The 61,902-nt window shown below is 45.5% G+C and overlaps 1 protein-coding gene and 1 pseudogene across 4 annotated transcripts; one reads left to right on the top strand and one right to left on the bottom strand.

Annotated features, from left to right (window-relative positions):
* Nucleotides 1-6,980: 6,980 nt before the first annotated feature.
* Nucleotides 6,981-60,579, bottom strand: LOC144253637 (solute carrier family 23 member 1-like). 4 transcript variants are annotated; one of them, XM_077795940.1, is made up of 13 exons: nt 60,435-60,579; nt 55,402-55,542; nt 51,897-52,054; nt 32,885-33,044; nt 21,590-21,771; nt 20,097-20,217; nt 18,879-19,035; nt 18,212-18,465; nt 13,664-13,828; nt 13,345-13,453; nt 13,127-13,222; nt 11,550-11,726; nt 6,981-7,287 (listed from the first exon to the last, which is right to left on the bottom strand). In XM_077795940.1, exons 1-13 carry the CDS (start codon nt 60,474-60,476, stop codon nt 7,205-7,207), a joined length of 1,845 nt encoding a protein of 614 aa, XP_077652066.1. In that variant the 5' UTR covers nt 60,477-60,579; the 3' UTR covers nt 6,981-7,204. The 4 variants fall into 4 exon arrangements, with proteins under 4 accessions (XP_077652066.1, XP_077652067.1, XP_077652065.1 ...); XM_077795941.1 differs by lacking the exon at nt 6,981-7,287 and adding an exon at nt 9,660-9,824; XM_077795939.1 differs by lacking the exon at nt 6,981-7,287 and adding an exon at nt 10,268-10,578.
* Nucleotides 47,783-48,078, top strand: LOC144253588 (mitochondrial import inner membrane translocase subunit Tim10 pseudogene; annotated as a pseudogene).
* Nucleotides 60,580-61,902: the final 1,323 nt, after the last annotated feature.

Below are 61,902 nucleotides of genomic sequence, written 5' to 3'. Positions count from 1 at the left end.
TTACTAGTCTCCAGCAATGTGAGAAATATATTTCTGATGTTTAACAAGCCACTCAGTTAGTGTATTTTGTTATAGCAGCCTGAACAGACTTCCTGCCAGCCAAGCCAGAGACCATGTCTGGATTCCAGCTGGCCAGATTTGGCCACCTGCCTGCATAATAAATAAGCAATTATGCATAAAGAAAAAATGAATTTTATGCAGGTTCCCTGGCTTGGCTTCTGGCAATAAGGCTGCAGCTAATACAGGATTTTAATTAGGATTATAGTAGGCTGAATAAGGTCTCCCAAAGATGTCCATGTCTTAACCAGTGAATGTCACCTTTAGAGTAAAGACATTTTTCACATGTGACTAATTTGTGATCTTAAGATGGAGAGATTATACTAGGTAAACTAGATTGGCCCTAAGTGTAAACACAAGTATAAAATATGAGGAGGCAAAGAACTCAGAGGAGGTAGGGCAAAGGAGGCTGAGATCACACCATTACACCCTGAAGATAAGGGAAGGGGCCATGAGCCAAGGAATATAGGCCCCTTCTAGACGATGGAAAAGGCAGGAAATGTTTCTCCCCTAGAACCACCAGAAGAAAGCAGGCCTTAAAATATCTTGATTTTAGCCACATAAGACTCCCACTTCCATTTTTTGAAGAGTATAAAGTGTGCTTTTTATACCATTAAGTAACTAACACAGGAACAGGAAAGGTTGAGTCTTCAAACTCTATACCTCCCTGACTTCTTTGAAGAGCCCTCCCCCCACCACCTCTGTTGTGTTTCAAGTCAAAGGAGAAGGCAGGGGGTTTTGTTTGTTTATTTGTTTCTTTTTAGGTTGTTATTGTTTTTGCGGGGGGAGGAGTGGGGTGTTTTGTGGTTTTGGTACTGGGTGTTGAACCCAGGGGCACTTAGCCAGTGAGCCATATCCCCAGCCCTGTTTGTATTTTATGACAGGGTCTCACTACGTTACTTAGGGCCTTGCTAAGTTGCTGGTGTTGGGAAAAGGTATAATAGCAGCCACACCCCAAAAATCCCCAACATGGTGCCTGAGGAGCTTCTCTTCCTGCCTCTCCCTTTCCTGCCGGTGCCAAAAACTCCCACCGGCACAAATGCTCACTTCTGCCAGCAGGAAACCTCAGCCCCAATAAGAATTGAGTTTGTGGGCTCCAGAACTGACATTTGGAAGAACTTACCAATAAATGGGTGACCACTTATTTACCTAAGCCCTGCCAACTCTCCTTAGATCTATATAAGCCCACAGCCTTTTGTAATAACGTGGAACTTCTCCAGTGATTTGTCTTGTGTCGATCTTCTTTCATTGGTGCCGAAACCCGGGAGACGGGTAAGCTCATTTCAACAGAGCCCCGTCTCCGGCTCCTCCAAGACATCTTGCCTCTGTCCATCTTTTCAGGCGCTGGCTCCACTCCCTACACTCACCACTGATCTGGCTTAGGTAAGTTCCCCCTCCCTGGCTTGCCAACTCGCTTCAGGCTAACAGTAGGAATTGTGACCGTGATCCTCCGGCACACTCTTGAAGCCCGGTAGAGAGGAGGGAACCCACCCCACTAAGACCTTCATAGCCCTCAGTGGACCCTCTGGTGACCTGCTTCCCTTTGGGATGTGAGGCTTCTGGGTTTAGATGAGAGATTCCTCAGTTTCTTCCTCCTCTGCTGGAGCTGTGTTTCGCCGGCACTGCATTCTGCTGGATCTCGGTTCCTCTCATTCCTGACTCTTTGTCTCCAGTCAAAAACTTTCCTGATGTCAGGTTGCCCAGGGCTCCGGCCCTATTTGGGTCTCACAGATTGCACTTCACTGGTGACGACTGGGTAGTGCCCTATGTATTTCCTCTCATTTTGAGGATGCCCACTTGATCCTCTATTCACCCTGAGCTTCCAGGAAGCTATTCCGGCCTGGGTTTTCTCTCTGTCCCTCTCTTATTCTCATTCTCTCTCTCTTTCTCTCTCTCTCTCTCTCTCTCTCTCTCTCTCTCTCTCTCTCTCTCTTTCTTTCTCTCCCCCTCTCCTCCATCTCCTCCTGTGACCATGGGTGCCTCGATCCAGAAACCCCTGACAGCCATCGTGTCTTAATGACATATTTCCTGGCCCAAAGATACTCCGACATTAAAGCCAAGCTTAAGAAGCTTGAACAGGGCCCTGCTACTCCTCAGACCGAAATCCTCACAGTCTCTTTCAAGGTTTTCCATGGTAGAGAAGATGAGAGCGAACGCCGCAGTCAGAGGGCTGAAAACGCCAAATTCCAAATGTTGGCCCAGGTCATTCAGAGATGGTCATCACCACACCGTCCTAATAAGGCACCCCCTGGAGCTTGCTTCAAATGTGATAAGGAGGGACATTGGGCCAGGGCTTGTCCTTCGCTGAGGACCCCCTCCACCCCCTGCCCAAAATGCCACCAAAGGGGGCACTGGGGGGCAGACTGCTCAACAACCCGAGGGGAGGTTGGTCAGCCACCTGCAACCCCAGCCTCTCCTGGGCTTGGCAGAGGAGGATTGATGGAGCCCTGGGCCTTCCCTCCCGACTATTACCATCAAGAAGCAAGAGCCTAGGGTCACCTTCCTGGTGGATGGACGCTTCATTACCTTCCTCTTGGATACTGGTGCCACTTTTTTGGTCTTGAGGGAGTATTGGGGTCCTACCACACCCTCAAAAACTCCTATTGTCGGGGTAGGAGGTAAACAGATTTTCCCTCAACACCCCCCTTATCATGTTATATGCAGGGATCCCTTTTGTCCTTCACACACTCCTTTTTCATTGCCCCATTCCCCTTCTGGGAATGGACATACTCTCACTATTGAAGGTCACCATTCACATATCACCCTCCATCTCCCCCACCTCTCATTTCCTCATGATGGTCCTAGGGACAGATACACTCTCCCATGACTATCTAAACCAGTTAATCCTGAGGTTTTGGACACAACTACACCCTCTATGGCTAAATGCAGTCCTATTCATATTGTCTTAGGGGACTCTTCAAGATATATTAGTCAACCACAATATCCTCTTACAACCACAGCCCTCCTCGGATTAGAACCCATCTTCCAGGATTTATTATGGAAATGGTATCTTAGGCCTACACACTCTCCTTTCAACACCCCCATTCTTTCAGTTAAGAAACCTAACGGGTCCTACAGACTGGTTCAAGACCTTCGTCTTGTCAACTCCTCTGTGGTCCCCATCCACCCGCTAGTGCCCAACCCCTACATCCTCCTCTCCCAGATCCCTGCTACTACTACCCACTTCTCAGTCCTAGATCTAAAGGATGCCTTCCTTTCTATTCCCTTGTCCTCAGAATCTCAGGATATCTTTGCTTTTACGTGGACTGATCCTCGTACTCGCCATTCTCGACAGCTTACCTGGACCATCCTCCCGCAGGGATTCAGGGATAGTCCCCATTTCTTTGGCCAAGTTCTTGCCCAGGAGCTTACATCCTTCAACCCCATCTGTCCTGACTCTACCCTCCTTCAATGTGTGGATGACCTTCTTCTATGTAGTCCCTCTCAATCCCACACCGCCCAGCTTCTTATTTTCCTAGCGGATAAGGGATATAAGGGTGTCTCCCCACAAGGCCCAGGTTTCCCAGCCTAATGTCATTTACCTTGGTTTTCATCTTGCATTGGAAAAAAAGGAAATAACACTGGATAGAAGGCAACTCCTCTCTAATCTTCCGGTGCCTCATACGAAAGCTGAAATACTATTATTCCTAGGACAAGCAGGTTATTTTAGGGCCTGAATCCCAAATTACTCTCTTCTAGCCAAACCCCTGTATGACCTAGCAAAGGGACCCCCTGGTGAAACTCTTGCCTCCTCCCCCTGCTACCACTTCTGCAGACTTCAGCCTCTTAAAGGCACCCGCCCTTCACCTTCCGGATCTTTCAAGACCATTTCATCTATATGTCCATGAAAAAGGGGGGCAAGCACTTGGGGTCTTGGGTCAAAACTATGGGCCTACATTTGCACCTGTGGCATATTTGTCCAAGCAATTAGACCCTACCATCTCTGGGTGGGCCCCTTGCTTAAGAGCTCTGGCTGCTCGACAAATTTTACACAAAGAAGCCTCTAAGCTGACTTTTGGGGGCCCTTTAACTATCCACTCCCCACATCATTTGAAGGATCTTTTAACTTATAAGGGTCTTCAAAGCCTTCCTCCATCCAGAGTCCTGTCCCTCCTCACTTCCTTTCTGGAAAACCCTAATATTAAGTTCCTCCCCTGCCCTGCACTGAACCCTGCCTCACTGCTCCCACACCTGACACACCAGCTCATAATTGCTTGGAAACCTTGGATGATTTCCTCCCCTGTCATTCTTCCATTTCTGAGGGACCACTCACCAAGCCTGACCTTATCTGGTTCACTGATGGCAGTTCCTTTAGGCAGGACAGCACTCATTACTCTGCATATGCCATAGTTTCAGCCACTGAGATTATAGAGGCCAAAGCTCTGCCTTCAGGAACTACCAACCAGCAGGCCGAACTTGTAGTGGCCACTTGTGCCTGCCTTCTAGCACAGGGCAAATCCCTCACCCTTTATACTGACTCAAAATATGTCTTCCATATTCTATTGTCCTATGCTGCAATATGGAAGGATCGAGGCCCACTTACCACTAAAGGTAATGTGATCACTAATTCGGCTCTTATAACCAATTTGATAGAGGCCTCTCACTTACCCACCCAGTTGGGAATTGTCCATTGTAGGTCCCATCAGAAGGATGACTCTCTTATCACTGAGGGCAACGCCAAAGCTGACCAGGTGGCACGGATGGCTGCTAACACTTCCCATTATGACCCCTCTGGGGGACATATAATGGTCACTTTAGACTGTCCATCTGAAGCCCCTACTTCTTCCAGTAAGAACAAGGACCTTTTTGAATTTTCCAAACTCTATTCCAATTCTCAGTCTTTAACCCTCTTCTTACAGAGCTTCTTCTCCCTCACCCCCTCTGACAAAGCCATGCTACAGAATATAGCCTCTAGTTGTCAGATCTGTCAGTGGACCAACCCTCATACTTCTTTAAGCCCCAAACCATACCCCTCCCACCAGGCCCGGGGACATGTTCCTGCTGCTGACTGGCAGGTAGATTTCACCAACATGCCCACAGTACGGCGTACTAAATATCTCCTTGCCTTTGTGGACACTTTCTCTGGTTGGGTTGAGGCATTTCCCACCTCCAATAAAAAGGCTTCCACTGTAGCTTCAATCTTACTGACAGACATTATCCCCAGATTTGGTATGCCCACTTCCCTACATTCCGACAATGGCCCTGAGTTTATTTTTAGGATCACACAAAAGGTCTCTCAAGCCCTCTCCTTCAAGTGGCATTTCCACTGTCCATATCGCCCCCAGGCTTCAGGGAAAGTGGAAAGGGTAAATCTGACTCTGAAGGAAGTCCTTACCAAACTGACAATGGAATTAAACTTAGACTGGGTCAAACTCCTTCCGTTGGCTTTGCTTCGGATCAGAGCTCTCCCTAAGAAACCATCTTTACTGTCTCCCTTTGAGATAATGTATGGAAGACCTTTTAGACCACCTGGGTTGGTCATTTCACAAAAAATCCCTCACACGAGATTTGTCTTTACTTCTCTTGTTTCATCTCCGCTCGGAATGCTGGAAATATCAGGACTGGCTTCTTCCGGATCCAGACTCCTCTCCAAACACTCCTCCCTTAACACCTGGGAGTTTAGTCTATTATAATACCCCAGAGGAGAAAGGGCCTCTTGCCCCAAAATGGGAAGGCCCCTATCCTGTCATTCTCTGTACCCCCACCACCGCCAAACTCTCCTTACCAGACAACTGTCTCACCCCCTGGATTCACATTTCTAGGTTGAAGCCATATCACCAAGAGGCCTCACCTGCTGATGACAGGACCACCCTAGATCGCTCCAAGACTCACCTCCTGAACCTCCCCTTTACTCTTGCTCTCCCCACCCTACTGACCCTTTAAAAATTCGTCTCTCTCGTGTTTCTGCCCTTACATCCATAGCTGAGAACATATCCGAAAATGTACCTTAACTTTCTGACCCTCATCCTCATCCTAACACCAAGGGTAATGCCTTCACCATCCTGTCCTACAAACCATAGCCAAACTCCTCCTAGGAGGAGTTTTAAATTTTTTAACAAAACCCCTCCAAGGCACTGTTGCCACGGTGATCCCCAGGCCTGTGAGCACAACAACAATAGATACTGGGTGGCCATTGGGAAAAACCCAGGCCCAGCTCTCCCCACACCATGCCCAGGTGGCTGGACATTCAATAGGAAGAATTGCTGGAAGAGGAAGATTGATATACCCAATTGGCGGCCTGATTTGGTTAGGGCAAAAACAGTCAAAGAACCGTCTCTCTCTCTTAAACTTGTCAATATCACTCTCAACCTGTTAAAGGCTTCTAAAAATATAAACTATGTACAGGGATGTTGGCTATGTTTGCAGGCTGGAACTGAATCCCCCAAAATAATAGCATACCCGATAAATAGTTCTCAGGCTGTGCTCAAGAAGACATTTTCAACCCTGGACACCACAGCCAAACTCTCAGGTGTCCCTCTCTACCAGGCTGCTCCATTATGTTTTCAGTCATCAGGAAATGTACTAGTAGGAGACTTATCAGAGAAGCAATGTCAACAAAAAACCTCTCTACCAAAAGGTAGTAATGCCCACTTCCCACCAGTCTCTGAAGCATCACTCTTATGTGGGATGACTGTATACCACTGTCTATCCCCTGACTGGGCAGGCACATGTACTCTTGTTCTATTGTTTCCCTATGTAGACATAGTTCCAGGAGATACAGAAATACCAATCCCCCTCATGACACACATAAGACCCAAACGGGCAATCCAATTCATTCCTCTCCTTGCTACTTTAGGAATTACAGCAGGTTGTGCGACAGGCACAGTGGGTTTGGCTACCTCCCTCACATATTATGATCAATTGTCCAAATCGTTCATAGATGACCTCCAACCGATGACTGAGTCCATACTTACCCTCCAAAATTAATTAGATTCCCTAGTGACAGTGGTCTTACAAAACCACTGAGGCTTAGATATACTTACAGCTGAGAAAGGAGGCCTCTGCATGTTCTTACAGGAAGAATGTTGTTTTTATGTTAATCAGTCAGGCATAGTGAAAGATAAAATTAAACAATTACAGGAACAACGAGAAAAAAGAAAGCAGCAATTGGTGCAACAATCCTATTGGGACCTCTTCACAAACCCCATCAGCCGATGGATTCTCCGGATACTGGGACCTCTGGTTGGGGTCTTTTTGCTCTGCGCCTTCCTTCCTTGCATTTTAAAATTCCTTCAAGGACAAATTAACAAAATTTCCAATCAAACTTTCAGCCAGTTTCTGCTTAGGGACTATTGGCCTCTGATGACCGATGAACCCCCCAACATCTTCAAGAGAACAGCTCACTCAGTGCTGAAGATTACTACCAGGCACAATGGAATGCAATGGACATTGGACAGCAGGAGACAAGAAACCTGGAGAACCTCTTAATCTGCTGCCATGGATTCTTGAGCCTTTATGTCCTTTTAAGCATTCTCATGGCCCTTGGCCTCTTCTCTGTCAGTCCCCCAACATGGAACTTCTGCCAGAAACTGACCTTTGCTTTAATTTTTATCTTCATCCTGTTTTTGTTCGCTCTAATCTTCTTCAGGTGCTGGTGATGCCATGTTGAGGCAACGCTTCCAATATTTCCTAGAGTCTCTGTTACAGGACCAGTGACTGATACCAACAATCTCCTCCATCCAGGACTGGATCGATGCCATCGACGACTTGTGGCTTCAGGGAATTTTTATAGACTTCACCCCTACTGAAGTAGCTGTCAATAGCCACTGGGTTTTATTTCTAGTTACCATGGTATCCCCGGACCTGCCCCCCGAACATTCCTCCACTTCCCCTTTCTAGGTCCCACGCCACCCCCGCACAGCAGGAAGTAGCCAGATCTGACCAAGTACACCCCAGTTCCTAAGAAAACAAAAAGAAAGGAATGTTGGGAAAAGGTATAATGGCAGCCACACCCCCAAAAACCCCAACATGTGCCTTAGGAGCTTCTTTTCCTGCCTCTCCCTTTCCCACCAGTGCCAAAAACTCCTGCCAGCACCAATGCTCACTCCTGCCAGAGGGAAACCTTAGCCCCAATAAGAACTGATTTCGTGGGCTCCGGAACAGACATCTGGAAGAACATACCAATAAACAGGTGACCTGTCATTTACCTAAGCCCTGCACCTCTCCTTAGATCTATATAAGCCCACAGCCTTTTGTAATAAAGTGGAACTTCTCTGGTGATTTGTCTTGCATCGCATCTTGTTTCAGCTGAGGCTGGCTTTGAACTTGTGGATCCTTCTGCCTCAGCTTTTAGAGTAGCCAGGATTATACACAAGTGCCATCATGCCCAACATAAGGCAGCTTTTTCTTCTGTCCTTGCAGTCACAGGGGAAGTTCCACACCTGGGGTCTTGTGACCATCACCCTCTGCTGGGGTAATTGAGAATGAGGCCAACAGGCATGCATAAGGAGTAGGGGAGATGGACAGAGGGTGTGTGTGGAGCAGGGATGAAGAGAGAGAGAGAGAGAGAGAAGACTTAGGTCTCAGGGTTCAGGCCCTGATTCTTCTTAGGATCCTGCTCTGGTTCTGTGACCTCTCCCAGGTTCCTTCCTTCCCAGTGACAAGAATCAATAAATCCCATCCCCTCTTTTTTGAGTTGAGCTTTTCTCATTTGCAGCCAAGGGTCCCTGACTAAATCCACAGAGATCTCATGCATGTCAGCAGGGAATTCAGAGGCCGTGACCACCTCTGGATGGCTCTGCCAACCCATGTTCCTGCCAGGCCACAGTGACTCTATGTGCCAGATGATTTCAAAGGTATGCTCAGCCTGGATCATCTTCTGGGGTGCTGTCTGTTATGTTCCTCTTTCCTTATGTACTTAGCACTCAGCCCTCAAGCCAGCAGGCTAGCACCGCTCCTGCAGCATTCCAGGTGCAGCTGAGCAACTGAGACACTGGTGCCGTGCAGGAGGGTTCTTAGGAGCAGGATCATTACTTGGGTCCATGAGACTCAGTGTATCACACTTAACCCACACGTCACCTTCTCAACCCCTCATTTTAAGTAGCAATCCTCCTTGTGCCCCTTATCCATTATATTTTAAGTGACAACTAAGCTATCAACACTGAGAGGGGTGGAGACTGCTCGCCTCCCTGAGGGACTTTGATGGGAGAATAGAAATTACTAAGCCTCAGAAAATTCATTACAGAGGCCAACTCCCCCATCCAATGCTGAGGAGAGATGAGTCAATGGTGGGAGGGGAGGAGGCTGAGGAGGTCCTCATAGAAATGCAGTGTTCCCTGAAACAGCATCACATTTCCCTTCCCCACCCCCAGAGCCAAACTTCTGCCCTTCTTTCTTCTGGAGGAGTGGGTTTGGCCAAAGGAAGGTAACATTCTTGATGGGGAATGAGGGGTTGGGAGAGGACCTGGATCTTTTTCTTGTTAGCAGGACCCAGTGCTTATCAAAACCTGAGGGCAAAAGCCCGAGTCCTCCAGGGAAACAGTGGAATTTTCTGGAAATCCCTCAGGCAGCAGAATTGAGCTCAACTTCTTAGCAGCCTGTAGCCCATGCTAGCCTGGCAGAGGTTTCATTCCTGTCTGCCACTCCTGGACCTGGCCTCCTGAGTTGGTAACTTCTGCCCTACTGGAAGGGGCCTGATGTCCACTACTCCATGGCTCTCAGGTGTCCTGGAAGGAGCCTGATATCCACTACTCCATGGCTCTCAGGTGTCCAGGCCTGTGTTCACTCCTGGAGGGAGGCTGAAGAGCAGTGAGGAGACCAAGGGGACACTGTGAGCAGAACAGGGAACATAATGTGTGACAGAGCCATGCAGGCCTGCTGGGTATTGTCCTGCTTTAACTCAACTTAAATAAGACCAGGCTGCAGGGCTGTATGGGACAAGGACAGTAACTGGGAGGAGGTGTAGGAGGAACAGTGTGCTCTCCATGGTTCCCGGACACCAGCCTTGAAGGGAGGTCCGGGTGGGAAACTGATGGAGAGGCTGCAGGCTCTGGTCTCTTTGGAGAAGAAAAAATTTGTTCGCTTTGTCACCACTCAAGGTGTAGCTCCCTGCCACCTAGTAGAGTGGGTAATCCAGAGGCAGAGTGATGGAGAAACAGCTTTATTAACAAGAACCAGGCACTGTTGGAAGATGGTTGGCTCTGACCTTCAATCTTATCCCTTGACCTAAGGGAGTTTGGGGTTGTTATTGTTGTTGTTTTTGCTACTGGGGATTGAACTCAGGGGTGCTACACCCCCAGCCCTTTCTATCTTTTCTTTTGAGACAGGGTCTTGCTAAGCTGCCCAGGTTGGTCCCAAACTTGCAATCATCCTGCCTCGGCCTCCTGAGTTGCTGGGATTACAGGTGTGTGGCACTGCACCTGGCAGAAGAACCTTTTATGATATTTCCAGGGAAGGTCAATGGGTCCCAGACAGGTGGGTGTCTCAGTTGTCCAGTATTTCAGGGAGTAGCCTCCTCTGACATGTGGGTTATGTACATCTTATCTCGTTCACCCAAGTCAGTGAGAGTTGTGGCCAGTGGATCTGAGGAAGACATAAATGATCAATGTTTCTGTGTTCATTAAAGTGAGTTGTGAGACGGGTGTGGTGGTGCACGCTCAACGCCAGCTATTCAGGAGGCTGAGGCAGGAGGATCACAGGTTCGAACCCAGCCTGGGCAATTTAGTGAGACCCTGTCTCAAAATTTAAAAAAACAAAAATGTTAAGAGGGCTGGGATGTAACTTAGTTGTTGAGTGCTTCCTTAGCAAGTCTAAGGAAGTCCTGGGTTCAAGTACCAAAAAATAAAAAAATAAGTGATGTGTGCCTGGTTTTTGTTGTGTTGTGGCGGTATTTCCAGCCAGCACCCTTCTAGGTGTGATCTTTTCCCATAACTTGGGACTAGGGAGTGCTGGGTTTGGTGACTTCCTACCAAACGTTAGTGTGCATTGAATCTTCAAAGATAGCCCTTAGTGGCAGCTCATCGTTAAAATGCAAAGCAGATAGGATCAAAGAGAGACTTATGAGAACTGGGTCTATATTGGTGAAGGGGAATAAAGTGCGCTTTCAGTGTCACCTTCCAGCAAACAGCCACCACTTTCCCTACCCTACCCAGGCCTCTTCCTCCCAATCTTTCAAAATACTGCAAAGCACAATGGTGGAGCAGAGTTCTGTGTGGACAGCAGCCACACCTGTCCACACCAGAGCTGGGAGAATAGCAGAAGGACAGGTCAAGGTCAAATACAATGACCGAGTGACCTGGACAGAGCCCATAGGTCAGTATTATAACCTGAAGCTTCCTGACTGCCATGGTGTACAGGTGCCACAGGTGTTGGAGAGGGTGGGCACCTCCAGCTCATGAAGGCAGATGGGTGCATATCGCAAAGGCAGAAGTCTGTCCAGGGCTCGGCCATGCAGGAGGACCGTTCTCCTCACATCCTGGTTTCTACGGTATCTGACAGGTGCTTTCTGGAGGAAGCCTGGGAGCAGTGGGCAAGCTGGCTCATGCCCACCTCACCTTTGCCACTGTGGTCCAGCCTGGGCCAGAAGGGGAGGACCCGGAGGTAGGAAGATGTGCAGAACTTGGTGCCAATGCCCCAGGGAAAGTCATAAACCTCAGAGGACTTCAGAGTAGTCTCCTTGGAATTCTCCTGGACTTGATTCCATACCAGGATGCCTCGCTCCTCCAGGCTTCCTAATGTAGGACAGGAGAAGTCAAGAGTGGGTCCTGATGGCAGGGGCAGACAGGGCAGAGGGAGGCTCTGGTGGCCACATGCTAGGACCTGTGGCCTCCTCTCAGCACCCTGGTGCACATGCCCCCACTGACACCTCCTCCTCCATCTCGTCCCCTCTTCCTCTGCCCCCATCTACTCCTCTTCTCCTTCCTCCTCCTTCTCCTCCAAGCCCAGCTCAAGAAACAGAGCTGAGCTCTGCAGGCATCCTCTGAGCCTCACAAGGAGCCCAGCACAGCCATGTGGAACCCCCTTTCTACAGATCTAGTGAGCAGACTTGTCCTCATTTGAATGTGCGTGGAATATACAGATGCACTTCACACTTGGTGGACAGTCACCGGGTGAAATAGAATACCATGAAGCAGGTGCTACCACAGAGATCCCCAGAAGAGGCTGAGAGAGGCGAGAGAGAGAGAGATGGGGGGGGAGAGAGGGAGGGAGAGTGAGAGCGAGAGAGAGAGAGAGAGAGGAGAGCTGCTGGACAGCCGATCCCAGAACCTTCAGAGACTGGGCCTCTTGCTTTCCACATCAGCTCCCTGGACCCCTGCACACTCTATTTGCTCCTCACAGCACATATTACCCAGTACCGGACTTGTCTGCTTTCTTGCCTCGTTCCCCATTAGCCTGTGGACTTCCAGAAGGGACATATCTTACTACTCTTCATATTCTTGGTACATAGCACCTGCTATATAGCAAGTGCTTCATGGAATTTTATTAATACTATGAGTGAATGAATGAATATGTGTGATCTCTCACCAATTAAATTATAGGCTTCATGAAAGCCAGGGCTGTGTCTTTTCCCTGTTGCTTCTGGTACATTTCCCATTTAGGGCTCTGCTGTGGGTTGAACTCTCTCTCCCTTAAAATTCATTCATTGAAACCCAAACCCCAGTTTCTCAGAACGTGACTATATTTGGAGATAGGACCATTACAATGAGGTAGTTAAGTTACAAAGAGGCCTTTAGGGTGATTCCTAATCCAATGTGGCTGGCATCTTTATAAGAAAGGGTTAGGACACAGGATCAGATACCAGGAATGTGCACACACAGAGGAGAGGCCATCTGCAAGCTAAGGAGAGAGATCTCAGAAATAACCAAACTTATCAGCTCCCTGATCACAGATTTTTAGACCCCAGAACTGTGAGAGAATAAATGGTTTAAGCCCCCAGGGCTGGGATGTTTTGTTGTAGCAGCCCAAGCTGACTAATACAGACCCTTCCATATCCTCATCTCCAGACCTAGAGCCCACTCAAGGTGTGCCATGACCAGTGACCAGGCTGACACAGAAATCACAGCTAGAAGCTCTCCACATCATTCAGACTGTACCCATTTATCCACATTGCCAGTTCACAGGTGAGCCCTACCAGGGATGGTGTTATCCAGGAGAAAGCCCAGAAATCCTCCAACAAACATGTCTGTGGTCAGCAACACCTGGATGACCTGGTCCAGCTGGAGAATGCCTATAATGAGACAAAAGTGACAGGTTCACAGGACCCTGGGTCCCTGCTGGCTCCACAACCAGAGTGGCGACTGTGTAGGGGACAGAGCGGAGTGATAAAATGGAGAGGTGAGGAGCAATCACCTGTCTGCAGCTTCTCGGGGTTCTTCTTCACCCAGCTGGGAATGGTCAGGCCACAGTAAATGGAGAAGCCAAAGACAAAGAGGTTCCTGGATGAGTTCATGTCCACATACTGCAGGAGGAAGGCCCAGAGAGAGGTGCTGAGATCACTCCTTCACCACCTTTCAGAAGGTTGGACATCTCTGGCTATTTCTCTCTTCCATTTGGGAGCAGTGTGGTTCCAGGCCAAGGATTCCCTTCTCCTCCCCAGCCCCTGTTCCATTCTGCCCATCTCCATCCTCTGGGCTCCTGCTACTTTTCTGAGGCAACTCGCCCATCTCACCTGCAGAGTGGAGATCCCCACGGCACTGATGATCCCGAACATGACAATGAACATGCCCCCGATCACTGGGGTTGGAATGGTGGCAAACACAGCCCCTATCTTCCCAAAAACACCCATCAGGAGCAGCACGAAGCCCGCTGTGACGATCACCATCCTGCTCCCCACCTGTGGCAATCAGGGAGAGGGGGATGGAGAATCCGGCAGGCCAGACGTCCCAGAGGCCTTGTTACAGGTCACCTTGAGCATTGCTGAGATGGACTTTCAGAAACAGGGCCCCAGAACATACTTCATACCCTCTGCTCCCAAATGGGGTTGGAGAGAGAGAAAATGAAGGCATGACTTTGGGGCCCAGCCTCTGCCCTCACCTCTCCACTCTGTCACTCTCATACCTGTCTTCAAGTGCTGGACCAAATGCTCTCCCCTAGGAAGCCCGCACATGAGGGGATTAGTCTCTCTGGAGTGGCAGTAGTCCTGTGCTTAAGAATGGGGGTTTGAGAGCCAATCGCAACCCTGCTTCTCACTGACAGCCGTTACCTGGTTTGCATAGAGATCCCCGAGTGGCAAGGAGTCTTGGAATGCTAAAGAAATGTTTGGCTACCTCCTTACAACTGCTATTAGATCTTGAAATAAAACAGTTTCTACAAAGGCTTAAAAAATAGCTCACCCTGCGGTGAAGATCATGGACCTTGGTCAACATCCTCCCATCACATAGCTGGTCTCAATGCTGGGGCACACAGCTGCCACCCTGCTGTCACTACCAATGGTTGTGCTAATCAGAGCTCACAACTGGGGTTTGGGTGACAACTTGTATCAGTGAGACAGAAATGACCTCTGAAAACAATTCTGTATGATACTGCAGTGGTATACATGTGTCATTATACACTTGTCTAAATCTGCAAGATGTACAATACCAGGAGTGAACCCTAATGTAAATTGTGGATTGTGGGTAGTGATGATTATGTCAGTTCATCAACCCTAACAGATGTACCGCCAGAGTGGCGGAAGGCCATTATGCCTGTGTGGCAGAAATGGGTCTCATTATCTCTCACTCATTTTAACTGTGAACCTAAAACTGGTTGGAAACAAGTCTTCAAATAATGACCCTCCAATTTGGGGGATTCCATATCATTCTTGGAAGTTAGGGCTATATTACAAATATTCTCATCCTCATAAGTCCAGTGTTGATGAATATTTTTAGATAGTTCTTGAATCTGTTTCTCATTCCCGTGTACCTACCCCCAGACCCTAGCAGATACCATAATATAGTTTCAGTCTTGCAAGATGAAAAAGTTCTAGAGATATGTCATATAACAATTTGAATGTGATAAACACTACTGAATTGTATACCTAATAACAGTTACCAGAGTATATTGTATGTTTAGTGCTTTTTACCACAATTAAAACCATTTGAAAAGATACTCCAGCCTCAACTAAAGTCCATCAATGCAGTGATAAAGTAGCAGATTGTACACTTGCCTATTTTATTCTTTCCAGGCAAAACGCTTATTTATTTAACTGTCTTCATTAGAAATTCTTACCACATCAAAGAACGTTTTGTTTTCTTTACAGCCTTGACAATTAGCTGTGAGAACAGAGGCATGACTATAAGCACCATGGATATATGTGTCGGGGTCAACCCATGTCCTTTGCACTTGCCACTAGTCTCCTAAGAATGGAAGTCTTCCCCAATCTTATTTCTGCACACACTTTGCATACAGCCCTGGGCCGTTTTAGTCTCACGAATGACATAAGGGCTGGCAGCAGGACATCCTACAGAACTGACAGGAGAATTCTGGCTTTTAATCTTATTTCCCCCAAGACTTGGAGAGAATCAAGAAGTTGTGGGAACTCATTGCTGGAGAGGCACAACACGGGGCAGTACCTCAAAGGACCGCAAGGGGGCGCGCGAGTCCATAAAAGCGAGTGGTCTTAGCACCTTCACCTCTTTCCCAGTTTATGGGTCTTTTGCTTGATGTGTAGCCTTGTTTTCATCTATGTACCTTTATTTCCTACTTTAACCCTTTTCTCTAATGACCTTAGCTTGGAAATGATTTCCAGAAAAATGGCCTTTTTTTCTTTATTGAGATATTTTTGTTGGCATGAGATTTATTCCATTTAGTGGGAAAGGAAATATCTGCTGCTTAGTACTTATGTAGCACTGTACCATATTTCTGCATGGGTTAATGGTCCTCCTGTGGAAAATGTTCCCCTCACTTGCATGAATGGCTTTGAACTCTTACAGAGTGGGTGTCATGGAACATAGGACTTGCTGTAGGGTTGGGTGCTGGCTCAAACATTTGCTCACAGATGTTAGCTCCAGCTGTGCCAGAGGTCATACAGGGCACAGAGGAAGATAGATCTGATGCTATAAAGACTCAGTGCCTTCAGGATGCACACCAGAGCCACTGAGGGAGCCATAAGATAGGGTGTGGGGGAGGAGGTGCTGTATTTCTCCTTGGCTCACAGGACTTGCTCTGGGACCACTGCCAGAATTCACAGAAACATATGGAAAGCAACAAAGCAACACTATGGTTTTCTAAGTCACTTTATTTTTGGCAGCAGGGATTGAACTCAGAAATGCTTACCCACTGAACCACATCCCAGCTCTCTTTTATGTTTTTATTTTAAGACAAGTCTCACTAAGTTGCTTAGAGCCTTGTTGTTGCTAAGGCTGTCTTTGAACTTGATATCCTCCTGCCTCAGCCTTCCAAACCACCGGGATTATAAGCTGTGCCACCTGGCTCTAAGTCACTTTAGAAAACACCATTCTCAAGAGTTCTTGCTGATCTGATTGACCTATAGTGTAGAAAATGGGGAGCCATGAGAAGTAGATGGGCAAGATCCTGAGAAGACAGGATGGAAGGCACTACTTTAGCATTCAGGTGGGAGATGATCAGGCTGTGGCACTGGGGAAGATGAAAGGAGACAGGAAGGGGCCATGGGGAGAAATCAGAACCAACAGGCGAGCAAGAAGCTAAGGAGGTCATGCCAGTGGGGTGAAAAGAGACAAGGACGGCAGGAGAAGTCAGATAGGGCATGGGTTGGGCTTCCCAGAAGTCACTGTGCGTGAAGTGCCTTGGGGACATCAGGAGGCTGCCATGCACAGTGGATCACTCAGGTCTGTAGGTAAGGAAGCCCCCACCTAAACTTCAGAAAGGAAGGACTCTCTCAGGTACCCACCAGTGACAGAATAGACTTTTTGCCTGTGGATGGCCACAGTCCAACAAAGTCAAGGACAGAAAGTGGAATCATGGGCCCTGCAGAGGCACCTGTCATAAGCCTCAAACCTGCGAATACATTGCCTCTAATGGCAAAAGCCATCTGCTGACGTGATGACATTAAGGACACGGGGATGGGAGAGTAGCCAGGTATTCCCAGTCTAAGTCCATTGGTTCTGGAAAGCAGAGCACCTTTCCATCTGTGGCAGGGGGGTATGGAGAAAGTGGCCACAGTCCATTCATTGCAGATTCTGGATGACAGAAAAGGACAGGACATGGGTCCCCCAAGAGCCTCCAGAGAATGGCTTGGCCGATGCCTCCCTTTTAGCCCACGAGGCCAGTGTCCAAAATCTGGCCTCCAGATCCATTAAGATAGTAAGTTTAGATGTTTATTATCTCTAGCAATTAGAGAAACGCAAATTAAAACCACACTGAGATTTCATCTCACTCCAGTCAGACTGGCAATTATCAAGAATATGAGCAACAATAAGTGTTCACATGGATGTGGAGCAAAGAAGTATACTCATACATTGCTGATGGGACTGCAAATTGGTGCAACACTAGGAAAAGCAGTGTGGTGATTCCTCCAAAAACTTGTACTGGAACCACCATTTGACCCAGTTAGCCCACTCCTTGGTGTATACTCAGATAATGTAAAATCTGCATACTATAGTGATGTGGCCACATCAATGTTCATAGCAGCCCAATTCACAATGGCTAAGCTATGGAACCAACCTAGGTGTCCCCCAATAGATGAATGGATAAAGAAAATGTGATCCACATACACAATGGAATATACTCAGCCTTAAAGAAGAATGAAATGATGGCATTTGCTGGTAAATGGATGGAACTGGAGATTATCATGCTAAGTGAAATCAGTCAATTGCCAAAATCCAAAGGCTAATGTTCTCTCTGATATACAGATGCTGACTCCCAATAGGCAGGGGTGGAGGAAAGTGCAGGCTGATTGGACTGGACAGGGGGAATGGTGGGAGGAGGAAGGGGGACGAGAATGGGAAAGACAGTAGAATGAATCTTATATAACTTTCCTATATTCATATATGAGTACACAACCAGTGAAACTGCACATCATGTACAGCCACAAGAAGGGGAAGTTATACTCCATGTATGTATGACATATCAAAATACATTCTACTTTCATGTACAGCTAAAAAGAAAAAAATAAAATAAAATAAGAAGATAATAAGTTTGGGTTGTTTGAAGCCATCACTTTGTGCTAATTTGCTACAGAAGCAACAGGAAAGTAGCAGGTACAATGGCAGATTCAGGTACCCAGCCTGTCCCTAGGAGCCACCATCAGGAGACTTACCTTGGTGATCCCCAGTGCCCCAATATTCTCGCTGAAGGAGGTGGTGCCATTTCCTGTCCCCCAGGCTCCTGCCAATAAGCAGCCTAGACCCTCGATGCCAATGCCGCGGTTGATGGCGTGCTTCGGAGGGGGTGGGGCTCCCACCAGCCGGGCACAGGCATAATAATCACCCACAGACTCCACCATGGAGGAGACCACCCCAGCAATGATCCCAAAGACTCCAGCCAGGCTGATGGTGGGGCGGCCCCATTGTCCTGAAAATGCAGTGCAGGGGGAGTGTCCAGTCAGAGGAGGCTGAGGAAACCCACGTCACTTCCTGGCTAGAGGGCTTTCTGGGAGACTGTAAGGAGTTGGCCGCTCTTACAACTACTTTGGCTTTGCCTGGATTCCTGCCCTGCCATTCCTCCTGAGTCTTATCAGATGCCCAGAACTTGAGGTCACTGTGCACAGAAAGAAGCAGAAATGGCCTTTTCCTAGGGAGGCCTGAAGGTTTTGGAATTCTTATAACAACCTGGAGTCTCTTCTTCTTTAGGAGTCAAATATGGACTCCCTGGGGCCTATCTCTCCTTATCAATCCCTCCCCCAGCCTTGTTCAACTGTCCATCCCGTCACCTGAGCCACACAGATCCAGTGGCCCAAGCTAGAAGGACACCTATCTTCTCCTTACCTGGGTAAGGGATGCGGAACCAAGGGGCCTGGCGCAGGACATTGATTTTGGTGTCAGTGCGGGCCAGGTACCCATACTCAGTGGGGGACGAGGGGAGAGTGTTGGTGACCGTGAGCACGAAGCAGATGAACCAGGAAATGCAGAGAGCCAGCAGCACCTGCCAAAGGGAGTCTCCCTTCAGCTCTGCCAGCTCCTGCCCCCTTTCCTCCCTCAGGAGGGGTCCAGGAACATGCTCAGATGAGCAAGTGCTGGGTGACCACGCTGCTAGGGACAACAGGAACCTGCTGTGTCCATGGAGAACTTAGCACATTAAAGAAGCAGGCTGGAAATAGAAGCACAAAACAAACTATGGGAGGAGACTATGGGGCAGGAAAATCCAGCACACTGGGCACAGCATGGAGCAGAAGGATTCCCACCTGCTCTCTCTCCACTGATTGCTGATCATGTGACCTGGGAGCAAACCCTCTGAAACTTAGTTTTCTCATCTCTACCATGGAATTACAATCACTGTTCTGCAGAGCCTGAAACAGGGCCTGAAAGTGAGGTCCACAGGTATATCAATTTTATATTTGGTTGTGGGACCCCAGAACTCCATATTCTTAGTCAATTCTCCAAGTGATTCACATGCACACTGAATTTTGGAATCATTGGACTGCAGGGTTATTGAAAGGTCAATAAGATCATTATATGGAAGTTTCTTTGTACCTTGAGAAACACAGTTCTCAGTTAAACCTGAAGACACAGCTATGGTGACAATTACACACTGGACAGCGTGGTGTGAAATCAACAAAGAAGGCTCTGGGAAGGTATGCACCATCTTGCTCACCAGCAGTTGGATTGCCCGTGAGCCATTGGGAAAGACCCTGATCTAAGCAATTTGGCTCAGCAGGCTCCTTCAGACCCTTAGTTTTACATCATTAGAGGTGAACCTGGCTGTCTCTCCCAGTACCTTGTATGAGGACAAGAAGACACAACTGTGCCCAGAACAGTGACTAGGGCTCCTGGGAGCGAAGCCTGAGAAGAAGGACCTATAAATTCAAGGCCACCAACTGCCAGGAAGTACACCCCACAGACCTGGGACTCTTTCTTCCTCCTAGGAAGAGGCCACCACAGATGGACGACTTTGATTTGGGGGCCACCTGGGCACAGGGAAGTTGCCGACAATCTCCAGGTACATCAATTATGAATGGAAGAGGGTGGGTAAGAGGTGCTTCTTACAGGGAAGAACTGAAAGAAGTAGAACTTGGAGGTGTGACACTTCTTCTCTCCACCATACACAGGCACAGGCACCGGGATGTTTTTCAGGAATTGAGAAAACAGCATGATGAGGAAGATGGTCCTGAAACAAACAAGCACACCCAAGCTGGAAAGTGGGCTTATCCTGAGCAGGGGCTCAGGAGGCTTTGGGGGTGGACTGAGGAGCTGAGCCACCAGGTGTCTCTGGGACCAGTGTCCTCACTGGGTGGGGCTCCAGCTGGTCGCCCTCTGCACCATATGTAGATACCTGCTATCTCTAAAAAGAGGTCCCTGTTGGAACTACTTGTGGCTGAAGAGGACTCGTGGGATAGGATGCCATTGTTTCTGGTGTATCTGAGAGAAACAGGCTGTTGGCAGCAGACAGAGTCACTGAGGCCCATAGGGACTGTCATATCTCTCAGGCAGGTCTGGTGCAGGTCTGATGATTCTCACACCTCACCTCAGACCACAAGAGGCAGAGTGAATGACAGTGTTGAGAAACTGATGTGACTCCATTTTTGAGAAACCAGCCTCTACCTTAGAACAAAGCCTGTCCAAGGAAGGGGGCATGACCCTTGTCCTTGGAAAAAGCCACAGAGCACTTCTAGACAGATAGCCACCCTGCTGAGTTATTTGTCTGTAAATAACAGGAGAGATCTGTGGCTCCAGGTGTCCCTGACTCAGGCTAAGTGAGGACCCATAGCAATCCCCTAGCAACTAACAATCAGCATGAGACATAGAAAATACCTGGGATGCCAGATGACCCCCCAGTAGTTTATATTGGTTGACGACATGTTGGGAAACCATGTAGTTCAGCATGTTCTCCCCTCATGGCTTAAACCAATCAGTTCAAAGGAATCCCCCTCTTGTACTAGCCAATCACCCTCACCCAACTTGTTCCCGTCAGTAAATGTGGTAATCATGTTTTAGAGTTGTTTTATGATTTTCCCGTGGTGTGTGATGATTTGCTGAGAGATGGTATGTTGTATGTGAAGTCCCTGCCTCCCCCAAAGAGTGTATAAAACTACTGCAAACCCTGGGCTCGGGGCCTCTCAGTGTCACCAGTTGCTGTGTGCGCAGAGGACCCAGCTAGCTCGCAATGAATACCTCTTTGCTGCTTACATCGATCTTGGTCTATTGTAGTCTTTTGGGGGTTCCAAATTTGAGCATATCAGTGTCTATCCCAGGTCCCTCCAAAATTGTTTAAATGCCTGAGGCCTCATTTCTTGTTTCCTGATCCTCCCAGCTGACCACCTCTCCTTCACATGCGCACAGCCCCAAGGCCTCCTAGCTGCTTCCTGGTATCATGGGCCTTTATCTCTCTCTTAGACTACAATGATGCTGAAGAGCTGGGGCCATTCTTTGCACCCTTTCCCAGCTCAATGAAAACTGGCATCCTGGACTCACATTATTCTTACTAGCTGTACTTCCACCAAAGAAAGCATGGCTGGGCCTCCTCCCCAGAAAGTACTTACGTGAACGAAATCCCCCAGTGGATTCCAGCATCATTGCCAACAGGATCAAAGAGAGGCAGGGTCATCAGGGAAATGGTCGGAGCAATGGTTAAGGGGCCAATGAAGCGCAAGAGAAAGCCGATGAGGCCTGAGAATCCCACTAGTATCTGGATACAGGAAGCAACCATGATGGCACCCTGCAACTGAAGGGAGAGAGTTGGCCTCTGCTCAGCCCAGGCCCCCCAAACAGGCCAAGCTGCTCAGCCTGCTGCTCAGTCTGGTCACCCCTGTGTGTGCATTCAAAGGCAGGGAGGGCAAAGGCAAAGCTGGAACCCAAAGGAACTGAGAGGAGAGACCTCATCTCACTCCTCTCCACTCTCTATTCCAATGGTCTGTTGCACATTTTCATTTAACATGAAAGATTTCAGGTAACAGGCCTCAGGGTTCTTATACGTCCCTGTCATGGTGATGAAATGACTTGTGACAATTCAGTGTGTATTGAACATCTTGCTGCTATACTCTTCTGTTCTTCTGCTGACTGTTGCTGGGGTCGGAAAACTTTTTCTGTAAAGGACCAGTGAGTGAATATTTTAGGCTTGGTGGCCATACGGGCTCTGTTGCAACTTTTCCAGACAAGAAGTGAACAAGTGAGCATAGCTGTTTCCAATGGGACTTCATTTATAGACACTGAAATTTGAATATCATGCAATTTTGACATGTCAGGGCATAGTATCCTTCTTTGAGGCTTTTAAAAATTACCATGAAAATGTAAAACCATTCTTAGCTCATGGGCTATTCCAAAACAGGCAATGGGCCAGATTTGGCCTTAGTTCGGCCACCCTCAATCTATTGGATTTGAATGAGCTTATTTTACCTCCTCTCTTTACCAGTTTGGATGTCATACATTCCTTTTTAATCTTTTAGAAATTATTACTAACTCTTTAGTGTTAATATTCACATAACAAAGTCTACAGCTAAATAAAATTTTCTTTCCTCCTCTCAAACAATATAATTACTATAGAAAACTTTAACTCCTATTGTTGGGAGTTGCCCCGGCTCCATAGACTAACTTCCCCATCCCCCAAGAAGAACCATCCAATGGTGAGCCCTGCTGGCTCACATGATCCTTACCCACCAATCAGAGCCCTGCTGGCTCACATGATCCTTACCCACCAATCAGAGCCCTGCTGCCTCACCTGATCCTACCCACCAATCACACTAGCCCTGCTGGCTCACCTGATCCTTACCCTCCAATCTAAAAGCACCCCATGCCAACTGTCAAACCACCCTGGGCTCTATAAATATGCAGAACTGTTCCTCAATAAACGGGCATTTGCTCCGACGACAAGCTTTGTTCGTTCTTTCATTGGTGTCAAAACCCGGGAGGAGGAATGCCTCACTGCTTGAGGGCGCCCCCTCTCAAGGCTTGCTGTCCTGGTCCACTCTTTCGAGTGCTGTTTACAAGACCAGATCTTCAGTAGGTGAGTTCCCCTATCGGGTATCCAACTTCAGATGGGCTACGCAGGGGCTTTGACCGTGATCGTCCGGCAAACCTCTGACGCCCAATCTGGAGGAGACAACACACCCCCCCATGACCTTCATGGTCACGGTGGACTCTCTGGAACCCAGTTCATGAGCAGGAGGTACTGATGGGTGTAAGAACAGGCACTCCTCTCTCTCTCTCTCTCTCTCTCTCTCTCTCTCTCTCTCTCTCTCTCTTCTCTCTCTCTCTCTCTCTCTCTCTCTCTCTCTCTCTCTCTCTCTCTCTTTCTCTCTCAACCACGCTTGTCCCTCTCCTGACCTATGGGGGCCTCTTCTTCCCTCCCTGCAGACTCCCCCTTATTAAATTCTGCACACAAGATTGGCCTTACTATCAATTAGACCATCAAAGTCAATGGCCCCCAGGAGGATCCCTAGATCCCGCAATTCATAGAGATCTGTTTAACTCCTGTGAGCGCTCGAAAAAGTGGAATGAGTTCCCCTATCTTGAGGTTTTTCTCTTCTTCATTCTCACCCCTACCTATCCAGCAGATGAACACCCTCCCTACCGACCTCCCCCATTGGCTCCGTCCACCCCCTCAGGTGCTCCCCCTGACTTGGCTGACAGCTTTAGTTCCCCCAAACTAGATCCCACCCCTAGTCCCACAAATCATGGCCCCTTTAAGAGAGGTTGCTGGACCTGAGGGCATTATCCAGGTACATGTCCCATTCTCTATGAATGACCCCATGCAACTCGAGCAAAGGTTGGGCTCATTCACCACAAAAGAGAGTTTCAAAAGGGCCCTCCAGGCTTATAGCCTCACTTATATGTTATTGGCTAATACTCTCCTTCTTGAGGAATGTACCAGAGTCTGGGAACTTGCCAGAGCCCATGTGGATGAAACTCACCGAGTTAATCCCAATCACCCTCCGGGGCCACTTGCTGCCCCAGATTAAACTCCCAAAACCCCAGATGGCCTTCATGTCCTTATGACATATTTCCTCTCACAGAACTACCCTGACATCTGGGCCAAACTAAAAAAGCTCAAACAAGGCCCTGCCACCCCCCAGACTGAGAAATTTCAGATGCTCGCCCAGTCCTGCAGGGTGCTTCCTTGGGTTGCGGCCCATCACCGAAAACCTCCCTGGGCACCTACTTCAAGTGTGGCAAGGAGGGACATTGGGCCAGGGCATGTCCTGCACCACACACTCTGCGTACCCCATGCCCTAATTGTCAACAACAAGGTCATTGGGGCTCTGACTGTCCTAGATCTTGTAGGAGGCCTATGGCAAGGGAACCCTCTGAACTTCTGGGCATGGCAATCAATTGACGGTGCCTTGGGTCCTTGTCCCTGGCTGTAACGATCAATACACAGAAACCCAGGGTGCAGATTCAGGTAGACAACTTCCCAACCTCTCAGGCATTCCTAGTTATGCCCCAATGTCAAGTTCCTTTGCTTGGCTGAGATATTCTCTCTAAATTCAATACAACAATCAACATACAGGTCATACAGGTTCCTGGCATCACTCAGGCCCCAGAATCGGCCTGTTCATTTTTTCTGGCTCTTTTGGCAGAAAACTGGCCATTCTGCTCCACTTGTGAGGCTGACATGGTTGACCCATTGTATGGAATACCCACTCCCCCTCCACCATTTCCTGATTATTCAGGACCTTCTTAGCAAGGGGTACCTCGGTCCTGCTCATTCCCCTTACTCCCATACTACGGTAAAAAAACCCAATGGGTCCTACCTATGACTCATCAACACTTCCGTTAGGCCCATAAAGTTCTTCTGGGCCTAAAACATACATCCTTTGGTTCCCAACCCATACACTCTGCTGTCTCAGATCCTCCACACTGCCCCCCACTTCTTGGTCATAGATTTAAAGGATATCTTTTTGCCTTTAACCTGGACTGTCCTTCCTCAGGGATTTCAAGATAGTCCACACCTCTTTGGACAAACCTTGGCCTCCCACCTCAAATCTTTTCATCCCCAGTGCCCTGAATCCACCCTCTTGCAATATGTTGATAATCGTCTGGCAAATCTCTTTGCCCAATTGCGGAGAGGAAAGCACCCCACCACAGCCTTTAAGGCTACGGTGGCCCTCAGGGACTCCTTCCTTGGGCAGATTCGAAAGTCCTAGTCCTCTCACCTTTAGACTTGGCCGCTAGAGAGACACTTACCCTCCCCTTCCTCTCCCCTCATTCTGGCCCTGGGAGTATCCGACCTCTCCAGGAAGGGTGCCGAAAAGCCTTGGCCAAGGTCTCCCATGGCTCTGGCTCCATCCAAGATGAGAACTTCGACTGTCAGGATTCAGTGACGACCAATCTCTGCAGCTCCAACCTGCCACGTAGGCACTCCTGATTTTTGGCTCTAGCAGGGACGCCTCTTTTGCCAATAAATCAGTTTACTCCTTCTCTGTGTCCTCTTCCCTCCTCCTTACATGGGTAATGTGTCCTCTCTGCCAGTCGACTCTCCCCTACAATGCCACTTGGATTAAATATAGCACCCAGGCCTGGCCCACTTATCCCTTAGACAACCAAAGCAGATGGCCCCTTTTTGGGTCCCTGGATCCCTCCATTCTAAGGGATCTCTTCCAGGCTTTCTTCTTGCTCCTATCCAATCCTGCTCTCTCCACCTCTTGCAAACAATTTCTTTTGGCCTCCAAAGGGCACTCAATAGATAACAGAGTTCTCCTACTTAATTTCTTGGCCTTAAAGGGATATTGGGCCTCTCCACAAAAGGCCCAAATAGCATGTATCTAGGGTTCTCTATCTCTCAAAGCAAAAAGGCCATTATTGTGTCTATACCTACACCAAAGACCAAAGATGACTCTCCTCCTTGTGTTTGGCTGGGTACTTCAGGGCCTGGAATCTGGCCAAGGGCCCCCAAGATGAACCCCTACTCTCAGCAGTAGGGAATCCCTTTAAAAATGCCCTCCTCTGGGCACCCACCCTGCATCTCTCCGACCTCTCCCGACCCTTCACCCTCTGTATAAAAACAGGGACAAGTTCTGGCATTCAGAGTCAGGAATATGGCCCCACATTTGCACTAGTGGCCTACCTATCCAAACAGTTTGACTCCAGCATCAGGGGCTGGCCCCCATGCCTCAGAGCCCTAGAAGTGGCCCATGACCTCCAGAAAGAAGCACACAAGCTTATCTTTGGCTCCCCACTAACCATCTCATCTCCTCACCATTATTTTCTCACTTACAAGGGGGTGACAGTCACTTCCTCCTTCCAGGGTTCTATCCCTCCTTGTCTCTCCTTGAAAATCCCTCCATCTCTTTTCAGCCCTGCTCTCCATTAAACCCTGCCTCCCTCCTCCCATATTCTCCCTCACAAGATCCCATCCACAAATGCCTGGAGGAATTAGAGATTATTTTACCCTGCCCTACCACCATTTCTGAGGGACCCCTGCCCTCTTCGGATCTCATCTGGTTCTCAGATGGTAGCTCCTTTATATACAAAGGGGTTAGAGTGGCGGGGTATGCCGTCATTTCCCTCTCATCCATCATAGAGGCAAAACCTCTCCCACCCAATACCACCGACCAACAAGCTGAACTCATAGCTGCCACAAGGGCATGTGAGCTAGCGGAGGGAAAAACCCTCTCCCTATATAATACGTCTTCCATATCCTGATCTCCCATGCAGCCATTTGGAAAGAAAGTGGGTATTGACCACCAGAGGGACGGCAGTCATTAATTCCACACTTATTTCTGGCCTACTACAAGCCTCCAGGCTGCCTTCCTAACTGGGAATAATCCATTGCAAGGCCCACCAAACTGACTCCTCCCTTACTACAATGGGGAATTCCAAGGCCGGTCAAGTGGCTCTATCAGCCACCCTACAGAGCTTTACCCTCCTCTCTGCTACTCTTCGTAACCACCGGGGATCAGCCCAAAGATCCCCCCAAAACTCTTCCAGTTTCTTCACTCTATTCCATTCTAGTCCACAGAGTCTCACTATTTTCCTTCACTCCTTTTTCACCCTTTCCCTCTGGGTAAAGGTGCTCCCCTTGGCTTTATTGCACATTAGGGTCCTGCCAAAAAAGCCTTCTAATCTCTCACCTTACAAAGTCATGTATGGCCATCCCCTCGTTCCTCCCGGACTGCCTACAGAACCCCTACCCATCTCCAAAACCTATGCCCTGCCCCTCCTCTTCCATTTATGCTCTGAACTCTGGTGCTATCAAGTCTGGCTCCTTCCTGACCCCAGTCTCTCTCAAAACCCTACCTCCTTAACACCTGGTCAACTTGTTTACTATTGCCCACCGGGGGAAGAGCTCCCTCTAAAACCAAACTGGGAGGGTCCTGCTCAGGTGATTATGTGCACTCCCTTGGTAGCCAAACTCAAACTATCTAATAACCAACTTACCCCATGGATTCATATTTCCAGGCTTAAGCATGGCACTCCTATACCTTCATCAGAAGAGCCAATGATCGTCACCTGTCATTAAGTACTCTTGTCAATGCTCCCCCTCATTTCTGACCCCTCTTGGGTCTTCTCTTTGCCCTTTATTCAAGGCAATTGACCCTAAGGACCCCCTTCAGCCAGACCCCCTTCTCTTCCTTACAGACCCCCTACTTGCTTGGATCTGGCCAGTAGTGGGACCGTTGTGTGTTGTCCTTCTGACAAACCACTTAGGTGTCCAGAGCATGGTTACCCCTGAATAAGTGTGATCATAAGAGAGCACTTTACCAGTTGCCTTATGGGCCTAAGGAGAAACATATGTGTTTTGTTTACCCTCCCAGTTTCATTGAGGTGTAACTGGTGTGCAGGACCCTTCACATAGTTGGCGCGTACAGTTTGGGCATGTGCACACTCTGGTGTTCCCATCACCACCCTCCAACAGCGTTCCAATGCCTGGATTCCTGGTGAAGTTGTTTCTTCCTGTTGCTTACATCTACCCCTACCCAGTTATCTTCAGTGAGTCCATGACTGTCCTGGGAGGCAAACTGAGCTCTCCTTGGGTGAGGCCTTGGGTATGCTCTGGTCCAGCCCACCTGCTCTATCGTCGCTCTGTCTTCCCCTGTCTGAAGTGCTCTCTATATCCTTCCTTTCCTCAACTTCTCCATCCTGTGTGGAGGTTGCCCTGTTATGGGGATCCACATGCCCTGCTTCTGAAAAACCAAGGTGCTTATTTGGGTCCTGCCCATTGCCAATAGAAGAGTGAGAAGCTTTGGTGTCGTGAGCTAGTTACAGGCTTTGATAGAGTTTCTGCTTTTCCTATGTGTATGTTTGTGCATGTCTGAGTTCAGTTTTAAGTTCCCAGGGGAAGAAGTCACCATCTTCTGATGGCAGCTGGAGTGTACCTAAGTACCACTGAGACTCGCTGCTCAGACCAGTGGTTAGCTGGAGCATCTATGCCAAGTGTGATAGCATGCACTTAGTGTGTCCACCTTCAAGTTTACACAGGGCTCCAGAGGGCCTCTCAGTTTCATAAGAATTCCAAGTATCAGTATTTAAAGTTGAAGTGTTTCACATAAATCCTAGAGAGATCTGACTGCTCTCAAAGGGAAATATGGTAGCTGGTACACCCAGGTAGGAGAAAGTTTGAAGAGCACACTTAATAGAGAAGGGAGGGAGCTGGATTGGACTAGGAATGAAGAGTGGAATTGAGGGTGTTAGGTGCAGGAAGGCTGGTCTGCAGGGCCTACAGGGCATGCCAAACCAAGTTAGCTGCAGGATGACCTGACCACTCAAACCCTCTGTCTGGTTCTATATCACCTGTTTGCTTCAAGCCCAAAAGCCCAAGCCCCTGCTCAAGGCTGAACACTCAACCCCCTGCTCAGGGTTGAACACTTAACCCACCTTGGGCCAACAAGGCAGCTTGCAGACCCAGAGACCCCATTAGATTTGGGCTATAAAAACTCCCTGTGCCTGTTCCTTCCCCCTATCATAAAGTTCATTCAGACTCAGGTGGGTAAAATTTCTAGTCAAGCTTTTAACCAGCTTCTCCTCAGGAATTACCTACTCCTGGCTACTGATGATACCTCCAATTGAGACCTATGCCAAATGGACTGATGTCATCATGGATCTGTGGTGGCAAGGAACCTTCGTTGATACCGGTCTTCTCTGCCCTCCTGTGGGGGATCCTTATTTCCCTCCTCTTTCTCCCACACTGCTCCATTTCAGCAGGAAGCAGACAGAATGAGTCAATGCCCATTCTCATTTAATAACAAAGAGGGGGAAATGTTGGGAGTCACCCCGGCTCCAAAGACTAACTTCCTCATCCCCCAAGAAGAACCATCCAATGGTGAGCCCTGCTGGCTCACATGATCCTTACCCACCAATCAGAGCCCTGCTGGCTCACATGATCCTTACCCACCAATCAGAGCCCTGCTGGCTCACATGATCCTTACTCACAAATCAGAGCCCTGCTGGCTCACCTGATCCTACCCACCAATCACACTAGCCCTGCTGGCTCACCTGATCCTTACCCACCAATCCAAAAGCACCCCATGCCAACTGTCAAACCACCCTGGGCTCTATAAATATGCAGAGCTGTTCCTCAATAAACGGGCATTTGCTCTGATGACAAGTCTTGTTCATTCTTTCACCTATTACCATCTTCTGTTTTCTATGCTATTATTGCCAAGTGTATATTTTTCCACTGTCATTGATTATTATTACGAACTTTCTTTATTTTGTGCAGTTGCTCCTTACTTACATTTACCTACTGCCCTACACTGAACCGTGTCACATTCCAAATTACGATATCAAAGTCCTAGCCCCCAATATTGTGGTATTTGGAAATAGAGGCTTGGGAGGTAACAAGGTTTAGGTGAGGTCAGGGGAGTGAGGCCCCCATGACAGCCTTAGTACCATTATATGAAAAGGAAGATTGTCTTTCCCATGCATCAAAGAAAGCTATGAGAGGACGTAGTTAGAAGGCAGCCATCTGCAAGCCAATGAGAGAGCCCTCACCAGAATCCAACCATGCTGGCAACCTGATCTGAGGCTTCCAGTCTCCATCACTGTGAGAAAATACATTTCTGTTGTTTAAGCCATGCAGTCTATGGTGTTTTTGTTATAGCAACCCAAGCTGACAAATATACCTACGCTTTAACCACATGTTTTTTTCTTCACTATCGCTTCTTTCCCACCACTCTTTAATTCAAGATTTAATTTATTTTACCTGAAGAATTTCTTTTAGTAGTTATTTCATGGAAGGTCAGTAGTGAATAAACTCTGTCCATCTTTGTTTCACTGAAAATGTTTGACTTTGTCACCATCCTTGTATGATATAGAATTCTATAGTTGGGGACCGAATTCTAGGATGACTGTTTTCTCTCAGCCATTTGGAAATATTCCATTGCCTTCCAACCTCTGAGGCTGCTTACTGAGAAGGCTGCAGAATGTCCAATTTCTATGCTTTTGTAGGTTGTTTTTCTTTTCTTGTTACTTTTAAGATTTTCTCTGTGTATTTGATGTAGCTGCTTCATTATGATGTGTTCACTGTGGATTTGCTTTTATTTATTCCACTTGGGACTTAATGTGCTTTCTTCCAGAGTATTCCCATCTTTCATCTGTTCTACACTATCAGATGTTCTATCTTTTAATACTATTTACTCTATTATGGCCTTTTAGAACGCCAATTAGATGCAAGTGGACATCTTGTTCTATTCTACATTTCTTATTCTTTATTTAATATTCCTATTTTTTTCTCTCTTTCTGTGCTGAATTCTGGATTATTTCCTTATATGATCTTTCAGTTCATTAATCTCCCTGTGTATAAATGCTGTTTGATCATTAAATGCATTTTTAAATTGCAATGACTACATCTTTTTATTACTAACATTCTATTGATTTTATTTTCAAATTTCCCTGTTCTTATTCCACTTTATTATTGTGTGTAGTATGGTTTCTAATGAGTCTCAATCCTCTTAAATTAATTTAAACATGTTGACTTAATAGCCTTTCAGTTTGTTCAATTACCTCTTGTTTCTGCTGAGTCTCTCTAACAATACATTATTTTCTTTTGTGAAATGCCGACATTTTCACCTCTGAGCTCATCTTCAGGGGATTGTTTTTTCCTGTGGGAGTCTTGTAGAGCTGGGAATGTGGATGATTCCATAGAGTGACTTCACATTTTCTTCTGCTGAGAGCCACAGGTATTTTGTTGACAGGACCTGTCTCCACTCCTGAGTTTGGGAAACTTGCCACCACCCTCACGTGTTGAGAGCTGTAGTTTTAAATGCTCAGGCAACTCTGTGTCCCAACACTTCCCACAGAGTCCTGGGCAGAGTGAGAGAGAGGCTTCCTTTCTCTCTCCCTATCACAGACCTCTGCTCGCTGGAGGAATGCCCATCAGGACCCCAGCTGATCATTACAACCCAAACATTGAGCCTTTGTCCTTTGTCTGGCTTGATTGCTCATACCACCATCGTAAGCCCCATGCTTCTGACTATGCTTTCCATCCTTGTTTCTAGAAAGAGGCATTGCCCCTTGGCTCTCTGCTCCCATATGCATTTGAAAATACAGTTCATAAATCATTTTTATATGTTGGTACTGTGAGTGGTTCTGTGAGGCCTGAAGTACCATAACACTGGGAGGTGAAGTTTAAGCGGTCTCATGTTTGGAAAATTGAACTTGCCATTTCCCCACCCCCCATACACACAATTTGCTACTTTTCCTGCAAGCACTGTCTCTTCACAACAGAATCACTGTTCATTTTCCCTCTCCACTGCTTCCTGAACCTCAGCAAGTCATATTCATGTGGCTTTCATCTGTGAATAGACAGTGATTTATAGTTGGTGTGCTGACCATGGGTGGGTTCCAGCCTTGACATGTGCACAGGTCAATGTAATTTAGTGAGACATGGAGAATCCACCCTCCAGCCCAATAGGGTGACCTGGTCAACAAAACCAACCAATTAATCAATTAAGAAAATCAGGTTGATACTTGATGGAACTTTCACTCATTAACAGCACTGATGACCAGAAGAGGGAGCAAAAACTATGAACGAATACTGGGCTTGTGGTCCATTGCATTGAACTCCTCGAGGTGGGAAAGGATGGTGGAGATGAGAGACTGCCTTAGCCCAGGCAAAAGGGGCTCCTGCGCTGGGCTGTGTTTTAGAGCAGGAGTTGGCCAACTTCTTCTGTTAAAAGCTACTCTTTGAAATGCTTTTTTAAATTTTGGGCCATGTGTGGTTTCTGCCACATACACCTTTTCTTAAGCAAACTTTGAAATATAGAGTTTATTCTTAGTTCATGGGCAGTTAAAGAAACATAGCCACAGGTGGAATTTGGTGCAAGAACCATAGTTTGCTGATTCCTGCTTTATGAAACTCTACAAGCACACACACACACACACACACACAAAAGAAAGAAAGAAAGAAAGAAAGAAAGAAAGAAAGAAAGAAAGAAAGAAAGAAAGAAAGAAAAAGAAAGAAAGAAAAGGAGAGGGAGAGGGAGGGGGAGAGGAGGGGGGAGGGGAGGGGGAAGGGAGGGGAGGGGGAAGAAAAGGAAATGTATCAAAGAAATGTAGCTATCTCTGTCACTTGAACTCTTCCTCTTTGAAAGATTAAAAGTGTTCCCAAGGATGCCCCTCCTCACACTCTATGCTCTCCTCGCCAGCAGCCCCCATCACCTCTCCTGCTCATCATCCTCTTTTATTTTCTTCATGGCACTGTGACTCCCTGACGTTTCCCTCTTGCATCTTCTTATTGGAGCACACCCACTAGAATGCTGGCTTCCTGAGGACAGGATCCTTATCTGTCCACTTGCCCATCACTATCCTAAAGCCCAGATCTTTCCTGGCAGGGAGCTGGATAATAAAGCTTCAGCCAATGAATTGACCCCACCTGTCCACCCACCCCCTGAACCTCTTACCTCTCGGATCCTCTTCTGCCATTCCTCTGTGAACTCAGGTGAGCTGACATTCACCTGGCTGGCATTGAGTGTCCACTCTGGGCACTTCCAGGATGGAAGAGAGAGCATGGCTAGAGAAGGCGCCACAAAACCAAATGTTGATCCCTGGAGAATCGGCAACCTGGAAGAGCGGGAGGATGCAGTCACTTCCTGAGACCTTCCCCCACAGGCCTTTCCCTGACCCAGAGGGGCCTTTTCAGCCCAAGTTCTAGCTCAGCAGAGAGGCAAACACAACCCCTGCTCTCCCCAGTTTCAGGGAACTCCTGCCAAGCTCCAAGGCAGACTCAGGAACACTCATGTCAAACTTTGGACAGGTAGAAAAGGTGGGCTGGGGAAAGACCACCATACCCAACCCCAGTATGGAGATGCCAAGCTAGGAGGGAGCCAGGTGTGGTGGCACACACCTGTAATCCTAGCAACTTGGGAGGCTGAGGCAGGAATATCCCAAGTTCAAAGACAGCCTTAGCAATTCAGTGAGGCCCTAGCAACGTAGCCAGATCCTGTCTTGAACACGCTTAGTGGGGCCATTCTCCTCTCCCCACCCTGAAGCCAGCTCCAGACAATCCTGCCCAGACCCCAGATCACAGCACAGCTCACTCCGTTCCTTCTCATGCTCCCTAGGTTACTCCCATGTAGACATTTTCATAGCCTAAAATCTGGGTTTCCACATCCCCTTTTGTCCTCAGAAATAAAGGGCAATCCTGTTATGGGCCAGGCTATATGGGAAATAACCAGTCTCCATGTTACCCTGAGACTCCATGTCATATAAGAAATGCTTCTCCCATGGGAACACTTCCCCCTCTGTACCTGTCAAGAGTTGCTTAGCAGAGCATATTTGGCAACACAAAATGGCAATTCTTATACAATGTAAAATTGTTCTCTCTTTGGTTCCCATTTTTCTTGGACAGTGTACCCTGTCAGAGATTTATTGTCTAGATGTTAGTAACCATTAGTTGTGCTCACCTAGTGTGATTTTGACCCAACTCCCTTCACTTGCTTGCTGCAATGCCAACCTGGAAAGTCCCACGGGAAATGCCAACATTCCCATCGCATTGTTTAACTAGCGGCTCCTTCTGTACCCCTGCTTGCTTGCAGCTATGTTAACCCAGATGTGGTTTTTGCCTTTAAAGATCCTGAAATGCTCAAGCTTGAGGCTGTTCCTTGCAGAGAGAATTATGGGTCAGGGGGATGCTGATCTCTAGTGACCATTTCTCTGTATGTACATAGCCTTTGTTCTCATAAGCTAAGCATTTACGATGCCCTCGGTGATTCCTTTACTACTTTATGATTATGCTCACAATCCACTGTGTGCACTGACCCCTCTTGTCTTAGCCACTTCTGTATTACTGAGCTCCACCAGGGCAGGAATTCCCTCATTCTCACTTCCTTGCCTCCAATGCTGAACTTGCTGCCACTGATATCAGCATTGGGGTTTTCTATCATTTTTTTTCTATTTTTATAGGCATACAAAGAAACCCCAAATATTAATTTGCACTTCATTGGGCCATGAAAGATGTGCTTCATTCATGTGATTTTATGTCTGTCCAAATATTGGTACCCACTGCCCAAATTCATATATTGAAGCGCTAGCCCAACTTCACGACATTTGGAAGTAGAGCCTTGGGAGGTATTTAGGTTTAGATGAAGCCATAAGAGTGAGGTTCCCACAATAAGATTAGTGTCTTTATGAGCAGAGAAAGAGAGATGAGAGCTCTCTCTTCTATATCAGGATACAGCAAGAAGGTGGCCATCTATAAAGTAGGAGAGGGCCCACACCAGAGCCCAACCACGCAGACGCCCTGATCTGGGAAATTCAGGCCACAGAACTATGAGGAAATACATTTCTGTTGTTTCAGCCACATAGTCTAGAGTATTTTGTTATGGTGTGTTGAGAGCCACAGCCAAAGGGGCCCCAGCAAACTTCCAGCTGATTGGCTCACAGCAGCCATAGCAAACTTCCAGCTGGTTGGCTCACCGTGGCCCCAGCAAACTTCCAGCTGCCAGCTGATTGGCTCCTCTGCAGTGATGCTCATTGGGCTGTTTCCCCGCCCTTTCAGACCATGGAGCTGCTCATTGGGGGACTCTTTTGGCTCTGCCCAAATGACCCAGCCAATCGGCTTCAAGAGCAGGATGAGTGGGGGTTGAGAGGCTCCTTGGAAGCTGGTGGTGGCAGTTGGGCTCTGAGGGAATTCCTGAAGAGCTCCTGTGGTGTGGTGTGTGTGTTCTAAAAATAGACTTCGTTTCTGCTTGACAAGTGGCTTGTGAATTGTGCCCAGCAGACTGCATCATTTGCTGGCCCGCATGTGGAATGACTGAGGGTAAGTGATAAGGTAAACTCCTCTGCCCTGACAGCAGGGCGAGAGGATGGGTAGCCATTTTAAGATTCTTCTTTCATTTTGTTTCACTTTTGTTTTAAGTTGCCTGTCCCTGGAGATGGGTAAGACGGAAGAAAAAGCGCTCATATCTAAGGAAAAACTATTTGCATCTGAGGAACAGATAGGGAGAAAGGACGGATGGATATTTCAGGAGGATAGAAAGGCTGATATAATGAATTTTTGTTCCATTTTTGTTTCATTCTGTTTTGGTTTTGTTTGGCATTATCTTGTTGGGTTGTGTTATACTAGAAATATGGGATCAGAAATTAGTAAAACACAAACCAAAAGAGTATTAAGAAAATTGCTAGAGGAAGGAGGCATCTCAGTAAAATCAAGAACAGTCAGGACATACGTTGATACAATACAAAAATGTAGTCCATGGCTTTTTAAGGAGGAGTTGTTAAATATATCACAATGGTACCATCATGGTGAAGATTTAAAAAGAACAGAAAAAAAAAGCCCAGGGACTCTGCCAGTTGGCACATTGCCATTGTGGACATTGGTATCTTGTTTGCTTAGTCCAAAGCCTTCAGTTCAGACAATAGTAGAGGAAGGAGAAGGCATATTGATTCAAGTAAAAGAGAAGGTCTCTCAAGTTACTCAGACAGAGGAAAAAATTCAAGTAAAAGAGAAGGTCTCTTGAGCTAGTCAGATGGGGAAAGAAAGTTTAGAGCAGAAAAAGCCATCAGGTGAAAGTTACAACAGGAGACTGCTACTAACACCTTTCTATCACCAGAGGGCATAAGTGTCCAACCAACAGCTCCACCTCCATATGCTGGGAGGCCCCCAATCCCCATAGTTGATAGATGGGATCCTGAGACAGGACCTCAAATATTAGCATGCCCCATATTTGAGCAGGCAGGAGGGCAGCGAATTCACCATGCTTCAGATTTCAAAACAGTGAAGCAGCTAAAAGAGGCTGTAACAACCTATGGTCCTCAAGCACCCTTCACTGTAATGGTCGAACCCACTACCAACTTGAACATGACACCAGCAGATTGGACTAGTATGTGCAAAGCTGTGCTAAATGGAGGACAATACCTGTTATGGAAGGTTTCCAATGAGGAATTTTGCAAGGAGATGGCTAGGCAAAATGCAGCAGCAGGTTATCCTCAGAGAAATATAGATAGTTGTTAGGAAAGGGACCTTATGAGGGTCAGCAGCAACAAATTGCATATGATCCTGCCATATACTTTCAAATTGCTATAGATGCGGTTAGAGCATGGAAGACTTTACAAGGACATGGAGGTTTACAAGGTCAATTAGCTAAGGTAATACAAGGAACTAATGAACCTTACATTAAATTTGTAGATAGGCTTATTCAAACAGCTACCAGAGTTTTGGGGAATACAGAACAAGCAATGCCATTAATAAAACAACTGGCTTATGAGCAAGCGAATTGTTGGTGCAGAGAAGTCATTAGACCATGGAAACATGAAGATTTAAACACATATATTAAATTATGTAGAGACATTAATGAACAAGGGCAAGTCGTGGCAGCTACAGTACAACAGGCTTTTGATGCCAGGCCAAAAACATGGTACAATTGTGAACAAACAGGACATTTTAAAAGGAATTGCCCTATAGGAGGAGGGTTTAACAAAACTAGGTATCAAAGGAGTAGAATACTGGGTATTTGCCCACGATACCATAGAAGGAGACATTAGGCTAATGAATGCCATTCTCAAACCACCATAGAGGGTACTCGGTTATCAAAAACTGAACAAGGACCAGGTGTCTATCCAATATCATGGAGAAAGGCATCAGGCTCCATTGCCAAACATTGGACAGGGGGTCCTAATGCTCCAGGGCCCATGACCACAAATAAACGGGGCACTGGAGGAACCCAGCAACATCATCAAGGTAGTGCCCAGGACACATTATCCATTGGAACCCTCACTAGACAAACCAGAGGAAGCACAGGATTGGACATCTGTACCTCTGCCAGAACAATACTAACTCCAGAGATGGGAGTTCAAATCATTCCCACAGGGGTTAAAGGGCCTCTTCACAAAGGAACAGTAGGCTTATTATTGGGACGCTGTTCTTCTACACTAAAAGGAATTATGATAAGTCCTGGGGTAACTGATCCCAATTATGAAGGTGAAATAAAAATATTATAGCTAGTTCTAAAGAGGTATATCAGTAATTTCACCAGGAGGTAGAATAGCATAGTTATTAATAATACCCAGCCTGCATGATAAATTTTCGAGTCGTACTGTAGAAAGAGGTTCCAGGGGATTAGGCTCCACAGGTGTAGATTGGGCTATGCTGCTTTAAATTTAGATTCTCGCCCAATGCTAAAACTAAATATTCAAGGACATGAATTTAATGGGATACTGGACACAGGTGCAGACCTTAGCATCATATCTCGTCAAGAATGGCGGAAACATTGGTCATTACAACAGGCCACACAAATAATTCAAGGCCTAGGAGTAGCAACTAATCCCCATAGAAGTGCAATGGTATTAGATTGTAAGGATCCTGAAGGATGTGAAGGAACTATACAGCCATATGTATTAGATCATCTTCCTATAAATTTATGGGGACGAGATGTCCTAGATCAATTAGGTTTGACATTAACAAATAACATTAATCCAAATGTGCCCACGATTAGGGATAGACAAGGTTTTAGGAAAGAAAAAAGATTAGGAGAACAAGAACAAGGTATAGCAGCACCAATTCAAATAGATGAAGGAACAGACAGACATGGATTGGATTTTCAGGAGGGATCACTGAGACAATAAAAATAACTTGGAAATCAGAAAGACCAGTATGGGTACCTCAGTGGCCCCTGACTAAAGAAAAGATACAAATACCCATGACCTGGTCAAACAACAATTAGCAGAGGGACATATACAACCTTCTGTAACTCCCCATAATACTCCCTTTTTTGTAATCAAAAAGAAATCTGGTAAATGGAGACTATTGCAAGATTTAAGAGCCATTAATAATGAGATGGTTATTATGGGACCTGCTCAATCGGGGATTCCCCAATTGTCTGCTTAGCAAAAAACTTGGTATGTTTTTGCTATAGATATTAAAGATTGTTTTTTTTTTCAATTCCAATTCATCCTGAGGATACTCCATGTTTTGCATTTACTATCCCTGCACTGAATCATGAAGGTTCTGATCAGAGATATGAATGGAAAGTACTCCCTCAAGGGATGGCTAACTGCCCAACTATGTGTCAAATTTATGTTAACAAAGAAATCAAGCCACTTAGAAATCAAAATCCTGAACTACAAATAATTCACCATATGGATGATGTATTATTAGCACATAAAGATAAAAACACATTGCTAGAATATTACACCACACTTAAAAATTTATTAAAAAATTATAATATAGAGATAGCAATAGATAAAGTACAATTAAATTTTCCAATTAATTATTTAGGAGTTCTATTATCCTCAACCATGATCCATCCACCAAAAATACAAATACAAGTAGATCAACTCAAATCACTTAATGACTTTCAAAAGTTACTAGGAGACATAAATTGGATAAGGCCTTATCTAGGCATACCAACAGGAGAGTTGGGACCTTCATTTGATATCCTAAAAGGTCCATCAGATCAAAATTCACCCCGCATGTTAATGCCTGAAGCAAGACAGGCATTAAAAATTATTGAAACATATATGGAAAATATGCATTTAGATAGAATTGATATAAGTTTACCTTTATTATTTATTGTAATACCAACAAAAATATTCCTAAAGGAGTATTTTGGCAAGAAGGTCCATTATTGTGGATACATTTATCTTATTCTCCTAACATTATTCTTACTAGGTATCCTGAGTCTGTAGGACAATTAATACTCAAAGGAATAAAAGCAACAAAGGGAGTGTTTGGGATTTCTCCCAATAAAATTATTACTCCATATACCATGGATCAAATTTATGAGTTAGCTAATGAGTTAAATACTTGGGAAATAATCATGTGTAAATCTAATGTTTCATTTGATAATCACTTACTATCTAATCCTTTGTTGTCTTCTTGGTCTTCGCATCCTGTAGTTTTTCCAAAAATGACAAGAAAAACACCTATCATGAATGTTCCAAATATATTCACTGATGGGTCAAATAATGATACAGTAGCAGTAGTTACCCCTGATCAAACTTTTACATTTTTAGTACCCAAACTATCAGCTCAAAAGGTAGAGCTTAATGCAGTATTACAAGCTTTTGTGATGTTTAAAGATTCTGTATTTAATTTATTTTCTGATAGTCAGTATATAGTTAATGCTATAGTATCCCTTGAAGATGCTGGTAGGATTTCCCCTTCCTCTACTGTTTTCTCTTTCTTTTCCACTATAAAAAGTCTAATCTGGGACAGAAAAGATCCATTCTTTATAGGACATATCAGGGCACATACAGGATTGCCTGGAGCCCTTAGTTTGGGCAATGATTTAGCAGATAAAACTACACATGACATACATATTTTCTCTACAATAGAAGAAGCTATAAATATTCATAAAAGGTTCCATGTCAATACTAATACTTTACAAAAGCATTTTAAAATAACTAAGGAACAAGCTAGACAAATAATAAAACAATGTCAAAATTGTGTGACTTTTTTACCACAAATTAATCTTGGAGTCAATCCTAGAGGACTGATACCTAACCATATTTGACAGATAGACATCACACACTTTCCAGAATTTGGAAAATTAAAATATTTGCATGTTACAGTTGATACTTCTTCCGGATTTTTGATGTGCTCCCTTCATGCCAGAGAAAAAACTAAAGATATTATAGTTCTTTGCTTACAGAATTTTGCCACTGTGGGCATTCCAAAACAGTTAAAAACAGAGAATGGTCCTAGTTTTACTTCTACCTTTTTTAAACAATTTTGCTCATCTTTTGGCATTACTCATATAACAGAAATCCCATAAAATCCACAGGGACAAGACATAGTTGAAAGAGCTCATCAAACTATTGAAATGTACTTATTAAATAAAAAAGAGGGAATTGGAAAGGGGTATATATCCCCCAAAGATAAACTTAAAATAACCCTTTTTACTCTAAACTTAAAATTTGGATTCATCAGGGCTTAGTGCTGCGTGTGGAAAGACATATGTATCCAAAAAATGTACATAAGCCTAAGGTACTTTGGAAGGATATTTTAACAGGACAATGGGAAGGTCCTGACCTAGTGATTGTCTGGAGTCGGGGGTCTGTTTGTGTGTTCCCACAGGGAGAACAGCAACTGATTTGGATTCCAGAGAGACTAACTAAAGCGATTTCTACAGACCAAAAAGAAGATGATTTGGCTCAAATCCATAACAGCTGATATCCAGAACTCCAGTTTGGCTACCCTTACATCTGTGACAGAACCAGGATGCTTTTTTCAATATCTATTTTATTATTGCCCTTTCCCACATCATGAAGTTCTATTTTGTTTTTTGAGCTTATACAGACCTAGGTTAATGTTCTGCTGATCAGTTCTATATTTTGACTATAGAGTTTTTAAACATTGCAATGGAGATTTCACCTGTAAAAGGTTATAAGGCCTTTACTATTATATTATGTGTTGTATGTATTATATTATGTGTGAACACTTGTGTTTTATGTTGTATGTTTTTTATGTACGTATGTCCATATATCATATATGATGAGCACTCATGAAAAACTGGATCCAAATATTTTTTTAAAATTTTTATTCACTTGATTTAAATGATTTAATTTAAATTGGGTAAACAGCTGTTGAGGATTCTTTTAATAAGTGAACAAAAAAGGAGGTTAGCAGATCTGTTTGTTTACTTTCACCTTTCCTTTTCATTATATTTAATAATTCTGTTCAGGATAATGTAAGTTGTTCAGAAAATTATTTTCTTTTAGTGCCTACTGGAATGTTACATGATTTTTTCTTTAGCCATTATTGCCAGAATTCCTATCTTCATCCCAGTGCGGGTGAAGAAAAAGATAAAACCAAACTACAGCTTCTGCAATAGCTATCACTGAACTGCTTGCAGAACTTCCCTTGACTATGTATCACTTGTATGCATTGTGAACTATCTGTTGGTGCAGCGACTTGTGGTAGTGCCGGGGTATTTTTGCTGATGGTGTCATCAGTGGTACAATTTTTCGAAAAGGAGCCATTAATTGGCTTGTTGTATCGTCCTCCCTTCTGCTTGTGATGGTCGTTCAGCTAAAATTTGGGTCCAACAGAGGTGAGGCAAGGAACCTCATCCCCCAACACACTGGTACAAAGGCCTATCCACAGGTGTGGCTGTATGCTGGACCAGTAGTCAATGACGGGTAAGATCCATTTGCAAAGGTACCAACCTAAGACAGGAGGCTGACACCTTGAGGTCAGCTCATCCAATGACGGGTAAGGACCATATGTAGTTCTGGACAACCTAAGGCAGGCACAGTCCCTAAGCCACATGCTTGTTGTTTAAACAGAGAGGGGGAGATGTTGAGAGCCACAGCCGAAGGGGCCCCAGCAACTTCCAGCTGATTGGCTCACAGTGGCCCCAGCAAACTTTCAGCTGATTGGCTCACCGTGGCCCCAGCAAACTTCCAGCTAACAGCTGATTGGCTCCTCTGTGGTGATGCTTATTGGGCTGTTTCCCCACCCTTTCAGAACACGGAGCTGCTCATTTGGGGATTCTTTTGGCTCCGCCCACGCAACCCAGCCAATCAGCCTCAAGAGCGGGAGGAATGGAGGTTGAGAGGCTCGCCAGAAGCTGGTGGTGGCAGTTGGGCTCTGAGGGAATTCCTGAAGAGCTCGTGTGGTGGGGCTTGTGTGTTCTAACAATAAAGTTCATTTCTGCTTGATAAGTGGCTCGTGAATTGTGCCCAGCCAGACTGTGGCAATGGTGGCCCAAGATCACCAAGACAGCTTCCACAGGAAACAGATGCCACTTCATCTCTTTATACTTGCCCTTCTTCCCTGTACTACGGGACTCATCAGTATACCTGCTTCAAGTCCTTTCATGAGAATTATGTGTTTTACAAACCATACGGTACTTGTGCACACATCACCTTACTGTTATTATCACACAGGAGGAGGAATGGACAAGGTCTTGGGTTGGAGGAAAGACGGTGGCACCAGAGTTCAGGCTGCAGCTCCACATCACCAAATTGAATCATGGAATTGACCTGGGGCTCGAGTCATCACCACTTTGTCACCAACAGTTTCCCCTTATTTCTCTCCATTCCAGAGGGATGAGGGTTGAAGAAATCAAAGGCAAGTAGGCCTCTGAAATCTCAGAGGACATGAAGTGAAGCATGTGACCTCCCTTGTTGGTCTCAAAGAGGCCAAGGAGGCCTGATACAAGGCAGTGGGGAGCTGGGCAATGACAGAGATGGGGTGCTCTCATGGTAGCTTGGACAATGACCAAAAACATCAGATACATTTCCTCCAAATTTCATTAATGCACCCAGGGAATGCATGGAAATACAAACATTTCAGCAGACCTCTAAGATAGAAACTAAAACTATAAGTATGATTGCACCATTAATGAGGATGACTGAGGAGAAATTCTTGTTTACCTGCTTCACACTTTGCCCTGCAGATCAGAACTTGAAAGGTGACCTCATTAATTAGCTATCACAAGTCCATGATATATTGCCATAAAAAGTAGTCCATCATACAATTCTCCCTCCCCTGCACCTTCCCCTGGCCTCTCTTGATGCTCTAACTTCAATGTGAATAAGATCAATCTAGGGTTCTGTTCAAATTTCCAGAATCCTGAGAGGATTCTGACCTTGCAGTGGGCCTCAGGGAGGTCCAGAGAGGTGCCCTTTGAACAGGCACTTCAGATAACTTTGATGCTCATGTCCACATGACAAGATGACAGTCTTGGCTCATGACATTCGAAGGAAAGGAGATCCTGCAGAGAGTTCCAGAATTCAGAATTTCACAGCCACTTAACAAAAAGGATAAGTGGGTGGAGAAGATTGGAGTGCTGGAAACTGTCCAAGATGAAGGAAACGAGGGGTCTTTTGCAAACCACACTGAAAGACATTGACTTTTGGGTAAAAATGCCAGTTTGTACACTTGCTCCTCTTGAAACCCCACTAAACTTCACATTAAATGTATTTTATAAGCAAAAGTCAAAGGATAAAGAAAATGAAGCAGGAAGCAATTGCACTAAAATTTTGACAGCAGAAAAGCAGGTGTAGAGTGGAAACTGATGTAACAGCTCTGCAGAGAAGCATCCTATGCCAGCAAGAGATAAACACTAACATTCTGAAGAACCCACAAAGTCTCCAGAATGATTCTCCAACTAAGGATAAATGTGGAGCTAAAACAGGTTAAAGTCCTTTTAAAGTACCAGGGTCTCTGTGCTACAAGAAAACAGGCAGAACTGGAATTGGTTGACCAGTCAAAACACAGACATTTCATTCAATGTATGCAGACTGCACATGGAAACTCCCAGCTCACATTCCCACGTGGCTTTTAGAATACTTCCAGCCAGGGCTTCCCTCTCTAGGCAAGAGACTAGAAGATTTGGGGGAGATAATATGACAGCATGAGAGAAAAGAGATGACAAATATTGGGTTTCCCCAGGGAGATCCTGATGCATTTTTTTGAGGCAGTGCTGGGGGTTGATCCCAGAGCCTCAAGCACACTAGGCAAATCACCCTACCACTGAATTCCACCCTCAGCCCAAGATGCCATTTTTTAAGACTACAGTGTGAATTGTGACCTCTGCATTTGGGCTAATATCATGCTATAGTGAATGGCACAGGGAACAAGGCCTATTCTCAGACTTGAACTTTTAGTTAACCTTTTAGGACCTCAGTAGTAGATATGAGCAGATGCTACAAGGGTCACCAGATAACCAAGAGAATATGAATGACAAAGACCCAAATAAAAAGACAGATAAAAGTAGCTTCTCCTATAAGAAGGTGATACCTTTTAAAAATCATACGTCATTGAGATATTAAGAGAAGATTTTTGACATTCATACATCAAGAACAGAATGCATAAAAATGGAATACAGTATTCAGAGAACAAAAAGAACTGTTAACAAAATTATTGAAGAAATAAACTCAAGGTAAGATATAGAAAATAAATTTGATTGAAATTTCCCATTGCCAAAGACCAAAAGATACAGAGATGTAAATAATAATTTTTTTAAAAGATAGGAAAGTTAAAGGACTAGTCCAGAGAGTCCAATGTATAAAATCATAGGAGTTTCAGAGAGAAACTCAAGTAAACAAAGGACAAATATTTACATATTGAAAGAAACTATTGAATACAAGGCACTCTGGCAGAAAATTAATTTATGCCATGAGAATTTATGCCATCAGAAATTCATAACACAGAATTATAAAGCAGATACTTCAGCTTTTAGGAGTGGGAATGGGACAGAGTATTATCTAGGGCCTCAGAATTCTTAAATTCACATGGAAACCTAAAAGACAGTGTGATAATATTTTCAAAATTCGGAAAGAAAATGACTCCCAACCTAAAATTCTATACCCTGCTGAGCTGTCAATCAGATGTGAGAGTAGAATCAAGATATTTTTCTACCTTGGAAAACTTGGAATAGAACCACCATTTGACCCAGCTATCCCACTCCTTGGTTTATACCCAAAGGACTTAAAAACAGCTTACTACACCGAATACACCCACATCAATGTTTATAGCAGCACAATTCACAATAGCTAAATTGTGGAACCAACCTAGATGCACTCCAATAGATGAATGGATAAAGGAACTGTGGTATATATACACAATGGCATATTACAAAGCATTAAAAGATAATAAAATCGTGGCATTTTCAGGTAAATGGATGGAATTGGAGAATATAATGCTAAGTGAAGTTAGCCAATCCCAAAAACCCAAAGGTCGAATTTTCTTTGATAAATGGATGCTGATCCATAATGGGGGAAGGCATAGGAAAAATGGAGGAACTTTGGGCAAAGGGGAAATAGGGGAGAGGAAGGGGTATGGGTGCAGGAAAGATGGTGAAATGTGATGGACATTATTACCCTAGGTACATGTATGACTGCACATATGGTGCAATGCTACACGGTGACAATCAGAGAAATGAAAAATTGTGCTGCAATTGTATATGATAAGTCAAAGTGCATTCTGCTGTCATATATACCTAATTAAAATAAAAAGTAAATTTTTTAAAAAAAGATATTTTTGTATATGTAGTCTCAAAAAATTTACCTCCCATGCATTCTCTCTCAGGAGATTATGTATTACACCAAAATCAATTCAAAACAAAACAAAACTGAAGAAAAAAACCTGGAAGTAAGAGAGCCAACACAGAACTGGCATGAAGTAAATTTTCAGGATGAGGGTGAAGAGGCATCTCGGGTTGAGAGTTGAGCACCAGGAGCAGACAGCAACTATTCTAGATTATAGCTAGGAAAGACCTCCCGAGAGATGGCTGATCAAGCACCTGAACTCGAGAAAATAAAAATGTCCTGCTACTATTTCTGTAGCACTTGTGATTTTTACCTCCTTTTAAAATTTTGTAATTTCTTGTGAGTTCTTTTTCCTACCTAAATAAATACTCTTCTTTGTCGTGATTTTTTTATTCATAATGTTCTGCTCTTAGTCATAGAAGACAACAAAAACTGTATCAGCTTCAGGCTAAGCAAACCTGGATCCATCCTTGAATTACATGCTAAATAAATATAAAGGAAGGAGGCCCTGGACTAGCCTGGGTGAGGCAGCTGACCAGGAGTGGTCCATAGGACCCACACAGAGCAATTTCCTGAGAAGGTGGTAACCCAAAGAAACCATTTCTAAGCTTCTGGAGAATCCGAGCAGGGCAGGGAGTGGTGGTAGAGAGTGTGGAAGATGAGATGTGAGAAATGAGGGGAGGCATGTCCTTGGAGAAAAGGACACATTTTCCAGGCTTCCCAATTTTTCTCAGGTCATCTCCATGGTCTAAGGACTCCATTTTACCCAGGCAGATTTTAACAGTCCACATAAGCACAAAAAGGACTTGATGGTTGGAAAAAAGTGATTCTACTGGTTTTAGCAACTGTTCACTTCAGTGATGCTACAAAGGAGCAGGACAGGTACCTTCACGACTTTAGTGAACAGGTTCCAAGTCATGTGTTTGGATCAGTGAATGTTTGCTGTCTTGGGAGCTGAGAACAGAATTCCTTTTCTCTATTCATTGGTAGCCCTTCCTCAGTACCAGTTGCCTTATTAATTGCCCTGGAAGGTCCAGGGCTGGGCCTCAACTAGGCCAATCAGAACTCTTCCCTGGAATTTTAACATGAGCAACTAGTCAGAGTAGTGCTCACTCACTCTTGTGTAGTAAGTGTTTGGATGTCCAACAGCCCTATCAAAGACTGCTGTTAACTTTATGTGTCAACTTGCCTGGATTAAGGGATGCCCAGATAGCTGGTAAGACATTACAGGTGTGTCTGGAGTATTTCCAGATAAGACTGGCATTTCAATCAGTAGTAAGTAAAGATCTTCCTCCCCATTGTGGGCAGCCATCAGCCTATCTGTTGAGGATTCAAATAGAACAAAAAGGATGAAGGAAACATGAAATCTCTCTCTTCTTGGGTGGGTCACCCCTCTTCTTATGCCCTCAGACCTTGCTGCTCCTGGTTCCCCAGATTTCAGACTCCATTGACGACTTACAGCATTGGCTTCCCACCCACCACCCCACACCCCATGGATGGCCTTTGCACTCAGTCCAAGTCACACCACCATAGTTCCTGATTCTCCAGCATGCAGATGGCAGATCATGGGACTTCTTGGACTCCAATTCTATAGGAGCCAATTTCTATAACAAATCTCAACTTCTGTATGGCCATACACATCCAATTCTTTCTGCTTCTCTGGAAAACCATGCCTAATAAACACAGCAAGAACCTCTCTGAGAAAATGAAGCTCAGACACTGTCAGAGTCCTGTCCTCAAACCAGGAGGAGAGCAGCCTATACTTAGTTAGACCTGAGCTTTGGAGGATGGAGCTTGGCTCCCTTGAAAAGATAAATAAGATTGAAAATCCCTTAGCCAAACTAACCAAAAGAAAAAGAGAGAAAACCCAAAAATAAATTTGGAGATGAAAATGAAAAAATCACCAGATACATTTCAGAAATCTAGCAGATCATTAGGGACTATTTTGACAACTTAGATTCCAATAAATTGGAAAACCTAGAAGACATGGATATATTTCTAGACAAATATATTTGGCAAAAGTGAATGAAAAGAACATTAAAAAACGAACATACCAATAACTTGTAATGAGATAGAATCAGTAATAAAAAGCCTTTCAATGAAGAAAAGCCCAAGACCAGATGGATTCTCAGCAGGTTTCTATGAAACCTTTAAAAAACAACTAATGCCCAAACTCCTCAAATTATCCCATGAAATAGAAAGAGATGGGCTCTCCTGGAAGTGGTCCACATGCTTCCACCATGATCTACTTGGTCACCAGGGGAGGTTCTAATATTTGTTAAAGTTAGGGACATTGTAGGAACTGTGTCTTGCACCAGGCTGTGCACACCAGGAGGAAGTTCTTTGCACGGTGCTAGGCTGAGATGGATATGCTCAGGGCCCAACAGCTGGCAACAGAGCTAGAAGTGGAGATGATGGTGGACATGCACAACAGAATGACCAGTGCCTGCCATCAGAAGTGTGTGTCTCTCCACTGTAAGGAAGCAGAACTGTCCAAGGGCATGATTTGGACATTCATGAATAGATGGGCAAAAAGTCTACAGAGTTGTCTATGCAGAATGAAGAGGTGATGAAGAGTGTGCAGCAGAGCTCTGGTCCTGCAAGAGGCCCTCAGACAGCATATACCTGGGGTGCACCTTGTTTCTCCCCACTTATTTAATAAAATGCCCCCTATTGGGTGACATGTGAAGACTGCCAGGCCTAGGCTCTCTCTGGAGCATCTCCAGGAGGCCTGACTGTGGTAGAGCAATCTTATAGAAGGGATATTTGTCACACTGGTATGTGACTGTGTGTATGTGTTTGTGTTTGTGTGTGTGTGTATGTGTGTATGTGTGTGTGTGTTTTAAAGCATGTTTGTTGACACCTAAAAAAAAAGAAAGGGATGAAACTTCCAAATTCATTCTATTAAGCCAGGATTACACACATAACAAAACCAGATAAGGACACATCTAATGTAGGAAACTACATTAGAAAACTACAGAACAATACCCCTGATAAACTTAGATGCAAAAATACTTAATAAAATATTAACAAATCATGTTCAAGAACATATTAAGAAGATTATACACCACAACCAAGTTGGTTTCATTCCAACAATAGGATGGTTTTATATAAGCAAATCAGTAAATGTAATTCCTCATATAAATAGAATTAATAAAAAAATCAATTAGTCATTTCAATAGGTCTTCAACAAAATTCAGCACCCATTCATGATTAAAAACACAGAAGAAACTAGGCATAGAAACAACCTACCTCAACATCATAAAAGCTATATGTAAAAATCCCAAAGCCAACCTCAGAGTAAATGGGAAAAAAACTGAAAGTATTTCCTTCAAAAGCTGGGACAAGATAAGGACATCCACTCTCACCACTCTATTTAATATAGTGCTCTAGCTAGAGCAGTTAAGGAAGAGAAGGAAATAAAAGGAGTAAAATAGGGAAAAAAGAAGTCAAATTATCACTGTTTACAGATGATATGATCCTATACCTAGAAGATCAAAAAATCCACCTAAAGACTGCTAGAGCCAATATGCAAATTTAACAAATAGCATGACACAAAATCAGCATACAAAAATCAATAGCTTTTCTATATATAATGAATCAGCTGAGAAAGAAATCAGGTAAATAGTCACATTCACAATAGCTTCAAAAAAATGAAATGAAATGTCTAGGAATAAATCTAAGTAAGGAGGTAAAAGACCTCTACAATGAAACCTATCAATCACTGAAGAAAGAATTGAAGAAGACATTAGAATATGGAAAGACCTTCCATATTCATGGACAGGCAGTATTAATTTTGTGGAAATGGCCATACTACCAAAAAGCAATATATAGATTCCATAAAATCCCCAACAAAATACCAATAACAGTCTTCACACAACTGGAAGAAACAGTCCTAAATTTATTTGGAAGAATAGAAAACCCAGAATAGCCAAAGCAGTTTTAAACCAAAAAAGCAATGCTAGAGGCAACAGAATATCTGACTTCAAATTATACTGCAGAGCTATAGTAACAAAAACTGCATGGTACTGGCTTACAAAAAGACATATAGACTAATGGTACAGAATAGAAGACACAGAGACAAATCCTCACATCTCTAGTCATCTGATCCTTGACAAGGGTGCAAAAAACATATATTGGAGAAAGGACAGCTATTTTAAAAAATGGTGCTGGGATAACTGGTTACTCATATGTAGAATAATGAAACTAGACCCTTATTTCTCATGCTGCACAAAAATCAACTCAAAATGGATCAAAGACCTAGGAATCAAAAACTATACAAATCCTAAAAGAAAACAGAGTCAATACTCCAGCATAAGGCACAAGCAATGACTTTCTCAGTAGGACCATTAAAGTTCAGGAATAATGCCAAGAATTAATAAATGGAATAATTTCAAATTAATTTCTGCACAGCAAAGGAAACAATTAGGAATGTGAAGAGAAAATCTGCAGAATGGGAGGAAATTTTGCTGGCTACTCATCTAACAGAATTAATATACAGATATATAAAGAACTCTAGAAACTTTACACCAAAAATCAAATAATCCAGTTAATAAATAGGGAAATGAATTAGACAGTTCTCAAAAGAAAAAATACAAATGGCCAACAAATGCATGAAAATATTATCAAGTAGATAAATGCAAATCAAGGCTACACTGAGATTTCATCTCACTTCAGTTAGAATGGCAATCATCAAGAATGCAAATAATAATAAATGCTAAAGAGGATGTGGAGAAAAAGGAACACTTTACACTATTGATGAGGTTGTAAATGAGTACATCCATTATGCAAATCAGTATGAAGTTTCCTCAAAAGACTAGGCATGGAACCACCATATGATGCAGCTATACCACTTCTCAGTATTTACTCTCAAGAATTAAAGTCAACTTACTAAACAGGGATACATGTATACCCATGTTATAGCAGCACAATTCACAACAGCCAAATTATGGAAACAACCTAGGTGTCCACCAATGAATGAATGGATAAAGAAAGTGATATATATATATATATATATATATATATATATATATATATATATATATATTCAGACCTAAAGAAAGATATGAAATTGTGTCATTTGCAGGAAAATGGATGGAACTAGAGACATTATGTTAAGTGACATAAGTCAAACTCAAAAGGTCAAGGGTTATATGTTTTCACTCATATGCAGAAGATAGAGAGGAAAAAGAAAAAGAAAGGTGGTGGTGGTAGGGATCTCAAGAAAATCAAAGGGAGACCAGTAGAGGAAAAGGACTAAGAAGGAAGGAGGGTGGAAGTGCTGGGGGTGACATTGACCAAATTAAATTGCTTTATTATGAGCACATAGGAATATGTGATTTAAAAATCCCATCAATATGTACAACTATAATGTACCATAAGAAAAAGAAAGAACCTGAGAGAAAAATCTCAGATGCTGTCAGAGTCCTGCCCTCCCCACCAGGACAGGTATGCAGCCTACACTTAGCTCTAAGCTCTGGAGTATGGAGCATGGCTCCTTCAGGGAGAAAGGATCAAGGGGAGAGGCCCCCTCCCCATGAGTCTCTCAGCTTCTCTGCTTGAGTGGCCCTGTGCCCATTTGGGCCCCTTTCCAGTCCTGATGTGCTAGAGCAAACAATGAAGGAACGGTGCACCCCCAGGCCTGAAGGTTGGCAAAGGGCCAGCTGTTTGGGGAGTCTGTTGTGGGAAGGTTGGATGAGAAGGTTGGGGTGTCCTCGCTCATGCCTGTGATCTGGAGCAAAACATGAAGTGGGGTGGGTGGGGAACAGGCTGGAGGCTGGTGTCCCAGTACTGCCAGACTCCAAAGGAGAACTCTAAGGAGCCAGAGAAATAAAAATTCAAACCTGGCCTTCCAGGTTGGAAGACAGGGACATGCTGTATTTCAGAGCTTGTCAGCCTGGGTTTTGACTTTCTAACCTTCACACATGGAATCTTTGAATCTCCATTGATACAAACAAGGCCTGAGCAGAGACAGGGAGAAACAGAGACAGAAGGAGATAGCAGAGAGCTCAATGGCATTTGAGTCCTGGGTTCTTCATGTTCTGGAGACATGGACGTAACCCTGCCTTTTTCTCAGTTTGTTCTTTTAAGTTCATAAAGAACACATTTTCGGGACTGTGGCTGTGGCTCTGGCTCGGTGGTAGAGCACTTGCTTAGCATCTGTGAGGCGCTAGATTCAATTCTGAGCAACACATATAAATAAATGAATAAAATAAAGATCCATCGACATCTAAAAAAAAAAAAAACATTTTCCTCTAAGCCAATCTGGATTTGTGTTACTGTCCATCAAGATCCTGGCTAATACAGTTCATCAGTCTTGAGTTGGAGATAAATAGAGAGAGGGAAAGAGTTAAATGGGTGGAACACCCCTCGATTACACCACTCCAGCTTCCTACCCATCTCCCAAGCTGCAGGCCATGCAGACCTTGCTGATAGTTGGCTGGTAAGTCAAAATCCATGGGGAGTAGTTTTACTTACCTGACCCCAAAAAGCACTTGCAGGAGAGTGCACATGCCAGAGACAAAGAAGATGGTGCTGATCAGGTAGCTCTGAGTCAGGGGGTCATGCTGCAAGCACAGACCCTTGGCCAGGATGAGTGGTACAGCTACCAGTGCTCCCAGGGCTGTGAGGAAGTGCTGTGGACAGAGACAGGACATGAGTGTGTGAATTCTGTGACTATACCCAGTAAGGGTAAAACCCTACCCTTAATAAGGATGCCCTTCCCAGGTCCAGTCTCAAGAGCTTTGCAGGGGTCCAGCCATGAGTGAGGGGCAAACATCTGAACTAGGCATGGGAAACAGTGACCCCACCAGAGGAACTGGGCTGTGAGAGCAGGGCTCAGGAACCAGGAAGTTGTATCCTAGGAAAGAAACTGAGGCAGAAACACAAGCACAGGAGGACATAACAGGAACCAAATGAGGGCCTAAGAATAAGAACATAGCAAGGGGCTCCTCACTCCATGACGCAACAGTGAGAGCCATTGACAAGGAAGGCCTGAGCATTCACTTGGAGCCACTGGCCCACGGCTGTTTGAGGTCTCCTGAAAGGACAGAGTTAGACCCAGAGTTCAGGACAGGACAGAGCTCATAGCTGACGGCCTCAGTTATGCAGAGGGTGAATTAGATGTAGATGAGTAATAGCCAGGAGATAAATAGAAGACAATTAGAGATAGAGTATATACATAGACACATGGCTAGAAGGAGAGGAGGTAGGTTGATAGGGGGCCAAGCAATCAATACAGTGTATGAATGGGCCACTGTCTCACACACTCTAGCTCCAGAGCAGAAAAATTGAGCAGGTCTTAAAGGGTTTTCATGGGCTGTGGCCATTTCTGTTCTGAGCCACACCAAGTGTCCAGTGTGTGGCTTCAATCCCCACACAAAGCTGACCATGAAGCCATGTGTTCTGGCACATGCCTTTAATCCCAGCTACTAGAGAGGCTGAGGTAGGAGGATCAGAAGTTCAAGGCCAGCCTAAGAAACTTAGAGAGACCCTGTCTCAAAATAAAAATAAAATGTAAAAAAGGAATGGGGATGTACCTCAGTGGGAGAGTGAGCTCTGGTTCAATCCCCAGTGTCCACCAAAAAATCTGACCACTGAACCAAATGTTCTGAGAACAAAGACTCGTGAAGCCACCTGCTTCTTTCCTTTGCTCCGATCCTCCCCAAGCTCTGCTGAGCTAGGCCATGCCTCTGCTGGCACAGTCACAGGGCCTCCTGTTGTTGTTGGAATAACTTTCAGTTTCCAGCTAGCATCTATGAGCAGCTCGGAGTGTTTGAGGAAACTGCACTCGTTCAGGTCTGATAGGAAGGCCTGCAGGATGGGATGCTCTGCTCTAGGGAGTCGTTAGTGAAACCACATCCTTAGCACTTGTGTTAGCATTGCCAAGCTGCCAGGCCAGGAAACTGATAGCCAGGAGCTTCCACATGGAACTTCTAACTTAGAAACCCCCTCCCTAGGGACAAAGACCCTTCCTGATGATAGCAATGTTTAGAATATTCTCATAGTATGGTTACATTAGGCATCAGATGATTGGCTTATGGATACTATCTTGCTCATGTATGATTGATGGGCACGCCCCCACTCGAACCCTATAAAATTGAATGCATTCCAAAAATAAACTAAGCTACTGGACGATGACCTGAGGTGGGTCTCCAGCCAGTTCTCTCACCAGCTCCCGGAGTTTGTGTGTTGATTCCGCGTCCCTATGCCCCATGACAAGGTAGCCGAGCAACTAACTGACCAGAACCTCAGCATGTTGTGGGTGCTGATAGGATCCCCCTGATTTGCAGCAAATGTACCATTGCAGGTTCACCCAGTAGAGTGGGGGTCTACCTCATCCTATAAGAATAGGGCCTAGGTGAAGGAAGGGTAGGCAGGCTTGGTTTGCTTTGGTTACAAAAGTTAGCTGCTGGGCCAAAGAATAAACAAGGAATGAGTGGAGGAAGAAAGGAGGGAAATTAAAAGCTCACGGTGAGGGGCAGTGCCTTGAAGAGTTCCCTCAAGGTGTCCTTAGGTGGAATGAAGGCACAAGGCCCAGAAAACCTGACCCTGCCTGTCCCTAGCACTCCTCCTGTCCACAAAACAGCCAGACCTACACAAAAAGGAGGCAAAATAAGGCACATTCTTCTGTTCTGATTTTGTTGGGGTTTGATCCGAAATCTCAATGTGAGCTAAATTAGACCAGATAAAATTAGTTTTTCTTAAGAAAATTAAGAAAAAACTAAAATCGTCTATACACTGCATGCGCCTGTTTTTCCACACCCAATGTACCCTCAGAGAAAATGGAGTCTCAGAATGTGTACTACTCCAGCAGGACACGGGATTGGCCCTCTGAGAAGGACAGGAGGTAGGTGTCCCCTGCCTAAGATGGGACAGGCCTGGGTGCCAGGAAGAACCTTGGGCCACAGCACCTAGGGACAGGGACCCCCACATCTCTCCAGCCATATGAGTGGAAATAGCAATGGAAGGAAAATGGAAGTGAAATCCAAGGCCAGGTTTCCTTTAAGGGGACAGTTCCAGCTCCTGTCACCATGCCAAGCAATGACCAGAGGATTCTGTAGTGAGGTTAATCCCCTGGTTGAATGTTCTAGAATAATCCAACCAGTATGAAGAGCACTGGTTGTTAGCAGAAGGTGGGATGAGACATGTGTTGGAAGCAGAGCAGACTTTGAACTCCCACTAAAAGAAAAGTCGCCCACTCTTCTTTCCTTGATTAACCTGACAACTTCAACAAACCATAATCAGTGAGGGGTGAACTGTCCCTTAAGGAAGAGGGGTGGGGGCTCCAGAGAAGAAATGTCCATATGTATGTAGGTGCCCTTCGACAATCCTTGCCATCACTCCCAAGTCCCTTTGGGATACATGACATAAGACGTCTCATCCTTCATGGCTTCTTATCAATGTTCTTGACCCTCCAACATTCAGGTCAATACAAGACACAAGATTGTCTAGGCCAAAAATCAACCAGTGTTTCATTTCCTACCTCATATCATGCCCAACAACAAGGGATGACCAAAATTATCAGGGTCAACTCCCTCTGGTTAGCAAACAAATCTCTTTTTCTCCCTTTTCAGGGCTGATAACTGAACTCATCACCTACCCATATACTAGGCAGGTGCTATGCAACTAGGCAGGGTGGCACCAGGAAGCTGTTGAGCCTAGCCCTTCTCTGACTTCATCTACATGATGTAGACTTAACCAAGCCATTGATCCCACTCCAGAGTACAATGGAACAGTCAGGGTCACTGATGTGACCAGTCAGCTCAGCATGAGGAAGAATCCTTTTCTGATAACACATTTCCATCCCTAAATGCCCAGAGAGAGGGAGACTAAAGGGGATTGAGTTCCCCTGAAGGTCAACCATATGGAAGATAAGATGCTAGCTGAAGTCGTCGGTGTTGACCAGTTTGACCTGGTTGTGTGACCTGGTAACATGGGAGGCAGAGCCTCTTCGGACCCAGTGCTTGCAGAGTGGCATTACCTGGATCCCCAAGAAGATGCAGAGATACCATGGTGGGATGTCCAAAATGCCATAGGCCAGGTGGCTACTGGGACTCTTAGACTGTCCATCCTTTCTTGTGTCCTGGCCGTCAGTGTGGAAACTGAGCACTGCATCATCTGTCTGTTAGGAACAAGAGAAGGACACATGTGAGCATTTCAAGAAGAAACGAGAACATTTCCTGACTCCCATTGGATGGAAGGACAGCCTTCCCAGGGCCAGAGGCAGTGGGGCAGGGATGATGTTAGTCAGCAGGTGATATAAGATCAGACTCCACATCCTGAGATTTCCTATATTGTGCATCTGCATCCCAGCTTCTGTGTCAAGTCTGGAGCCATGCAAGGGGAGAGCAGACAGGAGGCAGCTCTGTGGGGGAGGAGGTGGTAACCTCCAGGTTAAAAGATGGTATGTTCCCCTCATGGTACTTTGCATGTGCTTCCATTGCCAAAGCCCTGTTCCGAGTGTGTTTATCATAATGGACGGTTTCCATCCTTGTTCTTTCCTGGTTGTGAATATCAGGAAGAACTTACTGAAATTGCCTTCCTTGCCTTTGCAACCCCAGTCTCTCGTTCACTTCCTGTGCTCAGTGTAGACAGGGTCACTGAATGTAACATGCCAAGTTAAAGTAGTGCAGTTCACACAGAAGGATCTAGTGTCAACAGCCAACTTGGACTCCCCCCCATTTTAACCAACATTAACTCTGAACTGTAGACCCTCTCTCCAACTCCTTGACTGTAGACCTTACTAGCCTTGGCCAAACTAGTAAGATTTTCAAGTCTCAGTTATTTTATCCATAGAAAATAATTAACTCCTCCCTCACAGATGGTTGAGAAAGTTAATTTAATTTTCCAGTACTGGGGATTGAATCCAAGGGAGCTCTACCACTGAACTCCATCCCCAGACATTTTTAATTTTTATTTTGAAACAAGACTTTGAACTTGCCATCCTTTTGCCCCAAAATCCCCAGTGGCTGGGATTATAGGCATGTGTCATGTCACCTGGCTAGAAAATCATTTTGCAGGAAGAACCACATAATCCAGGCCAGGCACAGTGTAACTACCCAGTAATATTAGCTATGGTATTTATTAACCTCCTTAAATGGAAGGGCTTTGAATATGGGCTGAGGCCCACAGCTGAGCATCTGACCATGGGTTGTAGGAATATGAAAGCATTGCCTCTGGTGTGGCCAGAAGTGTCAAGGCCACTAGCATGAAGATCAGCCACTCTATGTGAAGTGTCCACAGGGGGACTCTGGTCCCTGGCCAGACCAAGGGGGCAGGGTCTGCACACTTACAAGTATCTCATGGAGACATTTCTGGAAAGAATGTTGAAGTCATCCACTCCATTGCATACCTCCATGTCTAAGTACCCTGTACTTCAGTCCAGCCTCCAAGAACATTTCTGGAGTAGGGCCACATTGTGACACTGATAGGTTGGTGCTGGGCACCTTGACTCTATGGGCTCCTTCCTACTTAAAAGAATATTGAAATTATATTTGGGGACTACACAGGTATAAAGAGGAATATATTAACATAACAAAATATTTTCTGTGATCTTAAGTGTATTCCCTTCAACTAATTTTAAAAGAAATGAAAATTTTGTCATGGGCCTTCAAAAGTCCTAAGGCCTTGGGAACAGTGCCTACCCAACCCAGTGGATCTCTGATTCTGCTCTGCAGAAGTGGCAGTAGATACAGTGAGTTCACCACTTGTTTAGATGAGGTAGAAATCCAGAAAACTGCCAGATCAAAAGCAAGGTGTTTGTCCCACATTCTTGAGGTCAGCACTGTCCCTAAGAAACATTAAACAGAGCTCCACTCCTTACCAGGGACTCCATCTCCAACCCTTCAGTTACTCAAGGTAAAACTTCAGTTACCCAAGTGAAAATATTAAATGAAAAACTCCAGAAATAAACAAAATGTTTGTAAGTTTTAAATTGCATGCTGTTCCAAATAGTGTGATGAAATCTCACACTCTCCAGCTCCATCCTACTGGGAAGTGAATCATCCCTTTGTCCAGCATATCCACGTATTATATGCTACCCTCTACTTAAGTATTTAGTAATTGTCTTGGAAGGCTATATGGATGATGCTTGGTACCTGTGTTGCACATGAAAAAAAAAAACCTGTTTTCCAATTGAGGTTGACATTGGGCTAAATATAGAGAGGAATGGACTGCAGGAAGTGGTGAACTTCTGGGAACTTCTCATAAGGGGTATGCAGGAATCTGTAAGGGGCATCAGAGAAAAACAGACAGGAAAGAGAAGGAGGAGAAGGAGAGAAAAGATGTGTGACAAAGGCTGATTGATTGATAACTGATTGAGTGATTAACTGATTCTAGAAAAGTGACTCAGAGAGGTGCAGGCAGAATACAAAAGAACTTGGACAGATGTGATTCTGTCACTTCCCAGCTCAATGACACTCGGCACATGACTTCACCTCTCCCAGCCTCAGTCCCCCCACCTAGAATCTGGGATAGTCATAAAGGTATCAGAGTGTGAGCTTTGTGCTGCGTGCTGCCACCACGTCCTGTGTGCCCACGAAGGAATGAGCTGTGGCCCCTACAGCTGTCTGTCCTCCCAGCAAGTTCACTTCATCTTCTCCCATGACCTCACAAAATTCCCAGGAAGGGGAAGGGCAAAAGGAAGAAAGAACCTTGACTGGGAAAACTGGTTGTAACCTGTCCTTTTTTTCCAGAAAAGGAAGAGTGGAGACCAACATCAAAGACTGTCACCAGTCTGAATTCCCAAGTTCTGTCTTTATGTCAATACAGGCCATCTGACACTTATGGAAATCACATCTGCACTGGCTTTAAAACAACTGTTTGGGAAATTGATTCTCCATGAAATCCTACTTGAGTTTTAAGTTTAAAACTTACAGCTGGGAAAATCTTGTCTTTCCTGAGGAACCTGGTTCTCCCTTGGGAAAAACATGTCACTTCCATGAAGCCATCAGCTGGTGTTGGGGGAAAGCACGGAGCCCCAGAATGACACCTGGACCTCAATGATACGCACCTGTCCCCAAACACAATGGTCTCCCTCTCCTTTTGTGGCACTTGGTGTCTGTTTTCCTCGCCTGTTTATAAATACATCTTTTGTGGTAAACGTCCTTAAGTCACCCATAGAAAGAGGTCTGCCATAGAAACAAAACCAGCAGGGACACCGTGGGACACAGTAGACTTGGAGTCTGAGTGTCAGGAATGAACCCTGAGCATCTTAGACATCCACAGAAACAGGGGACACCTGTATTGCAGAGCAGGAATTATCCAGTGGGGGAGGGGGAGGCCTCTTCTGAGGGCATTTGTGCATGTGACCCACACAGCAGCAGAAGAAAGCCAATGAGCCCCTTCCTGGAGGAAGAATGGATTCTTCATGAAGCACACTCCAACAAAGAGCACCGGTACAAAAGTATGGGCACCAACAACCTCTTCAAGTTGACAGTACATCTGTCTATTCAATATGTGAACTGTAATTTCACTGGAGGATTTGATACAAAGAGACGTCTACTGAGCCTTGGCATTTTAGAGCACTTTACAAGTTACAAAGATCTTCCAGTGCATCCTCTCCTCTGAATCTCACAACCATCTCATTGTCTCCATTGACAGAAGAGGAGACAGGATCAATGAAGTCACAAGGTGTCTGCATAGTAATCCACCACATCTGCAGGTATGGAGGGCAGTTGCCCAAGGCTGTGGCCCTCGGGGTACTGGGTGGTCCTTAGCCTCCCAGGAGTAGAAGAACAAGCAAGAGGAGGCCCTGCTGCAGTGGGAGCAGCAACAATCCCCCAGGTGAGGTGGGCCCCTTGCCTCTCTGACACCATGTGTACCTGACACAGCCATCCATTCCTCCCAGGGTCCAGACCCCACCTAACACCGCCGTTCACCTACGCTCAGATGAATTGTCCAGGTTTCCCCCACTGTGGCCTCAGCATCCCGCCTCAGGGTCCTTCCTTACCTGGTGCCCTGCTCCAAACCCACTGAAAAGGAGATGCACAGTTGCCCAGAACCACTGCTCTCCAGGTTCCTCATGGAAGCCCAAACTCTAGGAAACACCACAGCCTTCAGGAAATGGAGGAATGGAGTCTTCAACTTAGCCCCCTGAATTTTTTTTTCTGAGAAATTTGGCAGAAGGAATCCTGTGGTAAGGCCAGCTGAGGAGCTTTTCTCTCAGTACCCCTCAGCATTCTCAGAAGCGAGTAATGAGCACCATTTACAGAACGCAAACCGGCAATCGGCAGGGCCTGGCAACTGGGCTCCAGGGAACACTTTGTGACATAGCCCAGGTTCCCCAGGTTCCCCATGGCCAGTGTCCCCAGATCCCTTGGCTGTTCCTGGTTGGGGCCACAGCCCTGGCCTCCAGGAAGAGGCTCTTAAGGCCCTGCAGTGGGTGGTAACAAGAACACAGAGTTTCCTCTCAGGCCGCCCTGTTATTTCACATGGCCACTACAGGTTGGAAAGGGTGCTGGGGCTGGGGCTCAAGGACTGGCCGGAGAAGCCTGAGGATGCTGGACAGTGAAGAGCTGCAGTCCCTCACCCTTCCAACAGGACTAGAGTGCCTGCAAGGAGGAAGCTCATCAGACAGTGCCTCCAGAAACATCGCCCTCTAGTGGAAGTTCTTCCCTCTGACTCTTTGTCCTCACTCCTTCCCAAGCCCAGGAATCTGAAAAGCCTTCTCAAAAGAGAAAGTCCAAGGCTGAGAACCCAGAAAAACAAACAGTTTCAACAGAGGCTGCCTGGAGGCAAAGGGAAAGCCATCAGCATGGACCAAGCACGGTTGGGAAATCCAGCCTCCCTCCTCTTCCCACTGCTTCCTGCCACACACAGAGGAGTGCTCAGGAAAGTCTGTCTGCTGTGATGGTCACCTGAGGTGACAGGCCCTGAGGGAGCTGAGCTTGGAAGCAGGGAGGGAGCTACCATCCCCACTGATAATCTGAACCTGAGCAGCAGGACCCCCCTGGGACTCCCCAGCCTCCTTCCTGCTCCCCTTTTCCTCTCCACCCCATCTCCACCAGCACTCACCAAGCTGCCATCATGCCCACAGTTGCTGACCCCAGAGTCCATGGCAAGGTAGGTCTTCTCCTCTGGCTTCCCCTGGGGAAGCAGGACAGGGAACACTTACCAAGAGGCTGCACAGCTGCCAGACAGAGGGATTAACTTCCCAAAGCCTGACTCAGGGCAGAGGGTGGTGCCCCGGGAGGGAGGGGCATGTAGCTCTGTCACAGACATCCCCTCCAGCCTCCTCCCCCAAGGAACCAAGGTGCATCCAACAGTGGCAAAGCTTTCGTAATTGATAAGTGCCACAGAGAAGTTAATGATCCCCATGGCACCAAGGACATAAATCAGAGCACATGCTGGCCAGGGCGTGGCTGGAGAGAACTTGCAGGAAACCAGGCTTCAGGAGGAAAGGGGGAACAGGCGTGGGAGGAGGAGGCTCTGCATTGAACAGGGAGGTTGAAAGTTTTCTAAACTGAAAAATTTTTTGAGCTAGAATGGAAATCATCACAATGATTAATGAAGGAAAGGAGATTATCTCTTGTCAGAGCAGCAGCTACCCAGGCAAGGGTCTCACTGAAAGGAAAGGACAGGTGTCCAGGGGAGTGAAGGGACAGGTGTCCAGGGGAGTGAAGGGACAGGTGTCCAGGGGAGTGAAGGGACAGTGAAGGTCCACAAGAGGGCAAGCAGGAGAAGGGTTATTTCAACATGCCCCAGCATGTCATAAAACAGTTTCTGTTCCTCAAAGGCGTTGCTCTCCATCTGCAGGAGAGAAACAGTAATCCTGCCTGCACCCGTGCAAGATAACTGAAATACCAGGAAGTAATCAAAAGGAGCTTAGCAACTTCTCCTTAGGTGCCTTTAAGAGAAGGAATGCTAACCGGGCCTGGTGGTACCCACTTGTAATCCCAGCGGCTCTGGAGGCTGAAACAAGTGGATGGCAAGTTGAAAGCCATCCTCAGCAACTTAGTGAGACCCTATATCCAAATAAAAAATAAAAAGGGCTGGGGATGTGGCTCAGTGGTTAAGTACTCCAGGGTTCAATCCCTGGTACTAAAACAAATAAATAGATGGATCGATAGACAGATACAGGAATGATGTAAGACTTAAAGGGCACTCATTTTATTTTTTAAAGAGAATTCTAGCCCCTTCCAGGTACACTGCACCAGGGGTTCTGAGTGCTTCTTTCATTTCCCTTTTTAATAAAATTCCTGCTCATCTGTGGACCTTGGCGTTTGCAGTATTCATTCTTCAACTCTCTGTAACATGAACCCTGACTCCTGCCGGTACCATCTTGGGAGCTCATCTGGGATCCCCAATCCCCCAGTGAAGTAAGTCATTTACTCCTGATGATCTTTGATTTCACTAACTTTGGAGGAAAATTGGGTACCCATCAGTCATTTAAAAGTAATTAGTGAGTCTTAGTGATAGGTTTCTGGGTTTCTGTTGTCCCCAATCACCTGCCCTGAGGGTCAGACATGGTGGGCTCTTGTGA

The sequence above is a fragment of the Urocitellus parryii genome, chromosome 3 (assembly GCF_045843805.1).
Source record: "Urocitellus parryii isolate mUroPar1 chromosome 3, mUroPar1.hap1, whole genome shotgun sequence".
Lineage (NCBI taxonomy): Eukaryota > Metazoa > Chordata > Mammalia > Rodentia > Sciuridae > Urocitellus > Urocitellus parryii.
The sequence above is the reverse complement of the archived record's forward strand: the minus strand, read 5'-3'. Positions and strand labels throughout refer to the sequence as shown.

Bases quoted from the DNA above. Each gene is read 5' to 3' on its own strand.
- LOC144253637 (XM_077795938.1), bottom strand. From the start codon at position 60,476: ATGGACTCTGGGGTCAGCAACTGTGGGCATGATGGCAGCTTG. The intron at 52,055-55,401 runs GTAATGCCACTC...CTCTGTCCACAG, and splicing joins GCATCTTCTTGGGGATCCAG to CACTTCCTCACAGCCCTGGG. The intron at 20,218-21,589 runs GTAAGTACTTTC...TGTTTGTTTCAG, and splicing joins CACTGGGGGATTTCGTTCAC to GACCATCTTCCTCATCATGC.